Genomic DNA, 72,089 nt, shown 5'->3' on the forward strand with positions numbered 1-72,089 from the left:
AAAAACACTATTCATAAGGGTTTCAAAAATTTCCCAAAAATTGGGGTTATTACAATATTGCAACATTTGCTAATTAACCAACATGCATCTATCGCAAGATAATGCAAATACCTATATACATCACAACAACAGTTATAACTGGTAGAAAACTTGCCTGAGCGACTGGGGGTTACGAATGGCTTGGGACGAGTCTGGTAACCTATAAACAACAAGTAAGTTGGAATTAAACCAAAGTCACTTGTAAATCTATACTTTAACTGACTTAGACTCTAACGCTCGTTTTGCGCTTACTGATTCTCTTAAGTCACTCGAGTACCCTCGGCTCCACCATTTTTAATAATTAAACCTTTACGAGTTTTAAGGCGATTCTTTCGCGAGTGTCTTATCAACTGCCTAACACACTTACCATAAATGTTTCATACATTAATTAACCCTTTTTGGTCTTTAACCTATGTTTCAAAGTAAGGCGAGGGGAAAAGTTTCATTCGCGAAACGCCGTTACTTGAAACGGTCGTTTCTCCTAAACCGTGCATCGGAATCGAATGAACTACATATCAAAACGAAGCTCGTAACATGAGCTATCTAAACATGGCAGTGGTCATAATCTAGCAGGGGGTTCTCGGGTCCTAATGTTATGCACAAAAACTGTCCAGAGAAAATCGGACGTTACGACGGCTATGTTTACGCGATTACCAATGTTTAAACTACTCCAATTAACCACCAACCAACTCATAACCATCAATACAACAAAACTTCACCTAAACCATACCACATCAGTCCATAATCTCCAAGGTTTTCAACTCAAACAACCACAATCAAGAGCTATGAACTATAATCAAGCTTCAATTACCAAAACACTTCCAAATCAAACCAAACTACTAATAATCACAATCCATGCTTCTCATTTCACAACACCAACCATTAAACTTACTAACAAATAAAGTAAAGGCTAGGGTTTGAAGTTTATACCTTCCTTGGGAGGTGTTAAGTTGCTAGGAAGCCTTAGGGAGCCTCCTACAAGCTTGATCTTTCCAAAGAAATCAAGAACACAAAGTTAGGCTTTGAAGTTTCTAAAAGTCCGATTTAAAGAACTGTAAAAATGAGTGTCTTACCATGATTATTTGGACGAGACTTGTGAACAAGAGTTGTAGGCCATCTCAATACCTTTCCAATGAGCTATAGAACACAATATTTGAGTGAGAAATGAAGGATATACAGCAGTTTTAGTGTTCTGGTTCTGTTTTGGCCGAGAGCATGAAGAACAATGCCTTGGTTTCTTTTTGATTTTGATGAAAAATGATTTGCTTGGCTTGGTTGGTTTGATTTTTGTGTTTGTTTTAGTAAATTACCTAGTTGCCCTTGATTTTGTGTGGTTAAAAAGCCACCACATCTCCTTCCTTCCCATGTCATGCTTGTGTCATCCTCATGATGTCATCCTCCCCTCCTTGTCCTCTTTCTATTGGTTGGATGACATCATCCCCTCTAATCCCCTTGATTAACTTCCTAATCGTTTGCCTAATGACCGCTGATCTGTTATACGGTTCGCTTAACTTTCGTTTTCGTTTATCGTTTGAGGGATCATACCCGGGATCTTATTACTTAGGTTCCCTTAACCTTTCTCAATATATTATATTCCTTTTATGATCCTCTCCTATAATCCTTTAATTTAAATCCTTTTTATCCTGTTACCTTTTTCTCAAATCTTTCCGTATCTAGTGTATTTCCGGGAAAAATCAAAGTGTTCGGATTTGGATTCTGACGATCTTTACATACACTTATATCCCATATAAAGTACTAATAAAATCTCAGAATATCCATATCAGAACCCCTACATAGTGTGGCATGAAAAGTTTTCTCATTCAGCAAAAACACTATTCATAAGGGTTTCAAAAATTTCCCAAAAATTGGGGTTATTACAGTCTCCCCTCCTTAAAAGGATTCCGTCCCGGAATCAGATAGAAAGTGAATAGGGATACTCTCTTAGCATTGCACTTTCTAACTCTCGAGTAAATTTTCCCACATTGTGGTTCTACCATCAAACTCTTACTAGTTTGATAACCCTTCTCCTAAGCACTCGTTCCTTTTTACTCTATACCCTTCCTGGTTGCTCCATATAGGTTACGTCTGGTTGCATGTCTATGCGCTCATATGCCCCTATTTGTCTGGCATCCGAATTACACTTCCTTAACATTGATACGTGGAACACGTTATGAACTTGCTACAGGTTCGGGGGTAGGGCTAGCTCCTATGCTAACTTCCCAAACGTCTTAATATATCCAAGGGTCCAACAAATTGTAGACTTAGCTTTCCTTTCTTTCCGAACCTCATCAATCCTTTTCAAGGGTTTCCAAGGGGATACCTATAACATTACTAGGCCCCCTATTTCATACTCTTTGTCCTTTTTTGAGTCAAATCAGCATACCTCTTATGTCCATCTTGGGTTACTACCAGCCGTCCTCTGATTAGATCTATTATATCCCTGGTCCTTTGGACTACTGCGGGTTCGAGCATCTTGCGCTCTACAACTTCATCCTAACATAAGGGAGATCGACATTATCTTCCCTCAAGGATCTCATAAGGTGACACCTCGATAATGACATATGATCTATTGTCGTGATATAACTAAATCCGCGTTAAGTGATCATTCCAAATTCTTTCAAGTCTATTGCACAGACTCTCATTATAGCGTTTAGCATTAGAGCTTTTGCTTCTCAATACCATTCTTTTCGAGTTCGTAATCGCTACTACCTTCCGTTCCTAATATTATACTGGTTATACTTTTGCTCGTTAGCGTTCTATAACCTTTTAATAACCACGTCAACCTTAGTATTACGAATGTGTTTCCATTCCGCATACTACCACTACTTTACTACTCCTTTTTCAGCTGTTTCTATTTTCGAAAGCTTAATCCTTCATATAGAAGTAAAAGAATTTATTTAGAGATCACTATGATCATGAACACTTGTTATCTCGCATAGTTAGTACAGAAGGTGGCCAGCCTTTAGTACTTGACAAGCAATTAAACAATAGATGGTATCCTACTAGGCTTCTATCACACAGATAGATAGTCATTCGGCAATACCTCCCCTTCTGGAAGGGTTGTTCTTCTCAGATTACATGAAATGAAAAGAAGAGAAAAGAACGAACTGAAGAGAATTGTATATATAAAAAAAATATATATATATATACTGCCACAAAATATCTGGCTTGGAACCTACCTCTGAATTATAGAGGTTTGTCATAGGAGAACAAAACATAAACGTATTTATATCAGCATCAAGTATTATAGCATCGTATTTCCCATGCCTAAATATTTCTATTCCGTCCATCATTCTATGGACCCATGCTCTTCCTCGAGCTTATACACAATCACCTTTGAAACTCCCTCGATATCGAAAATCGAATCTGGGATCTCATTCTAGACCTCATCGTTACTAGAATCCATTTCTATACCGCAACCTTCTTCGTATGGGTAATACTACTCTTTATCGATAAGAAGGAATAAATATATCATAGGTAGATAATTGACTTAATTAGTCTATCAATGATAACTTATACACCACCACGACCCGATTAGTGGTACTTACTCTCAACATCCATTCCAATACAACTCTCACGGTTGTAAGTAATCAGCTCATTACTCTCAGAATCATTCCTACATTACTATGGCCTACCGTTGACCTACTGTAGTCATTCGTTTTCCATGAAGTTTTAATAGCTAACCATACGGAGTCCATTCATATCATATCGAATTCTTCTAAGGAGGTAACATGATCACCGTTCTTGATTCATGAAGAACACTCCTGATCCTGACGTACATTCATGACGTGAAGCAGATAAAATTGCAGAAGAGTTTCAATCAAAGCAACGATAGCAGGTTAATACCATTCTTAATCATATGCCTTAAATAGAAGACTTAACTCAAAGGTTCGTCTAGTCCTTTTGGAAACATGGTCCTGGCTTATCCCAAGATAGGACCTCCTAAGATAGATAGCCCGTTCATGGCGATTACACGAATTAAACTTTTACCAACTACTATTACGGTTGGGTATTGTACAGTCATCAGAAGGAATGTCAATCTTCCAAACCATAATACAACCTTCACAGTTTTAACCATCATCACTGTATTCCTCTGGCACAAGCGCCTATAATTATCCTCTTACCTTTAAAGTGTCGGCCACCTCTTTGGCCTTTCCTGATATTAAAATTTCCTTATAGTCAATGTCATTTTAACCACCTCCAAATAAATTTTCTACCTTATTTCAATCACTGCTTTTGTGAAGATGTATTCCTTAAAATCTGATGAGTAAAAAAAAAATATCACCATTTTTCCATAAGTTATTGCCTCAGTCTTTAGAGGTTAATCACTGTCACGACTGACTCTCAATCATACTTAGAACATCTTTTATCTTTAGTCTTAATTGCCCTGAATAATTTCGACCTTTACTGGTTCGATCCATACTTTCTCGTGGTTTAACATGTGCCCCACTTGGCATCATTATAATTATGTCATATTTCCTTTATCAACATTTTTATTCTTGAGAATTTCGAATATTTCCTTTCTCCTTGTAAAACCTCTAAGGTTATCCTTCAATCGTTCCTCCTGTATTCCCTATATACAGGGCATATCAAAATACCATTTACTGATACTAGAACCATTGTCTATATACTTCTGAAAAATTTCTCCACTGATCCTTAAAGGTTATTATTACCTTAATCCTTTCCAATTCATACTGTCAAAACTCATACTATCCCTATTAAGGGTGAAATGCCAACCTTTATGCATTCCCCTAGGATTTGTTTTAAGTTACCGATGTTCTATCCTTAATTCCACCTTTAAAAAGGTACAAGCATCCTTCCATGGATAAATAAAGTCATATATCCCTGATAAGGGTATCTTATTCAATCATTTCCACCTCGATAGTCTATACCGAATTTCACAATAGCATCCTTATTCAAGTTAAGGTCAATCCACATGGCCTCCAAAAGATAAAAATGGTTATCCGCTTTTCTTTCCTGATTTGGTAATGATCACATGGATGATCTGGAAGATATTGGTCGTGTTCAACGTGAACTTCTTCTTAATAAATCCTTATTTACTTTTGTTGTTTATCTCAACAGTCATCTCAATGTTGGGATATCTTTCATACCTGGCGTCTCCCTTCCTGGGTATCAAGCCACCGGTCTTACACTTCACATTCTTGAAGGTCACTTCCTTCATCCAATTTTCTTAATTTCTTACTTTCTTGTCTCCTCAGTCTATCCACGTCTCATTATTTATCCTTCGAACTATCTCAAGGTTTCTTCGAATCCTCCCAACTTACAGGGGATAATATATATGTATCTCTTATGCCCTCAACCATCAATTTTAACTCATGGTGAATCACCCTCATCCTGACGATTACTTACTTTTCTATTTCTATTACTACGAGTCTTTAGGGTTTCCTCATACCCAACTTCCTTATCATTATTTCATGAACTAACACAACATAAACATTGATTTCAAACATCCCGTCATTCTGGATTCGTGTCCTCAGAACGAATCTTGACAACTTTTACAACTTAGATTCATAATTTATCATACTCGTCTGCCTTTGTTCTGACTCTAAAGCTTTTACACTATCTCCTTATCTTTGGGAATTACTTTCCCGAAAACAATTGACTGGACTTAAATCAGTTTATTATAATCTCTTGCTCCGTGCCTTCCTTGGCCTTTCACCAGCAGGTGGTCTCTCTCTTAGGAGGGTGAGTGATAAAAATAGTCTTTTGTGATTCGTCAATCATTTAGAATCTCAAATGATTCCTATATTTCCTTTAGCCAGGCTCTTGCCTCGACTAGGTCAACCTGTTCCTTGGAACTCTGAGAGCTTAATGATTTAAAGGTCATGAAAGAATTTCCTGTCGCATTGTCCCCTCAGGGTGGTGGTTGGGGATAATAGTCTAAGTTCTGTCTAGACAGGTCCATAAATTGCCACATAGGAGTACCGTCTCGGGTCTCCTTTCCTTACTCGACTTTCTGTTTCCTTAGTATGAAATGTTTCAACCTTCTCCCATAATCGGGGTTATCTTATACATTAAAAACCTTGTTTTCCACTCTATTATGTTATGGGTTCTTTCTTTCTTGATGGCAACCTCCCTGACTATAACACTTTGGGTTTGCCCTAAATCCTATTCCTCAAACTATGGCTCTCATCTAAGTTCTCATCCTTAAGCTCTTGAACTTTCGGAACCCAAATTCTATAGGAATACCTCATTATTCCCTTATCATCTTTCTCAGTATTAATCTCATATTTATTTGTTGGCTCTCTGCCTTCATTCATCACCTTTTTCTGGCACAATATGCTCTTTTCCAATAATTCGGTCTCTATTGCAATCTCAAACAGCTTTTCGGTACCGGCTCCGGTTACCTTCACTACTATTTCCATTTTCTCAAAATCTCTTATCAACTCTCCCAAAGACATTATCATCTTGAGTCTCTCCTTTTTACTAATGGCATCAGCCACCACATTGGCTTTCCCCGAATGATAAAGAATCTCCCAATCATAATTCTTGATTAGCTCTAACCGCCTCCTCTGGCGTATGTTGAGCTCTTTCTACGTAAGAATGTACTAGAGCACTTATGGCTTAGGTAATTCTCGCACTTCTCTCCATACAAGTAGTGCCTCCAATCTTTAGGGTAAAACTATTGCCACGAGCCTAAGCTCATGGGCGGGGATATCGAATTTCATATTACCTTAATTGTCTTGACGCAGACGCGATTATCTTGCTGTGCTAAGAAGCACCCTAATTCCTTATGTGAAGCGTCACTTACAAATCACAAAATCTCCTTTTTCCATCCGGCAACGCCAACATAGGGGCCGTCACCAACCTTTGCTTCAGTTCTTAAAAGCTGTTCTCGCATTTCTCTGTCTATTCAAACTTCTCAGTCTTATGAGTAAGCCACGTTAAAGGGGCTACTATCTTTACAAACTTGAACGAACCTCTGGTAGTGACCGGCCAATCCTACCTCTGGTAGTCGACCCAACCAGGGTCATCAATTCATCAGTGGTCCTTTATCCAATCTCGTCAGGATCCTCCATGGGATCCTCCTCAGCAACTATCCCTTCTAGGACAACATCCTCAACCGCTACATCCTCAATATCAACATCATCCGGTCCTGCGTTAGGACGCTCTATTGGATCCACAATCTGATCTCCAATTAGTAATAAAACATCATCGCGTTGATGTTCCTCAACTTCGGGGTTCGGAGTCCCGCTACCATATACGATAACGAACTACGCTTCTATCGCTACATTTATAAGGGTTCCCATAAGGGTTTTAACTGTCAGTACTACGTTAGGTAGTCCGACTATGAACTTGGCAAGAGTTCTTATTATCTTAGTGAACTTATTATCTTAACGTCCCATCATCTCTGAGGTTTATAACGCTTAGCTCTTATACCATTTCTGTAACACCCCCAGATCCGGGGTCGGGGATCCGGGTCGTTACGAGTTCCATTTCCCTTAATAACACCCAATCTTAATAATTACTCAACTACTCTGTACTGTGACCCCACAATAAACACACACACCACACGTTATAGTCTCAGAGATGAACATCCAAAAATAACCACAAGTCATTTTATTCCACAATTATCTGCCAATACACCTTAAAAGGTTTTCTGAATAAATTTACATTTCTTTGCCATTATTACAATTCATAAATATAAATAAATCTGGTACATCAAAAGTTGAAAGCCTAGCCTATTGGTAGTTCCTACCTCAGCTACGGCGGCATCAATGCTTCTAGAAAACTGCGGAACGTCTCCTAATCACTTGCGAATCGGGAGCTTGGTTCTGTTCATCTTTTCTATCTGTTGTTGTGTGATGAAAGAAGAAAGCAAGGGTGAGCAGCAAGCCCACCAAAATAATATGTATAATGATTAACAATATATGAGCCTTCTCATAGTACTCATGAAAGTCTTGGTCAAAAGAAATGAACCAAGTTTGATATCTTAATGCGATGAAGTCGCAAAATATTCAGTATATATACATATATACTTTTCAAAATATTGGAAGTCCTCTTCCATGCATAATATACACAAAGTCCCAGTGTATAACTGTATAAAAATATCGTTGCAAGGTGATCTCATATATCTAACCTTGTCTCAACGTTTTTCTGAAAATCTTTGTCATGCATAAGATAATCATTTACTAGATATAAGTTTGAAAGATGAAGTTACAAGATACTCCAATATACTTATATCTTTTCCAAATACTACTTGAACTACCACCATTCAAGTTATAATTAGTTCAAAACTTCATCACATAGATGAGACTACAAGACCAGATTTGAATAGATTAAATCTTTTAAAATATCATCAAAATAAAATGAAGTTACGAGATACTTCATTTGATGTAAACATCATTTTGAAAACTTGACCCTGCCAACACTCAACAATCGCCCAACCGTAGCCTTTCTATCGAAGTGCTCTGGGTAGTGTTGCAGAAATTATCCAGTTGGATGATGAACTCATTACGGGAGTTTGCCGCGCCAGGAAGACCACTTACGATGATCAGTCGTAGTAGTACAACCCCACCATTTTCTACATGTAGAGGAGAACCTGTCGGATTTACTTGTCAACCGAACACTGAACTCCTAAGGAATGGACCGCCTTAGCGGAACTTCCAGGCCATTTGGGCCAATATAATAAGGCTGGGCCGGCGCTACTCGGCCACTTACGCCACTCCTAGTTCAGATGAAATCCATGACTCTGAAACGTAAAGCTTGTCCCCACTTTCCCCAAGTAGAAACTTGTTGATACGGCTCCACCAAGAAGTCGTATCTATTTGGAAAGGAGAACTCACCGATATTTCCCAGGCGATGCCTGTTAATGGATTAACTTGTTCCAAGAATTTTACTTCCCGAGTGTTGGGTAAGTAATCAATTCATTTATCAAAACAGCAACCTTGTTGCGAATATAAAACACACCACAGAGCCGGATCCCTCAGGTTTTGAGCGAGTATTTAAATCCCCTTCGAAAGGAGGATCTTAAATATATAAAAAAATGAGTTTTGGGATCCGCTCTAACTTTTAAAAATCATTTTGAAGACTCGCAAAATATTTTTAAGAATGTTTGGAGTGAAGCTGATTTAATGAACTAAATCAGTCCCCAGAATATTTAGAAAATGTCTGAATATTATTATTTAAATAATATTCCCATAAAGAATAATCTTTATAAAATAATTGAAGTAGAAGTATTAAAACTTATACTTGAAATGAATATTAAATATCCAAAGATATACCTATACGAAAGTACTATCTTTATTTGAATAATCAAAAGTGAGTTTGATTATCGACACCTTATTCTTTAATAAAATAAAGAATATATCTCAGCAAATAATCGGAGTCATAGATCCTCAAATGAATATTCAAATAATATTCAATAAATAAAATAAGCTGAGTCATAATACCTCGAATGAATATTATAAATAATATTCATTAAATAAAATAAAGGAGTCATATACATCCTCAAATGAATATCCAAGTAATATTCAATAAATAATATAAAGGAGTCATAAGTACTCGAATGAATATTCAAGATAATATTCATTAATAAAATAAAGTTATCGAATAAACCTTATTCGATTAATAGTTTTGAAAACTATAACCATATATATATATAAATATATATATATAAAATCTACTCGGGATCCTCGACTCCCGGTTTTAGAAAATGTTTTCACCTTTGGGTCCCTATACTAAGAGTATATGCAAATTACCGCTATTCTCTAGCATAGGTATTATCAACTGAACCAACAGATATATATGGCAAGAATACGAAACAGGCATGCATATATATATACCATAGCAGCATGCTTCAATATATTGCAACATTTGCTAATTAACCAACATGCATCTATCGCAAGATAATGCAAATACCTATATACATCACAACAACAGTTATAACTGGTAGAAAACTTGCCTGAGCGACTGGGGGTTACGAATGGCTCGGGACGAGTCTGGTAACCTATAAACAACAAGTAAGTTGGAATTAAACCAAAGTCACTTGTAAATCTATACTTTAACTAACTTAGACTCTAACGCTCGTTTTGCGCTTACTGATTCTCTTAAGTCACTCGAGTACCCTCGGCTCCACCATTTTTAATAATTAAACCTTTACGAGTTTTAAGGTGATTCTTTCGCGAGTGTCTTATCAACTGCCTAACACACTTACCATAAATGTTTCATACATTAATTAACCCTTTTTGGTCTTTAACCTATGTTTCAAAGTAAGGCGAGGGGAAAAGTTTCGTTCGCGAAACGCCGTTACTTGAAACGGTCGTTTCTCCTAAACCGTGCATCGGAATCGAATGAACTACATATCAAAACGAAGCTCGTAACATGAGCTATCTAAACATTGAAGTGGTCATAATCTAGCAGGGGGTTCTCGGGTCCTAATGTTATGCACAAAAACAGTCCAAAGAAAATCGGACGTTACGACGGCTATGTTTACGCGATTACCAATGTTTAAACTACTCCAATTAACCACCAACCAACTCATAACCATCAATACAACAAAACTTCACCTAAACCATACCACATCAGTCCATAATCTCCAAGGTTTTCAACTCAAACAACCACAATCAAGACCTATGAACTATAATCAAGCTTCAATTACCAAAACACTTCCAAATCAAACCAAACTACTAATAATCACAATCCATGCTTCTCATTTCACAACACCAACCATTAAACTTACTAACAAATAAAGTAAAGGCTAGGGTTTGAAGTTTATACCTTCCTTGGGAGGTGTTAAGTTGCTAGGAAGCCTTAGGGAGCCTCCTACAAGCTTGATCTTTCCAAAGAAATCAAGAACACAAAGTTAGGCTTTGAAGTTTCTAAAAGTCCGATTTAAAGAACTGTAAAAATGAGTGTCTTACCATGATTATTTGGACGAGACTTGTGAACAGGAGTTGTAGGCCATCTCAATACCTTTCCAATGAGCTATAGAACACAATATTTGAGTGAGAAATGAAGGAGATACCGCAGTTTTAGTGTTCTGGTTCTGTTTTGGCCGAGAGCATGAAGAACAATGCCTTGGTTTCTTTTTGATTTTGATGAAAAATGATTTGCTTGGCTTGGTTGGTTTGATTTTTGTGTTTGTTTTAGTAAATTACCTAGTTGCCCTTGATTTTGTGTGGTTAAAAAGCCACCACATCTCCTTCCTTCCCATGTCATGCTTGTGTCATCCTCATGATGTCATCCTCCCCTCCTTGTCCTCTTTCTATTGGTTGGATGACATCATCCCCACTAATCCCCTTGATTAACTTCCTAATCGTTTGCCTAATGACCGCTGATCTGTTATACGGTTCGCTTAACTTTCGTTTTCGTTTATCGTTTGAGGGATCATACCCGGGATCTTATTACTTAGGTTACCTTAACCTTTCTCAATATATTATATTCCTTTTATGATTCTCTCCTATAATCCTTTAATTTAAATCCTTTTTATCCTGTTACCTTTTTCTCAAATCTTTCCGTATCTAGTGTATTTCCGGGAAAAATCAAAGTGTTCGGATTTGGATTCTGACGATCTTTACATACACTTATATCCCATATAAAGTACTAATAAAATCTCAGAATATCCATATCAGAACCCCTACATAGTGTGGCATGAAAAGTTTTCTCATTCAGCAAAAACACTATTCATAAGGGTTTCAAAAATTTCCCAAAAATTGGGGTTATTACACCTCCCACCAGACTCTTTGTCATTTTGACAAAGGGTCACACCATAACACTGCTTGTCCCAATCAGAAAGCAATATTTTGGAGAAGGAATGATTTGAAAGAGATTCAATAATTTTCTTGTCACCTTATAGAGCTGATCATGAAAGAAGTTCACACTTTACTCAAGATTTGTAAGGATTATAGGAAAGAATGATATAATTTGTCGTCATCCATATTTCATCTGTTTACAGCTTCAATGCTTGTCCAATCAATAGATCCCATTTCGAGTCATATAGCAACTTTAGAAAGTTCTCAGAAATGCTTCCCTGAATTGATCATTAGAATAATTTTCCATTTATTAGGTCTTGTATCTTTAGCGTCACACTTCCACTTTCAATATTTCTATAATTCGACGCTACTTGCACAATTTACGATATTTACAATCACAACTTCAAATTCCGCTTACACTACTGATCATTCAACATATCCATTCTTTTGCTAATAATATTCTTCCTTTAGAAAGTCTGGAGATTTCCTTAATCTTCTTTGCTCGTACTCGGCTTCTCGTGAATTGACATATTCTTCGAACTCTAATCGTCTCCGAAATTGGATGAACAGTTTATCTGTACATTGGTTCTGTCGTTAAATTTATCAAACAAGATTTGCACTCTTCTGTTAGGAACAAATAAATCTTCTTCGTAATAGCGGGTTCACTTGGCCTTCTAAACGAACCATACTAACTTCTAGAAAAAGTATTCTTCTGGATAATCTGAATCTTATAACAAACAAGAAACTCAAGTAGTAGTTTAACAATCACGTTTTTAAAACTTGTTTTGTTCCAAGGAATTTTATAAAATTTTTATGAAGAAAATCTCTTTTGAAAACTGTTTAAAATTTTGAAAATCATACACCTGGTCGTCATTACTATATGAGTTGGTTGTTGTCCTTTTTAATAATCTCAAGGTATTAAATCAGAGAAGTAATCAGATAAGAGCCCATTCATTTCCATATATCTTCTACCCCTTATTGGGTCCATTTTTCCTTTATTGGTTAACAAAACTCCAGTTACAGTTTCACATTATCTTATTCGTAACATCACTTCTAGTTTTCCATACTGGTAACATTCCCATCATCATCTCTTACGATTACTAGGTATAACAAATTTATCCAGTAATCATCAGATTTAATTTATAACATAAGGTCGATTTATATCACATTACTTCTATACGTATCATGTTTGATCATAACATCGTCATCTAATTTCAAGAAAACTCTCGATTTCCAATCCTTTCAAATTTCTTAAAGATTCATCTAGCTCACTCCACAAGATAATCGTGGGTGGCATACTCATTAGTAGCTCCGTATAACCTGGTAGAAGCTATCATTTGGAATAACTATATTCTCTCTCTAGGTTCCTTCCCACTTTTCTTAATACCTCGTATACTCACCATATGCTATAGCTCTCGAATCCATCCTCATAGGTGTTGTTACTTCATAAGACGAGTTTTAAACGGATGTTATAGAACAGGGTGTAGAGTAGACGGAAAAGATGCACCCACAGTTGAGTATCCGGTAGAACCAGAATCAGCATGTGGGGGTTTCTCGAATAGGTAGTCTCGCATCAAGGGATGAGATAATAGCTTGAAAAGGTGCAACCGTCACAACAGGGGTGATATGGCTAAAACCGATGGAAAAGCAGGGCATGAATCAGATGAGGGTCCTCCGCCTGAATGCTCCGACTGATCAGACGATCACGGGATAAAAGAATCTGCCATCGCCGCTATTTGGAAATCGCGTCGCTAGATAAGAATCTCGAATGTCATCACGAATCATACCGAAACCTATTATATAGTCCCACTCAACCTCTCGACATCTTTCTCTTTCCTAATCCTAATCCTAACCATCTATCCATTGCCGACAATCTAGGCTTGTTTCAGTGATTTTTAACATGTAGCTCTGATACCAACCTGAGACGCCCACCAAACCCGGGTCAGAAGTTTGGGGCTCACAACACATACACTATAATATGTAAACCTGTATATAAAATATTATATGCATTGACCCTTCTTTACATAACTACGGATCGCAATAGGTTATAGTGTGAAAACAAGCCACAACCTTAACTTTTATTACATCGTACCAAATCCCAACTAATTCAACTTACAATTGCTAATGATATCGTACTTACAATCTTGCATAACTCATCTACAATATAAAGCTCCTGCTAGCTCGATCCAACTTAACCTGGAATTCTAGCTCGTACACTGGATTGGGAATCCTCGTTACCAACAATTTCATTTTTAACTGTTGAAAACATAAAAAGATTTGCAAGAGTGAGTTAACTAGCTCAGCAAGTCATAATAGCAATAACTGAGGTTAAACAATAACCAATTGAAATGATTCAGAAGAATCAAGTTTCTGAATAAGCAATGATTAGAATTGGATATTCACTTTTCATTTTAAAAACCAAGGTTAAGCTGCTGATCAGTCACGCACTAACCCCGAGCAAGGTTCCAAGCTTTGCTCTATATACTTGATCCAAGGCACACATTGGCCTATTATGACCACGAATCTGGTCCGACCACGAATCTGGTCCGACCACGAATCTGGTCCATATTTAAAAATAATCCAATCCCAGCATAGTAATATGATAAACAATGTAATTCAATGAGCTGAATCATAACCAACATTTATCTTTAAGCATAGAGTGATTTACAATACCATGAAGGTATAACAAGGAATTCAAAAAGATTGGCTTTCAATCAAGGAGAGAATTAGAAAGTAGAAGACCAAGGGTTCAAGGGTTCCAAGGATTGATCTTTTGTTAAACAAGGAATAAGGGTTGGTATGTCAAGCAATTCAGTATCAGAAATCAGTATGTGGTAGATATGTATTTTTGGAGTAGTATCATATGTGTCTGGCTCGTATATAAAAATTCAACAATCAATGATTTATGAAGAATAAGGCTTATGGCTCAAGATCAATAAGAATCAGGGTTCAAGGTTGAATAGTTTAAAGCGCTTGCAATATAAAACAGGATTTATTTTGAATATAAACAACATGTTATGAAAAAGTTCGAAAATATTTGCAATATATTTTGAAGAAGGTTTAGAAGTACTTTACTTATCACAGATGATTACCAACTTTACTTGCATTCATTTCTCGCTTTTATTCAACAACCGCTTATCTGCTTTCTATACCTTACTTCTATTCACCGATCACTTGCTTTCTTTTTTTTACGCTTCGATTCTATTTACTGATCACTGGCTTCCTTTTCCTATACCTCGCTTACTCTGCTAGGCATCACAATTATCTATCAATACTCAAGCTCATATCATTCTATTCGTTACAAGCTTCTAACTACCCTTCGTTTCACCCAATTCCGACGTAAGGATTGAAAGTTAAGACAAAAACAGTCAAACACTAACCACATAGGCATATAACACATCAATCAGATAGCACGCAACACATAGCACGTAAGACATTCAATTAAAATAATTTTTCAAAGAAGATTCGGAGTCAAAATAATTTTCAAGGTATTTAATACGAATTTTTGAACATTTTTCGGAATTAAACTGGGCTTCTGAATCATTTTATAATTAAATAATAGGGTTCGAACACTCGAATCTGACTTTAAAATAATTTTATATAATTATCGAGCTTTGAAAATAATTTTAAATAATATTTAAAGCTCGAAACTATATTTTCGGAATTTTTAAATAAAAAATAATTAATTAAATTCAATTATTAAATTAACTAATAATTAATAAAATTAATTACTCAATTAATATTAAATTAATCGATTAATTAAAATATTTAAAAACTAAATAAAATTAATTGATAAAATAAATCAGATTTATTTTTAAGTAAATAAATAATTAAAAAGAATTTTTTGAATTTAAAATAATTAAATAACTATTTTTATGATTTTTAAAAAAAATAAAAATATCATTTTTAAAATATTTTTACACAGAAATCTAACTTTTGTAACATTTTAAAACAGAAATCCGTGTTTTGAAAAATTAGCAAAATATAGGGACCTGCCTATATTTTTGCCACATTCCACTGCGCCCCGCCGTTCGCCGGCCGGTCGCCATTAACCGCGACCGCCGAGCTTTTCCGGCGAGCCTGAATATCACCCAGAACTCGACGAAATTATTAGGATATTTTCCCTTCATTCCCAGCAATCTATTTATGTAACTTATTCGACCAACACATCGCTAAATCGCCTGGAAAAATTAATTGAAGTTTCCGACGCCGTTGAATGACGTTTTCCGGCGAGTTCGAATTACAGATCCTCAGTTCGTCCCACTTATGTCAATCGTTTGCTTTTGAAACGATCTAATCAATGGTTGCACTCGATTTAACCCAGAATCAACATAATAAAAACCCCTAAAAATCAATTAAGAACATTCAACCTATAAACCTTAATTTTTAAATCCCGAGAATCAAAAACACTTTTCTACATGTTATTGAACACGGTTTTTGACATATAATATATCAAATTGACCAGAAAAATATTATCTACGCGATGGAATCATCAAATCATATCAACAACATCAAGAACATATTTTCATAATTTAATCTTTAAATAATTCGAATGAAAACAAAAAAATAAGAAAAATACCTTAATTCATGCATAAAAACGGATGATTGATCATGAAAGTACTTTTCGAGAGCTTCGATTTGATATATTGCACGCCCGAATCAGAGTTCGATAACGCCTTCGTTTGTTCGTTTGATTATAAAGAACGCAACGTTTTTAGGGTTTTTCTCTGTATTTACTATATTTCTACTGATCGATTATGATTATACGAATAAAATGAAATAATAAAAGGGCTATGTATATTTATGGAATATTGGTTCGTGTTGGATCGATAAATTAGTTACTTAGCCGCTAAGTAACTTCAAAAACGATCTGATTTGATACCCGAAGTGGATAATTATCCAAACCGGGCTTCTTATAAAACACTTTATACGAAGATAATGTAATTTTTATCCCTTCTTTTGAGAATACGGGTTCTGATGATATACCGAAATAATTATCATATCGAAAATCTTGCGCCAGACCGTGCACGGGTCAAACCGTAATCCGGATCAAAAAAGTCAAAATACGGAAAATGTCCGGAATTACAAGATTAGGTTAGGAAGGAGTTTTCAGAAGAGTTTCGGGTTGTAAAAATGCCAAAACGGTTGAATTTGAACGATTTCCGGCTTTATAAAATAATTTTGTAATTATTCAGAAAATAATTAATAAAATCATAAATCAACATAAAATCATATAACAGTCTAAAAATTACCAGAAAAAATACCTTAATTATCTATATTTTATTCTGGTAATAATAAAAATAACATACTTATACTTTACCACATATCAATATCCACATAACAACACTAATTGTCAAATAATTCACCAAAAATCACATAATAATCATATAATAATCATTTATCGATAAAATAATTACACGCTATGTCCCGGATATTACAGTTGACGCGTAGTGTAACTGGCTTGGTTCACATACGACTAACCTTGATTCAGGTATTTGTATTATATCTTTGATTACATTGTTAAGCTTGCAACAACTTTATCGCTTCAAACACTGACTGTCAGTAAACAACTGTACTTTCACTGGAATCCATTCTTGTACTTTATATGGCGTCTTCATTGCTACTACAATCTTTAATACTTCATTCACTGTTCTTCACCGACGCTTTAACATATAAATGAACTCCTGTCAGTGGGTATAACTTCAAGACTCCAGCTGTCTTCTTTAACCTCTGTCTATATCATGTATTCAATTCTTCAGATTCCTATGCTTCATACACTGTCTATCTTTAATCAATGCCAATACACTAAAATCTTCTGGTAGCACTTATACACCGAATCTTCATCATTTCTGAAACCCTGAAAGTATTTAACCTTTATTCTTCACTGAGGCATGAACATATTAATGAGCTTCTTTCAGTGACCTGTAAACAGACTTCAAGCTTTCTTCTAATCTTTTGATTCTTTGTATTTGTCTTGTCTTCATTTCTTCTGATTTCTTGTGTAATCGTAGTATTATTAACTTGTCATATTCTAGTGTTTTTCTCATGTTGAGTTATCACGTAACTGTTCATACAGCTTCGCAGTCTCACCAACAAGGAGATCTTTGCCTTGGAGCAAGTGGGGATCTTGGAGTCAGATGCGTCTCTAGGTCGCGCTTTGGCCTTTGGATCTCAGCTTCATAAGCCCTGGTCCTATCCTAAACATCTTGGAGATTCGTCCCTTGAGTGCTCCTGGGGCGCTGGTCAATACTAGTCATCGGCTCTTTGCCAGCTCGCTTCCTTCTCGGAGCAACATCATCATCCGATAATTCGGAGTCTCTATCAGTATAGGGTCCGTAGAACTCTTGATCCTCCGGAATAGGAGCTAAGCCAAGTATATATTGGGGCATCCTCCCTTGTGATTCACTCCTATTAGAGTGTCCACTTCCTCCAGCCTCGGGGTATAGAGGCATCCCGTAAGGGGGAATTAGTGGTCACGATCGTTGAGTACTCATACCCAACGGGTTTAGAGTTCACAGGTGCATGTATCTGCTGAAATTGGGGGTTTATCCCTGAGGAGCCGGGGGATTCATCCCTTGTGGATGAGCCTCAGTTGCCCCTACCAGGGTTCCTCTTTGGGTGGAGGCATAAGTTGAGTGTGGTGGTACTTCCACCATTGATGCGATTGTTCTTGATAGAACATGAGTGTCTGTTCCACTGTTGTTTCTACTCCGTGTATTCACCATGGTTGTTGTAATCTATCTCACAAACAGCGCCAAATGTTGTGGAATAAAAACTTGAGTTCGTTAGTATTTAATGCTAGGGTTTGTGAGCTTAGAGTTTTAATGGCTGCTCTTGTGTTTGGGACTATCGGTCCTTGCAAGATGCCTACATATCTTTGTGTAGTAGGGAATCAAGCCAAAAATGTAATTTTAGGTTGAGGGGTAGAGCCCCTTATATAGAGGTGAGTCTAGGGTTAGAATTCTGTTGGGAGAATTGGTGGCCAAGTCTCCAACTTAGATGGTGCAAGTCTCCAACTTAGATGGTGATTAGGAGTCCTATAAGGGAAGGAACTCTAGAACCTTCTGTGTAGGACTTTGAGTCCGTTTAGGACACATGTCTCTACCTGGAGCTTGATGGCCTCAGCTGGTGGACTCTCTCTCTCACAGACCCTTTCTCTGGGTCAGATCTAACCCCTCTCAAATCAGACACTCACTCTATTTTTATCAAATCCAACTCTCTTCTTTCTCTTTATCACTCACTCTTAGATTTTTATTTTCAATTAGGATATCAATTGGGGTTTTCATTTCCGTCCCCTTTTCAATTAGGGCTTTCAGTTGTGGTAAAATTAGGGCTTTACTTTCATATTTATGGATGTCAATTAAATGTCCATATATATTTATATAATTACTAGCCTAAAAGCCGTGTGCTGCAGAAATTATTTTTAACATTACATTATTTTTTAGAATTTAATTTGAAGTAAAAATTTAAGTTATGAAACTTATTTATTTGAAACTTTAATAATATAATCTGATAATACTTGTTGACGGAGGAATTTGGGAGCAACAAAATATGAGGTTCGTAGCCGAAAACAAGATCAGTGACGGTGGTTCTTCATTGGAAACATGAACAGTAACCGGTGGATCCGATGAACAGTGTTCGTCGGAAGGTATGAACAGTGTATAGTGGTGATGATTATTGGTGGCTGAGATTGCTTAAGGTTAGTGGTGGCTCCTTTGCGCTCTTGCTTCTAACCCCTTACAATTTGCCTATGTATCCATATTTATAGAGAATCAAGCCAACATAGTTCTTGGGGAATAAGAAACCTAATGGGCTTAGATCTCTTGTCCCGAGGCCCAGTAGGAAACCTACTGGAAACCGTCTTCTACTAGCTTTAGGAATTTCCGCCGATGAGGCCCAACCACAAAGGCCCAAGGCTCGTCCGCGACTTCGAGACTTCACGGATAAGGCATCTCCCTGGCCAAGGATAAACCTCCACTACCAGGTGCTTCTCTAGACCTTAGACGCAGGTATAGCCATGGTTCACCCCAAATGTTGGATGCATCCTTGTCCCCCGATAAGGAGCCCCTACCAGATTACAGGATAAGTGATCCCAAGCTTTTGGGTGAAAAGTGTAGGATACTCCAAAGTCTCCCAATGAGGACACTCATTGACTATAGATATAGAGCTCCCAAAGCACACATCAAAGTTCAGCCAACATCTCAATGAGGACACTCATTGACTACAGGAGGAGGCCTTCCATCCAGGCATACCTCTAGAGGTCTCTGACCATGTACACCTCCTTCTTGTAGACGTAGTACGGAAAGGAGTTCTTCAATAGAGTCCCTGCATCAAATAAGTTAGTGATAATAATCTCCATCTTCCTCGAATCCTCCAAAGAACCCATCCAAGTAACCATGTCAAAAGTTCACCCTAGTCATTCTTGAACTCAGGGCGCGCCCTAAGCTTTCCCATAGGTAAAAGAGTCAATTCTGTAATGATTTCTTCAACACTCTTCTTTCAATCAATAGGGCGCGCCTCCCTCCTCCTATTGAGGGCGCGCCATCACATTTCACAGGTGCAATTTCCATTAATCGTTCATAATTCATGGTGCGTCCTTCACTTTCTATAGGACGCGCCTACTTTCCTTTCATAAAGGAGGGTCGCCTCTTCTGCTCCGTAATTTTAGGTGTTTGTACCTTTATTTGGCTATTTTATTAGTCTTAATTTAAATACTTTTTAAACCAATTTTTGGGCATAACAACTACCCCCCAAATTCCATATGTCATTGGAAATGGGATTGGAATTTTTACTTATCAAAATTTGTATAAGCTTATTTATCAGCATTTCTTACAGGGCGCGCCGTCAATAGGGCATATCCTTTTAAGTTTCCAATCATGTTCTACCCATAGTTTCGAGTTACTGTGATAATTTAGATAAAGGCGCGCCTTCATGGGGGCGCATCCTGGAATTTTAAACGGTTCAAAAGGGTTCCCCTTATTTTTCAGAAATCGTGACCGACGTGATTGATGTGATTGAAAGTTGTCTTTTTCGGCTATAAATACAAGTCACAATCCGTCTTTTACTTTTTACTTAACTCTCTCTTTTACTTTACTATTTCTTCAAAAAATTACCACACCGGTGGGAGGAACTTTTGCTCGGAATCTGCCTTTTTCTATCACCATTTCCCAGATTTTTTCCGGTTGATCTTCTTCTCCAATCAAAAAGGTATGTAAAGCTTTTTATATTTCAAGATTTCACCAAATAAATCATATTTCATACCATATTATCTTTTAACTTCTTGTTTATAATTCATCCTCTATTTGTATGTATTCGTGTGTATATATGTGTATATATGCGTGTATGTTTGAATCTTTATGGTTTATATCCAAAATCATATGGTTTAATTTTCAAATTTATGTTTCTGAGAATTCCAACCATTTAATATTCTATTTTCAATTAGGTTTAAGAGCATATATATCGGGAAACTTATCTGTGGCGCGCCCTTCCATTTATCTGAGGCGCGTCATCCCATTTATTATCTGTAGTGTCATTAGATTGTAGTCTATATACCTTCTCATTTAAAGTGCGCCATCTTAACCACTAGCCTTCCAACATCCTAGCGTTTAATCTTTATACTAGAATACATAGGTCTTATCCTTGACAGGACGCACCTTCATAGCATAGGACGCGCCTTAAGAGGATTAACATGGGTCACCCCCAATACAGGGGATACTATATTCTCAGGCCCTCCATTACTTGTTTCCTTTAAATTTTCTTCTCCCATTCTTTCGAATTGGGCGCGCCCTCAATTTTTCTTTGGTTTTCTTGACAGCTGGAAGACGAGGGCGTGTCCTCACCTTTTCATCCATTCAAGGATTTTTGCGCTAGGATAGGAATCTATTCTGCCCCACCCATCTCCTTCGAACCAGACTTCCCAGACGCACACAGAACTCCTCATTTTTTGGAACAAGAGGCGCGCCTTATTGGAGAGTTCAAAGTCAGTGATATAATGGCAGAATCATTAAATGACCCTCAAGACCACATTCCTCGGAGTCAAAGAAGGGGTAAATAGAAGCTAGTTCAAAAAGAAAGATCTCCAATCCCTGTTAGTACAGAACTGGATGATGATGATTGGTTGGAAAGCTTGAATGCACATAGGTACAGGGGGACCGAATATGGTGTGAATATTGGGGCAGGACCCTCTAAAGTTTCCTATAGGGCTATTTCTCCAAGTCCTTCTCCACAACAGTCTCAGGGCACGCCCTTTTTCCAACAATCAGAGGGCGCGTCTGAAGAAAATACATCGCCTCTTCGTGATGAGAGGAGTTTTTTTATGAGGACACCCTCCAGTTCTCTACTTCTCCTGAACCTTCTCCCATCCCTTTCCAACACTGGGAGGTTTTCGATAGTGAGTTGGACTTTGATTGGAATGAATTTGAGCCATGCAACGAAGCTGTGAAGAAATGCTTAGGGAAAGAGCATGGAAAGCTATTTTGTGTGGGACTTCCTTCAGCCTGCTCTGATGAGCAACTAGGATGGCTTATGGAGAACTATGATATGGAAGGCATCTGGGCGTGCCCTTTAAGTATGATGCGACCCCATCTTTTTAATTATGGGAGAAATTTCTAGATTCCTAGAATGGTGACCAGCCCTAAGCTGGTTTCATTGGGAGTCGGCGTGCCTTTGCACCCTTTCCTTAGGGAGGTGATTGAGCTATATGACGTAGCTCCACTCCAACTTTCTGCCAACAGCTACAAGTTCGTCCTTGCTTTGTTCATTCTTTACATAGACTTAGGTTTTCCTCAACCCACAATGGCCGGAGTAAGTTATTTTTTCAGCCTAAGGAAGTCTGACCATGGATATTACTACTCTGTGGCTGATAAACAACACAATAATAAAGGGTTCTCTTCTGGGAAACTTAGCCATGGGAAGGGATGGAAAGAAAACTTTTTCTATTTGTACGACGCTCCTAGGATAAGGATTAAGTTCAACATATCTCCAAGTAAGGGCACTCCTTCTCTTTCATTTTCCCTGCTTACTTGTATTTACTTTTTGTTACTTATAGCCCTATTTTTTTTAGACAAACCAGTGGTGAAAGAACTTGAAGGCACGCCTAAAAGGGGGACTTAAGCTTTGCTTAGAGTGGCTGCCGAGAGATGGAATTTAAAAATATTGGTTACCGGGACCAACCTTATGCGGGTTGGAATCCTTTCCGACTAGGTGGGAGTAAGACATAAATTTATAAGATTTAGAAAAGGTGTTCCTGTCTCTCGTGCCATTGACTTAGACAGTGATGAAGAATCCGAAGAAGAAGAGGAAGAAGTAGAAGATAGCTCCCTTCAAGGTGAGGTTCCTTCATGTTTGACCATTTTAGGTCTTAATGGCGCGCCTTGCTTAAGAAAAACTTTGTTCCATATAAAACTTCTTGTTAGTTTCACTCCTTGCATATCATATTATATCATCGATTTTATATTCCTTGATCAGGGCGCGCCCTCCATAAGGGCACCTTATACTTTTTTCGCTGTTGTATTATTTTCTTTAATTATAGATTGCACATTTATATTATGCATTTTGTTCCTGTTTTTATCTTTACTTGCCGCTTCTCTGTACCTCTCACGTTATCTTGAACTTTTATTTCAAGATTGTTTAGGCGCGTCTTCACGACTTGGCGCACTATTTTGCTATCTTTTTACTAATGTTTGTCATATGTCTTGTGCAGAAATGACTCCCCCAAGGATTCCTAAGTCATTCGGGGCACGTCCATGTAATATCCCATATTTTCAAATATTATTATTAATATTATTTGGAATTATTTATATAATTTTATGTGAATTTTAGTGAATTATATGATAATTGGAATTGATGTTTGGATGTTTATATATGATATTCTTTGAGTGTGTTAATTTTTATATGTCCAGAATAAAATATAGATAATTGTGATATTTTTCTGGTAATTTTTGGACCGTTATATGATTTTACAATGATTTATGGATTTATTAATTATTTTCAGAGTTTTTATAAAACTATTTTATAAAGCCGGGAATCGTCCAACTGCAACCGTTTTTACGTTTTTATAACCCGAAACTCTTCCGTAAACTCCTTCCTAACCTAATATGGTGATTCCGGACATTTTCTGTATTTTAACTTTTTCGATCTGGATTACGGTTTGGCCTGTGCGCGTCCCGGCGCAAAATTTTCGATACGATAATCATATCGATAAATCAACAAAATCAGTATTATCGAAAGACAGGAAATTTTTACATTATTTTCGTATATGGTATTTTATCAAAAGCTCGGTTTTGATAATTATCCAATTTTGATATTAAATTGTATCGTTTTTATAGTTACTTAGCGGCTAAGTAATCTATTTTGGATCATTTTGTAGTTACTTAGCGGCTAAGCAACTAATTTAGCGATCCAAAATGATCCAGAACGAACCAATATTCCCTAAATATAAATAGCCTATTTCATATTTCATTTATTTCGTTTATTCATTTGCAACCAGTAAAAATACTGCAAATACAGAGAAAAACCCTAGAAACCGATACGTTCCCGAGAATCAAACGCGCAAACGAAGGCGTTATCGAACTCCGATTCGGGCGTGCAACATATCAAAACCAAGCTCTCAAATCTTCTTTCTGAATCAATCATCAATTTTTGACCAGGAATCAAGGTATTCTTCTTATTTAATTATTTTAATTCGAATTATTTAGTGAATAAAATATGAATTTTTGCAGACGTGATTATTTGAGTGTTTTGATGATTCCATGTTGTAGAGCATATTTTTCTGGTCGATTTCATATATTATACTTCAAAAATAGAGTTCAATATCATGTAGTAATTGAAGTTTGATTTTCGGAAAATTATTTGAAAATGTGTTCTTGGTGTACTTGAAGAGTTCTGAGAATCAAACCCAAATTTGAGGGTGATGCAGAACTCCAATTTCAATGTTCAAGTAGCTGTTTTGAAGCCCTCAATCTTCTCTATCTATATCTGCCATCAAATCGTTTCAACGGTTGGTAAATTTTAAAGTCGATTTTTAGGGTTTATATTCGAGAATTAGGGCTTTTTGATTGGGTGATTATTGGCTTGTTTGGATTGTTCGGTTAGATTGTATGTGCTGTAACTTTTATTTTGGCACCTAAAATGTAGAGTTTTGTTTATAAACGAGTGGTTTTGTTATGAGGCGTTGCTGTTGTTACCTTGTCTGAGATTCTGGGTTGATGTTGTTGGGTATTGCTCAAGGAAACAAACGAATCGATGCCGGTTTGACTGAGATCGGAGCTCACCAGAGCTCTGCCGGATTCTGGTAATTATCCGGCGGTGTTCTTAATTGGTTCCTGACCTGGTTTCCTTCTCCACGACCAGCGAAAAGACCCGGTTTTGACCCAGGTTTAATCCGAAAATCTTCAATTTTGATTTCAACAAAATGATTCTCCATTTTTTTATTTCAAAATTCTATTTTAATTCTAAAAATCATTAATTTTATTCTAATTTTTTTTTATTATTTTTATTCAAAAATAAATCATAATTATTTAATTAATTAATTTTAGTTGATAATTAATTATTTAATTAGTCAATTAATTTAAATATTAATTGATTAATTAATTTAATTAGTTATTAATTAAATTTAATTGATTTAATAAATAGATTTAATTATTTAAAATTGATTTAAAAATTTTGAAAAATAGTTTTGAACTTTAAAATATTATTTTAAATTATTTTCCAGGCTCGATAATTCTTATAAAATTATTTTCGGGTATTCGAGCCCTATTATTTAATTATAAAATGATTCGGAGACCTGTTTTAATTCTGAAAAATATTCAAAAATTCATAATAAATAAACCGTTCGTCCGTTTAATACGAAACGAACGCGTATGGACTCAGAAAAATATTCTGCTTTCAATAAAAATACTTTCGAGACCCAAATCCTTTTGTTTCAAAAGGTTGCTTGTTTTGTAAATCGATTCTGAGTCACATAGTGACTGAAAAATCATATTTTTGACCCGATTTCCATTCTAAGCGTACCAAGTCGAACCTTTTGACGAACTGAGGCGTGTGTTATATGAATTATGTGATACGTGAGTTATGTGTTTATGTGTTATGTGAATTATGTGCATATGTGGATCAAGAGTCATGTGTTTGTCTGTTAAATTTATGTGTGGGCTATCGTATGGGTAGATGATAGGCTTTTGACGCGCAGTTCGTCGAGTGATTATCGTTTAGGCGATTAAAGTTATATATTTTAATTATAGATGCGGATCTCTCGAGTTGATCGGGACAAGATGTTGGATAAAGAATAAGATGAAATGGTTTTTGGTAGCTGGCTACTAGCAATCACAGGAGCAGTATATCAGTAAAGTGTTGAAAAGAAGGGCGATAATGTTTTGAGACAGAATGTTAGAATAGATGCGTCATTGCGAGTGTGACTAACTATTAAATCTCAAAGGAAAGTACCCCTATCATCACTTATTGTTCAAGTGATAGTTATTTTAAATCTTTTCATGCAAGTATTGCTTTCCCTATTCAGTTCGTAATAGATAAATGTTTTACATATCGCTAAATTAAATGATTCTGTTTATGCAAGTATTCTTCTGCTATTCTATGTTCAGAATAGCTAAGTGATTTTACTTATCAGATTACTGGATTTATAAATGTTTTGGATTTTGATAAAGATGATTTTGTTGCGAGTATTCCTGCCCAAGTGAATGGGGGAATAAAAATTATTTAGGATGTCGATTGATTCGGCTCCTTTTTCAATAAAAAGCTTTTTAAGATTGGAATGGTTACTGGTTACTGGTTACAGCGTAGGTGATCGAGATATCGGTCCAACTATAATATCTTTCAAGGCTAGTTATGCCTTTTTGGCGCCCTATAGGTACCGTATGTCTTCGGGATACGGGTAGTACCTATACTTACAGTATGGCTGCGGGATACCGGTGTTGTTTCGCGACTGATCATCGGGAACAACATGAAATATAGTTGATTCCAATCTAAATTGATATCTAAATTTCTTTATTGTTTTGATAATCATAGAACAAATGATTTATCAACTGATTCTCTTTTGGATTAAAGGTGAAATGCGGTTTTGATTCAGTTTCTAATTTATACTGATACTTACTTTGTTGTTATATATCAAAGGTGGTATTAGTATAGGTGATTGATGTTGACTTCAATATGGAATGTTGTGAGCATCAAAGTTCATATTGATATCTAATTTGATATGACAAAAAAATAAGTATTAATATTAAGAGTTCGGGTTAGAATAAAGTTTATGATTCAATCCATAATCACTGCTTCTTATAATTTTTGTTTACGATATTTCCGTAAACACAGTTTTACGAGTTTTATTCTCGTCAAGATTTAAAGTATTGCTGAAGCCTTTCGCCTAAAAATATCAAAAAGAGTTTTCTGGTTCAGCAATTATGATTTTAAAATGTTATGCACTAATACAGATGTCGATTTTATATCAAAATGACCATATATATATTACAATGAACTTGCTGAGCATTTCTTCCGCTCATACTTTCCTGTTTTTAAATTTAACCTCCAGTGAGGATTAACTTGCGCTGTTTAGCTGCGTAATTCGAGGAAGCAAAGAAGAATCTCTTGGAAGGTGGTTGGTCCAAGATTTGCGGGCTAGTGTAAGTTTTATTATGTAAAGTTGTTTATATTATATTATATTATAGTTGTATATTATAATTGGGCATAGTATACTTCTTTTTGAAGTTATACTAGGGGGTTTAGCTTTGAGATTAAGAATTGTTGAAAAGAGTTTCAAAAGAAAGTGAAAAATTTATTTGTGGAATTTGGATATCTTGTTTCTAGAACAGTAACCTTAAAATATCATGGATTAGTTTGGGGTCATTTATGATAAATATCTTCCGCTGCCATTTGTTTATTAATTTAACAGGTTAATGTGGATTGAGGTTTTATAGTGACGACCAAATCTTCTGACCTCGGATTTGGGGGCGTTACAGTCCAAGTGACAAGCCCAATCCCAAGCCAAAGAAAGATGTCCCCAAGGCCCAAGCTTCCACCCCTGCTCCTATTCCTGTCTTCCAAATTGTTCACATCCCAAAAAAGTCAGTGATTGACCTAACTGAAAGACAAGGCGCGCCAAAAAGGACAAGGACAGATGGCGCGCCTTCAGGATCTTCTGCCACTCTGAATTATCTTGGCCCACTAGGCTCTCTTCATATTACAGATGAAGACGTAGAGCAGTGGCAAACCATGAGCTTGGAAAATGCCACCAGAGCTTTTATCAAAGCTTCCTGCCAGTTATTTATCCACTCCAACCAAGTGGTGGACAAACTTCTTGAAGAGAAGGCGCGCCTTAAAAGGTTACAAGGCGACAACAATATTTTGTAGAATACCTTGAAGGAAAAAGACTTCCTCCATTCAGAACACATAAAAGCCAAAGATTCTAAAATCTCTTTCCCTAAGGGCGAGGTGGTAAATTCAACCTCTCAGCTCGAAATAGCCAACAAGAAAGCTGAATTTCTCCACCAAGAGTTTGCTGATGTCAAAGCGAGGGTTGAATACCTGGAAGACCAGGAGAGGAATGGTTGGATAGAGGAAAGGAGGATTATCACAGACAAAGCCTTTGCTAATGGTTTCCACTTTTGCAGGATAGGGTTCATGGCGAATGATCCTAAATATAGCTTCGAGAAGTTTGGCGAAGAAACTGTTGTGGAGATGGCAGGATTCAAGAGGGAGTTTGCCAAAGATATTCAAGAAAAAAAGATTGAGCTTGGGTTGGAGGAAGCTGAGGGCGTGCTTACCGATGAACCTAAAAAGGACGCGCCTAAGGTTGATCCCTCAATTCCCCTCCAATCTATTCCTCCAACTGGAGAATCTCAGGGCGCTTCCTGATTTATTATATTTAAACTGCATTTTAACTGAGTTCTTCAATACTTTTGAGGAGTCAACCCTCTTTTGATGTTGTGCAAGGTTGTATGACTATATTTCATTTTGCTACTCTTTTATTATGATTGACGTAAGGTTTCATTTATCTTTATTTTAACAAGTTGATCTCTGTAAAAAGTTTTTAAATCCCAAACTGATGGCGCCCTGATGGGTAAGACACGCCTTAAAAGTATACATTCTTGTCTAACAATCTTTCAAGAAAAATTTGTCAAGGCGCCTCTACCTTCAGGGGACGCCTCGCTTTATTTAAGTTTTTGTCTTAGCTTTTTCTTAATCATACCCTTTTATCATTTGCTAAAATTTGCTAAGTGTACAGAAACTTGAGGCGCGTCCTTTCATAGAGGCGCACCTTGATTTTCAACAAACATTCTTAAATAGGATGTTTTGCTATTTCTGAATTAGAGAACATTGTTTCATGGATATATTTTATGTATTACAAATAATTTTTTCTTTACGATTAAGGGGCCTTTTTTGGTTAAGGAATGCCCTAACTGTTTCTGTAAGTAAATGAAGCACACAAAGGAATTTTAAAGCAAAGTTTTTTTATTGATAATGCGCTCTAGTGTAAAAATTACACCAGTCCCATGGCTACTATGCTCTATGGGGAAATTGTTTGAAAATTTTATCCTTATGCTAGTTCCAAGGTTCGTAGTCATGTATACGACCCCCCAAGGCTATGAGGAACTTATTTCCTACTAGTCTATAACATAAGAATTAATCATAAAAATGAGGGGGCTAAAGCCACACCCTACTGATAATACTTCCGTAGATGCTCTGCATTCCAGGGCCGGGGAACAAGCTTGCCATCCAAATCTTCAAAGTGATATGTTCCCTTCCAAAGTATAGCTTTGACTTTATATGGTCCCTTCCAGTTAGCTCCAAGTACCCCATGTTGAGCTATTTTAGTATTTGGCATGAGTTTTCACAACACGAGATCTCCCACCTTATAGGTCACGGACTTCACCTTCTTATTAAAATACCTTGTAATTCTCTGCTGATATGCAGCAAACTTCAATTAAGAGTTCATTCTGGCTTCTTCCAGCAAATCCAAGTGGAGCCTTTGGTTAAATTCCGCATCTTCCTCAATAAACAAGTCCCTTCGCAGGGATCCGACTCCTACTTTCGTGGGAACCATAGCCTCATACCCATAAGTCTGCAAAAATGGGGACTCTCATGTGGTTAATCTAGGAGTTGTGCTGTAAGACCAAAGGACCATGGGCATCTCCTCTGGCCAATCTCCCTTCCTTTCCTCCAGCTTAGCCTTTAAAGTGTGTTTGATAATCTTTTTTATGGCTTCTGTCTGACCATTGCTTTGCGGGTGATAGACCATAGAAAAATCTTTCTTGATGTTCAAGTCTTCACAAAGCTTCCTTAGCTCTTTACTGTCAAGCTGCTTTCCATTATCCGAGATGAGTTTATAGGAAATACTGAACCTGCTGACTATTAAGTTAAAGACAAAGTCTTTGATTTTCTTTGCAGTGATCGTGGCCAATGGCATAGCTTCCGCCCATTTTATAAAATAATCAATAGCCACCACCGCATACTTAACACCCTCTTTGGCTTTAGGAAATTCTCCAATGAGATCAATTCCCCACATGGCAAAAGGCCAAGAACTCGCCAGCAAAGTGATAGATGTTGTCAGGTCATTGGAGTAATTAGCAAATCGTTGACAACAATCACATGCCCTAACAAACTTGAAGGCATCTTCTTTCATGGTTGGCCAGTAATATCCTTGTCTGTGGACTTTCAATGCCAATGAACCACACCCCGAGTGGTTGCCGCAAATACCTTCGTGTACTTCCTAAGGATATAATTTCCTTCTTCCAGTCCCACACAGTATAACAGTGGTTGGTTAAACCCTCTCTTATACAATACTCCATCATATTCAACGTACTTCGCGGCCTGATAGCGAAGGCGTCAGGCCTATAACTTGTCTTCTGGAAAAGTTCCTATTCGAATATAGTTATGGATAGGGGACATCCAATTTTCTTGTGGGATCTCCTGTTTCTGGAACACCCCTACTTCTGGAATACTTGGGATTTCCTGGATCCCCAAATGAATTTTCCCAAGTTGGACGCTGTCCATTTGCGACCCCATCTTTTCCAAGGCATCTACATTGCTATTTCCTTCCTTCAGTACACCTTCTAGCTGGCACTTCCAAACTTTTCCAGTAGACGCTACACACATCTCATATATAACTATGTCCGAGGTCCTCAGGCTTGGAAACCTCCGTTGACTTGGTTTACGACTAACTCTAAGTCACTTTGAGCGATCAAGTTCACAACCCCCACTTCTAGAGCTATTTTCAAACCATTGATTAATGCTTCATAGTCAGCATCGTTGTTAGTGACGTAAAATTTGAAGTGGATGGCACTCATCAAATGATGCCTTTCCGGGGTGATCAAAACAATCCTGACACCTGCTCCATTATTATTCACGGTCCCATCAATATGCAAGATCCACCAAGGGTATGGGAACTCTTCTCTCACGTCAATAGGAGGATTCCCTTGTGTGGAAGGTTCTGCCAACACTCTAGCCTTATTGTCTACTTCAGAGTCAAATTCAAGTATGAAATCAGCCAACGCATGTCCCTTGATCACTGTACGAGGGCAATATTCCAAATCGAATTGTCCCAACTCTATCGCCCATTTTAACATTCTTCCCGATGATTCCAGTTTATGTAAAATATGCCAGAGAGGATAAGCAGTGTGGACCTCTATTTGGTGAGCTTGGAAGAATGGACTTAATTTTCGTATCGCAAGGATAAGGGCGTACACCAATTTCTCCATACTGGTATATCTAGTCTCGGCATCTAGCAACCTTTTGCTCACATAGTACACGGGCGATTGGTGACTTCCTTCCTCTTTTACCAACACTGCGCTGACGGAATATTCTGAGACTGTAAAGTAAAGAATCAACGTTTCCCCATCTTCCGGCTTGGACAACATAGGAGGATTTCCCAGCTTCTCCTTGATTTTTATAAAAGCCTCTTCAGAATCCGAGGTCCACACGAAATTCTTCCCCATCCCTTTAACCACCTTAAAGAATTATTTGTATCTATCTGAAGACTTAGAAACAAATCGATTCAAAGCTATAATCCTTCCCGTTAGGATTTGCACTTGCTTAAAACTGGTGGGAGATTGCATGTCCAACAGAGCTTTGATTTTTGTCGGGTTTGCCTCCATCCCTCGGTGGATAACCATGAACCCCAAGAATTTCCCTGATTCCACACCAAATACATATTTCTGAGGGTTCAGCTTCATCCTATATTTTCTAAGGATATGGAACATCTCAGCCAAGTCTGCTATGTGATCTTCCGCCCTCTTAGATTTTACAAGCATATTATCCACGTACACCTCCATCGTCTTCCTGATCTGCCTCTTAAACATTTTGTTCATTAATATTTGATAAGTGGCCCCGACATTGATCAGACCAAACGACATTCCAATGTAGCAATAGAGCCTTCTATAAGTAATGAAAGAGGTATGCTCTTGGTCATGCTCGTATATGGGGATTTGATTATACCCAGAGTATGCGTCCATAAAACTCAGCAGGGCATGTCCTGCCGTAGCATCGACCAACTGGTCAATTCTTGGCAAAGGGAAGCTGTTCTTTGGACATGTTTTGTTCAAATCGGTGAAATCCACATATGTTCTCCACTTACCGTTAGGTTTTTTCACTAACACCGGATTTGCCAACCAATCTGGGTAAAAATATTCTCTGATTAGACCGACATCCAAGAGTCTATTTACTTTTTCTGCCAAGGCTACAACCCTTTCTCCACTTACGGCCCTCCGCTTTTGCCAAGTTCCCTTATGCTTAGGATCAATGTTCAATAGATGGCACATAAATTTTGGGTCAATTCCCACCATATCCGAATGGTTCAACGCAAATACATCAAGGTTTACCAAGAAAAATATTGAAAGACCTTCTTTCAATCTTGGAGCCAACTGAGATCCAATTCTCAGAACTTTATTTGAATCTTTTTCATCAATAGGGATTTCAATTGTGTCTTCCGCTGACCCCATCTTTTCCGCTGGCATTGGTATCTGTGGATCTATGTCGAGCTGATTATGATCCTCATTATTTTGCAGAGAAAGTGCATCTTCTAGGAGAGGAGCATCAACTTCTTTCAAAGGCGTGCCCTATGTCATAGGGGCATCAACTTCCTTTGAATTTCCTGAGGATAAGGGCGCACCCTCAGGGAGAAGGGCATCTACCTTATGCATATCTTATCCAAGACTCTGTAAGATATCAAATCTTCCTTCGAGCAATTCCCCGTTGAAATATTCTTGGACTATGTCATTTGAGGGCTCTTCTTCCTCCAATATTTCAACCCTGATTGTGTCTTCTAAGAACAACGTTGCTGGAGGCAATTCAGAGGGGCACTCATTTTCTTGCTCGGCATAGTAATGGACTCAAATTTCCTCGATTGGTTGTTCGATGCTTCTCTCTCGCTCATCATCCGACGCATCTTCGATGTGGGCATCCTTTCTCCTAAAGCCCCTCATGTTTGTCTGTAACATTCCCGAGAGTCATATTGAAAGCCCTTTATGCTAGCCACACCATTTAGGGTGGGAAACTTAATAGTAAGGTGGTGGATTGAAGTGATGACCCTCATTTCCCTAAGAAAAGGTCGTCCTAGCAACACGTTGTGGGATGACTCCTGACTTAGAACCTTTAACTCGAGCATCTTTATCAAGGACAACGGACTCTCTCCCAAGGTACACGACAATCGAATTGATCCCATAAACCTAAATCATGCGGCAGAGAAACCATAGACCCAAGAATCTTCTCCCGACATATCCCGATCAGGTAGCCCCATCTTTGTAAAGGTACTGTAGTAAAGGATGTTTGTCGAGCTTCCATTTTCTATGAAGGCTTTATGAATATTTTTGGTCCTAATCTGGATGGAAATGACTAGTGCATCATTATGAGGGTGATGTACCTACCGGGCATCTGCTTCCCTGAAGGTGATGTCCATGGACTCTCCCTTAAATACTTTGGGTGGCCAAGTTACCACCCTATGAATGTCGGTCAAAGGTCTGAACCGGGCTTCCCTTACATACCTTGCCAAGGCTTTGTTACTGTATTCCATCCCAGGATCTCTTCTGTAGATTGTTTGGATGCTGCCATCCTAGAAAAATCTATTTTCTTCCAGAGCTTCGGTGTTCGACCCCCGAGGGGCTTGACCTCCTTCTTCCTTTATTCTGTTGGCGCCATCTTTATGCCTCCTTACTACTTTTACCACCCATTTGCGAAGATATCCTTCCTTGATAAGGACTTCGATCTTATCCTTCAGTTGCCGACACTCATGTGTATTGCGTCTGGACGACTCATGGTATTCACAATATTTATTTTTATCTTTGCTTTGCCAAGATGACGGAGCCTCAGGTTTTCTAAACAACCCTCTATTTTTGTTTACCTCAAAGATGTGTTCAATAGAGGCGGCCAAAGGCATGTATCTGCCCATTCTTCTATTATAGCTTGAGGGAGGGCTCCATTCCATCCTTGTAATCGTGGCATTTACTCGATTCGGGCTTCGACTATCCCTTCGGTATCTTGGGCTTCGAGATCTGCCTCTTTTCCTTGCTCCGCCCCTCTGACTCATTTTCCAAGTCGTTTGCACCTCTGCCAGAGATTGTTTTATGGCCTTAAATGATTCCGCCAAAGCAAAGACATCCGCCATAGCAGCCGGGTCTTTTCCCTGCAAATGCTTCCAGAAATCCGAGCCGAACCTCAACCCTGCTATCAAAAAACTCTTTAAAGCTTCGTCCGAAGCACCTTTCACGTTGGTGGACTCAGTATTGAACCTTTTAAAGTAGGAGGTCAAGCTTTCATTTTCCCTTTGGTTGACGTTGGCAAGAGTTGTGACAGACGGAGCATATCTCACGGCGGCTTGGAACTTGATCAGGAACAGAGTCTTCATTTGATCTCAGGAAGTGATCACTCCCGGTCCGAGTTTTTGAAACCACTGCTGGGCGCTCTCCCTAAAAGTTGCCGCCAAGAGCCAATATCGAGCCAAGTCTAGGACTTGATACACGTCCATCTCCATATTAAATCGGCCCAAGAATTCCACAGGATCCGAACTTCCATGAAAACGGAGATTGCTAGTAGTGTTACGATATCCGGCCGGCAACTGCGCTTCTCTTACTGCCACCGAGAATGAGGAAAGAATTTCGGCCGTGGTTGTCACTCTGCCTTCCAAGTGGTTGAGCAGCCTTTTCAGATCATCCACGTTGAAGGTTCCCACACCCAGGATAGTTTGCATGTGAGGCTGTGGACCTTGGGGCTGAGGTGGAGGTACTACTACTTGATCTCCACCTGGAGGAGCTTATTGTTGGTTGGTGTTCTGGGCATCCTCGGGTATCACAATCACTTATGGGTTTTGACCTTGATATCCCCTAGATTTTCTTCTTGTCCTTGGTCGTGGCCCCGAGCCATCTCGTGATAATAATTTGCCATACGCCTATGATCATCATATTCGGCATAGTTATCGCTTTCTGCTCGATTATACCTGTGGGTATCCCTATGATCATGATAATTGTCGCGACGATATCCATCTAAGTATCTACCTCGACCCCCACCTCTTACCCTCCATTGAGATCTTCTCCATCAGTCATTCCCATATCCTCGACCGTACCAGTCCAACGATTTGCGGGGAGGAGCTCTCTCATGATCGTGGTACCGCTCCTGATTCTCATAAGAATTCAGGGGAACACGCGTTGTACCATGGGGCGTCACATCTCCGCGATCAGCCTCTTTTTGCCATTCTAGCATCAAAATCTTTAGATCATCGTTGCCCAAGCGGATCCCTAAAAGATCCTTTAAAGCTGCGAAGCCTCGCTGTTCATTCTCCAGAATGGACTCCACTTGCCGACGTTCCTCAAGACTACACCCGGACTGGTGCGGATAAGTAACTCCCCGGTTATTTGCCCGCAGTATTTCTCGACCATCAGCATCCTCGTCCACAACTTCGATGATGGGGGTTATGTCATTGGAATTGTTCAGACGTTGCGGGGTTATTGGCACACGTCCACCTTCAGTTCGGCCGTGACCGGCTAAGGCATCTCTATCAGTCACGGGAGCCTTCCCAGGTGTGTGAGCAGCTTGATTATGGCGAAGGCCCCTTCTAATCTTGCGTCTCTCCACGGTGTTCAACTTTGAGTCGAAACCGTTCAAAGCATCTCCCATATGATATAGTTTCCCCAGCAAATCAGCGTTACTAATCAGCGTTACTAATCAGCACTGGCGGTTGACCTCCAACATCTGGAGTGGGGCGGTCAGCCATGGGTGGAACGTAGGGTTCATGGCTGTCATAGCTTCCATCATAAAAAATTCCATCACGGTATTGAGACATCTTTCCTCCTAGATGTATATCTTGATTAGCCCTTCTTCTAGCACCAATTTATTGACGGAGGAATTTGGGAGCAATAAAGTTTGAGGTTCGTAGCCGGAAACGGGATCTATGGCAGTGGTTCTTTATTGAAAACGTGAACAGTAACCGGTGGATCCGATGAACAGTGTTCGTCAAAAATTATGAACAGTGTATAGTGGTGGTGATTATTGGTGGCTGAGATTGCTTAGGGTTAATGGTGGATCATTTGCGCTCTCACTTCTGACCCCATGTAATTTGCCTACATATCCTTATTTATAGGGAATCAAGCAAATATAGTTCTTGGGGAACAAGAAACCTAATGGGCTTAGATCTCTTATCCCGAGGCCTAGTAGGAAACCTACTAGAAACCGTCTTCTACTAGCTTTAGGAATGTCTGCCGATGAGGCCCAACCACAAAGGCCCAAGGCTCGTCCGCGGCTTCGAGACTTCACGGATAAGGCATCTCTCTGGCCAAGGATAACCCTCCGCTACCAGCTGTTTCTCTAGATCATGGATGCAGGTATAGCTGTGGTTCACCCCAAATGTTGGACGCATCCTTGTCTCCCGATAAGGAGCCCCTACCAGATTATAGGACAAGTGATCCCAAGCTTTTGGGTGAAAAGTGCAGGATACTCCAAAGTCTCCCAACGAGGACACTCGTTGACTACAGAGACAGAGCTCCCAAAGAACACACCAAAGTTCACCCCACATCCCCAATGAGGACACTCATTGATTGTAGGAGGAGGCCTTCCGTCCAGGCATACCCCTGGCGGTCTCTGTCCATGGACACTGCCTTCCTGTAGATGCACCACAGAAAGAAGTTCTTCAATAGAGTACCTGCATCAAATAAGTTAGTGATAATAATCTCCATCTTCCTCAAATCCTCCAAAGAACCCGTCCAAGTAACCATGTCAAAACTTCACCTGAGTCATTCTTGAACTTAGGGCGCGCCCTAAGCTTTCCCAAAGGTAAAAGAGTCAACTTTGTAATGATTTCTTCAACACTCTTCATTCAATCAATAAGGCGCGCCTCCCTCCTCCTATTGAGGGCGCACCATCATATTTCACAGGTGCAATTTCCATCAATCGTTCATAATTCATGGTGCATCATTCTCTTTCGATAGGACGCGCCTACTGTCCTTTCATAAAGGAGGGTCTCCTCTTCCGCTCCTTAATTTTAGGCATTTGTACCTTTATTTTGACTATTTTATTAGTCTTAATTTAAATAACTTTTATACCAATTTTCGGGAATAACAATACTTATTAATATACAAATAGGTGTATAAGTTAGTGATTCTACATTAATAAAAAATAGTGTAGTGATTAAAATTTATATTTTTATTGATATTTATAGACCTGTTTACGAAATATTATTATCTTTAATTAAAAGGTAAATTTTAGATGATATTAATTATATACAAATTGTCATTAGTCTATTAACCGACCAAATCCAACTAACTATATTCAAATTTATATTCTAGCTAAAATCCAAAGCTTCTTGTTGTTTTGCTGGGTAATTTTTTTGACGAGGAGGCCACGTAACATCGATTTATTTTGTTTCAGTTTTTTATTTGTGCTGGAGTCAGCCATGAATGTGTATCAACGTTTTTTTTAATTTGTGTTTTATTTCATACTTACAATAGAAAAATATTATTATTTTTTCATAAAATAATTTTATAAATTTTTTTAAAGTAAGGATAATTAAGTAAATTCACAGAGAATTTAATAAAATTCTCTGTAAGGCAGCAATTGTATATATTTAATAAAATTTTGTAAAAGTTATTGTTGTCTCCAGGAGGAGTGGAGTGATGATAGAGCAGAACGGTAAACATCTGGTAAGCTTTTTATAGTTAGAGAATATCTTATGTTTGAACATAGGTCCAATAGAATTGTTATCTTATGTTTAAAGTGGTTTTAATTACACATTTTATCTTATCTAAAATAATAACTTTATTCTGCTTTTGTGTCTTACCTGTTGAGAAGGTGAGGATGTTGTACATAGTATTACCTACAGGCTACAACTAGACACAGAGCTTTTTAATATTAGTTAAGACCACTCAATACAAAAGAAATTGTTTACCCTTCAACTTTATTGCGATGCTTAATATTGTGCTAATGTAGGACCATTTTGATTTGTGCAGCCCAACTGCATTATTTTGGCCATTTCACCTTCTAATCAAGATATAACTGCTTCTTATTTCACTTGCATTATTTTGATAGTATTGTTTGAGGTTCATCTTTATAAATGAGATTATAAGATTGATCGATACTAAATTTGACTTGGGTTTAAGATTGCACTAATTGTAATACTGGATTTAGATTTGATTAGTAATAGGACCCTGGTCTTCGGAAGCACTACAATACTTTTGACCTATATTAAATATATGATCATATTGGGGACTTACTCTAACACCTTAAGATTTTAGATGAGCTGGTTACTTAACATGGTATCAGAGCTACAGTGCTAAGAGTCTTCATTTTATTCTTTACAATCAATTATTTCTGCATCTGTTCTTTACCAGATCTCAGAATCTTTTATTGTTCAGTCTTTTTCATTGCTGCTAAAGTCTCATATCAAGATATAATGACACCTTTATTTCTCCACCCATCAGACAATACTAGCTCGATTCAAGTCGATAAGTTGCAAGGCTCCTCAGACTACCGAGCATGGCGGCGTTCAATGGAGATCAACCTCTCCTCAAAACGCAAACTCGGTTCAAAACGCAAACTCAGCTTCGTCACAGGTAGGGTTACTAGCCCAACTGATGATATTCTTAAGGCTGAGATGTGGGATACATGTAATAACACGGTGATAGCATGGATTACAAGTAATGTTAGTCCTACTATAATGAGATCTATTATGTATATGACTAGTGCTAAAGATAACTGGTCTAATCTTGAGAAAAGGTTTTCACTCAGTAATGGAAGCAGGAAGTACAAACTTTGTCGTAAACTTTATGATCTCAAACAAGCTAATCTATCTATCACTGAGTATTATACTTCCATGAAAATGGTTTGGGAAGAACTAGATACTCTTACTCTGTTGCCTGCAGTTACAGTTTCTACTGATGAAGTTCTGAAACTTCTCGAGGAGATTCATTTGCAAAAAGAAGAACTGCGTCTCTTCCAGTTCTTAAATGGTCTTGATGATCAATATAACTCTCAGTGTAGTCAGCTATTGTTGCAGTCTCCTTTGCCCACAGTTGAGTTGGCATGTTCTGCACTTGAACAAGAAGAGGCTCAGCGATGTATGCTTGGTCTCAACAAAGGCACAAATGACATGATGGCCATGTACCGTCGATCTGCTCCAGATAGAAATCTTATATGCACAACCTGTGGTGGCAAAGGCCATGTCACTGAAAGATGCTGTCAAACTATTGGATACCCACGCCAGCATCCTAAGCATTCCTAGTATACTCCATCTTCTGTAAAGCGAGGTCCAAAAGGGAATAACAGTGCAGTCAAGTCCACTTCTAGTCACAAGTTTGCAGGTGTTATTCACTCAGATGCTGGCATTTCTACTCATGGGTTTAGTCAAGAACAACTTGCTCAATTGGCCAATCTTATGCCTCAACTCACTATGCAATATCCTGCACAATCTGAAACTGATGATGAAATCGACTACCACTTCTCGGGCATGTTGTATTCCAACAAAGATAACAGCAATGCCAATGAGTGGATAATCGATTCCGGGGCAACACATCATATGACTGGAAATATTTGGGCTCTTAAAATTGCTTCAAAGCTGTCTGGAGCACAGAGCATCAATCTACCTACTGGAGAAGGAATTGATATTTCTCATAAAGGACAGGTACACTTGAACTCAGACTTAATTTTACAGAATGTGTTGTGTGTGCCCTCCTTTATACACAATTTGATTTCTGTGCAAAAACTCATTAAAGAAAATGATTGTGACATTCAATTTTTTGATACACATTATGTTATAGCTAATAAATCTAGTAAGAAAGTGCATACTGTGGGCTATGTTAGAAATGGTCTTTATTATATTGATGTATCTTTATCTGTGAAACCCATTTGTTTGTCTGTTGAATCTTCGAAGTCAACCTACACTAAAAAGGACATAGCCTTTTGGCATCACATGCTAGGCCATGCCTCCCTATCTAGCTTGAAACATATCCCAAAGTTAAAAGGCCGTCACAACTCTACTCAGATATGTGTGTCCTATCCCATGTCTAAACAAACTAAATAACCTTTTCCTCTGAGTGAGTCACATGCTACCTCGAGTTTTGAGCTTTTGTATATGGACATTTGGGGACCGTATAAAGTACCTTACAAGTCCAAATACAGATATTTCCTAACCTTGGTAGATGATTACTCAAGATACACCTGGGTTAACCTCCTGGAAGAAAAATCTAAAGCTCTCACACAGTTAAAGGCCTTTCTGAATTATGTCTCGAACAAGTTCAGTAAAAAATGTGCAAGTCATTCGTTCAAACAACGCACTTGAGTTCACATCTTTGGCTTGTCAATAATTTTTTTCTGAAAAAGGGATTGTGCAGCAGACATCTTGTCCATACATGCCTCAACAAAACGCTCGTGTCGAGCGAAAACACAGGCACATCTTAGAACTTGCACGTGGTTTAAGGTTTCACTCAGGAATGCCTTTGGAAATGTGGGGAGCCTGTGTCATGACTTCTGTTCATCTGATTAATAAACTGTCATATGTGGTTTTGCATAACAAGTCATCTTATGAGATGTTGTACAAATATGAGCCTGAATATGATCATCTAAGGGTCTTTGGTTGCCTGGCTTTTGCGTGTAATCCAACTCAAACCCTGACAATTTTCAACACAGAGGAGTACCTTGTGTATTTGTGGGGTACCCACCAAAGGAAAAGGGATATAAGCTTGTAAATCTACAAACAAAGCAGGAGTTTACATCACGAGACGTAATATTTCATGAATCAATATTCCCTTATCACACCAGTTCATCTTCAAAATACATGACACATGTGCCTCCCTCAATGCCTACACCTCTAACTGTCGATGCTGATGATATCTTGGTAAAAGATATGGCTCAAGAAATTGAAGATTCGCCACAGGTCTCTTCTCCAATGGCTATTATTGTGGAGCCCATTGCAAGTTGAAGTGAATCTTCTACACCCATAATAAACTCCTGAGAGTGTTTCTGTGCGAAGATCTACTCGAGCACATGTTACACCAATATGGATGAAAGATTTTGTTACCGCGAATAAGTCTCATTCTGCTGCAAACTTGGCTGTTACCTTGGTGGATAAACCATTTTATTGCTTTCTTACTGCTGTCAGCACACATCAAGATCCATGTCACTTTAAAGATGCTGTACTCCACGAACACTGGGTGAAAGCTATGAATCAAGAAGTTGATGCTCTTGAACTGAATGACACTTGGGAAATTGTTCTTCTTCCACCTGGAAAATGTGCAATTGGAACAAAATGGATTTTTAAAACCAAATTTCTTCCTGATGAATCTGTAGACAAATACAAGGCGAGATTAGTTGTGTTGGGGTGTCACCAAAGACCAGGAGACGAATATTTTAAAACATTCGCACCTGTGGCAAAGCTCACCACAGTATGAACCTTGTTAGCAGTAGCAGCAATGGAGCAGTGACACACACACCAAATGGACGTGTCTAACACCTTTCTACATGGTGAATTGGATGAAACTGTGTACATCAAATTTCCAAAAGGATACACCAACATGGGAAGCAGAATTTCAGTGAATATGAGTACTGACTTAGTTGTTGGCAACATGGTTTGTCATCTTAAAAAATCCCTTTACGGGTTAAAGCAAGCACCCAGAACAATGATTCTCATTTTCATCTAAGAACAAATCTGTAACATTAAAAAGTTCTCAGCTTTATCATTAAGAATTCTCTGCACTCCTTTATTTGTCAAGCTTTTATCATGCTTGTTTTCATGTTAAATATATGATCCTATTGGGGTCTTCCTCTAACACCTTAAGGTTTTAGATGAGCTGGTTACTAAACATGGTATCAGAGATTAGGCTGGCGGGAGAACTAAGGTTCGATTCCCAGCCACCCCCAACATTCTCACAATTTATTGTGGACACCAAAGGAAATTAATACCCCAAAGATGGGTGCTGGTGTTCCACTCTTTGACCCATAAATGGGCTTTCGAGTGAGGGGGAGTGTTAAATATATAATCCTATTGGGGCCTTCCTCTTACAACTTAAGGTTTTAGATGAGCCGGTTACTCAACAACCTATGTGGTAGAAGAAAGGTATTATCTACTACTTCACATTTGCTCCAGGTTTGATTAATGATTATTTTAATATATTTATAGCTAGGATAAAGTTTGATAGTGGTTGCGTTTTTCCAGTAGGCACAATCTGTGTGTCTCATACTCATTTTTGCATTGATATAATATCCATTAATGCAAATGCTGAGAAATGGACCTATTATAAATGTTGAGTGATCAAATGCATTAAAAATATACTATGTCAACATGACAGGTTAGTAGGTGGAGCCCATATGCCACGTCAGCATGTGGGGCCCATATGTCACATCAGCATGTTGATGTGGCCAGTGGGTCTTGTATATGGGCCCCACTCTTTTAAAAAAATTGAAACACCCTAAGATAACATATATTAATGTTGTAGTAGTCATATATTATGTCACAATAGGATTCTAAGGTAACATAAAATGTCATATTATACTAGGGGAAAAGTAAGTTACCTTAGGTTCCCTAAGGTATCACCCACTTAGCTAACATATAGTTTATGTTACTTTAGAAAAAAAATGGTCTGGGTAACATTTAGACCGTCCTATTGTAACAATTTTTTTGTTACCGTTTTCTATTTATGGCATAGTGAAAGTTAATGGATCCAGTCCCCGTTCACGACAAATTATAGCCTTGTTTAGAGAAACTTAAAAAATTGATTATAATCCGAAATTGTTCATAATAAAAAGCTGAAAGTTAAATTTAATAATATAATCAAAGATTTTTATAATTTTAATGTTTTGCTTGGTCGAAGTATTCCTTCTTTTCTTTATATTTGATGTTTGCCTTTTTCTGCTTACAACTCAAAGTGTTTTGATCGTATATTGAAAAAAATATTTTTTTTAAAAAAAATTAGACTAAAAGTATCTAACTTATATTAAAATTTATAAAAAGAATTTCTCAAAAAAATTACTACTCGGTCAAAATACTATAATTAAGGTGCATAAAATTAAACAACAAACATAAAACAGAAAAAGGATCACAATAAAAGTCGGATTCGAGGTTCCTCCTCCACTATCCTGTAGATCGATGCAATAACGCTCCTCTCCTTCTTGTTCCGAATTTTAACCAAAACAATCGATTGTGGTCCTCGACTTGTGATCGACTACTAGGGCTGCAAATGAACATGATCATTCGAGAACAAAACTTGAAATCTCCTTAATTAAGTAAACTGATTTTAGAATGTTCTCTCAAATGAGTCGGCCTCACTACACCATAAATGGCCTACAGCAACACCATGAAAATGTTACAACAGGCCCAAAAAAGTGTTACCACAGCCAGAAAAAGACCTACGGTAACATAAAAATTAAGTTGCTTTTTTTCGAGTTACCTTTGGCCCCTAAGGTAACATTACTTTTGCCCTGGTGTAACATTCACATTTGTATTACAATAGCTATCAAAGGTAACATCAATCTATGTCTATAGTATCACAACATGTATGTTACCTTTGTACTTGAAATTTATAAAAAGAAAAAATGGACCCTACATGCGAGCCCCACCTGTGGACCCCACATATAACGACTCGTATATTTTTTTTATGTTGTTTAAATGTATAATTATTAAATAATTGCATAAATAAAATAGGTCTGTGGGTTCTGTCAGCTGGATATTATTTTTGTTAATATTTTAATTAATTATGTGTGATCGTTGGTGTTCGTGTATTAATTGCGTAATTCGTTGTGAAGCAGTGTTGTGTCACTTTTGTATTTAAAGGTGATTTTATTCAGTATTTATTTCCATAAATACTTGGGTTATCCCTAAAATTATTTTTATGGTTTCATAATTTTATTAATTATTTTTAGGAGTTTTTAAAATTTAGAAATTGATATTTTATCATTTATTTATCTTTAAATAATTTTCTGATTTCATTTAATTGTAAAATCAGTATTAAATGCCTGACTTCTTCAAAAATTACGAAATTCATATTTTTATTAAGTTGGAATATTCCGAGAATTTTAAAATTATTTTGGAGATTTTTGGGATTTATTTGACCCGTGCGTTATTTCGTTTAATTGTAAAAATGCGGATCCAGTATACGTTTTAAAAATGCTTTCAAAATCTTGAAAATTTTGTTTAGTTAATTGTTAATTATTGCGATAATTTTAGAGTATTAGTTTTAAATTATCTTGAGAATTTTAAATTTGTTCTCATAAATTTTCGGGGTGTTGTTACTTGAAAATTATTCGTTAAAATCAGTAAGTGCGGTACGAGTCAGAATAATATCAAAAAAAAGGGGGACAAAAACCCCAATTTCATCCCTGCACCCCCACCCTCGACCTCTAGTCCCTCTCTCTGATTCTCTCTCCAAACTCTCTTCTCTCCCTTTAATCCCTCCTCCTCTCTGTTCGATTCCATCCCTCTCCTCCCTCTGTCATCGTCTTTCCTGTCCTGATTCTCGGTTCCAGTTGAAATCCTTAGCATCCCGGTCAGTGCAAAGCCAGTCAGAACTTAGTGTTAAAGCGTATTAAGGCAAGTACCACTGATCATATCTTTATGGTTCAGTATATATGAATATAATGTTGTCTTATTCTCGTACTGGAACAGAATGATTTAAGTTACGTATTCCCTGGGTTTCAAATTATTTTATTAACTTGTGTTTTGGGGGAAAAGTAACTTCTGAAAATACCTATCTCTAAGCTTTGAATAAAATGGAAATGTTTTGGGAAAATGTGCTGTGTTATAATTATTTTGACAAGAGATAGGTAAGTGATTTGGAAAACTGGATAAAAATGATCAGATAATTGGATGAGTGTGCGCAGAAGGCCCGTAATGGCCTGGAAGTTAGCGTAAGAGGCGAAGTGGTTGCGCCCCCTATTATAACCACCAGCCCAACGTGACAGAGACCTAGCTAGTCTCTGAGTTCCGGAACAAGTTTCATATGATAGCCTGATCAGCTGTCTCACCAGGAATCATCCAATGCATGTATATCTGAGCAAATGATTTTGAGGTTCCCAGAAAGGGACAAGTTTTATGGTTCCCGTAAAGGAACAATTAGTTTTATAGGTCCTGCGATGGGACAAATGATTTGGAAATGTAAGTAGCATGCTAAATTTAATCCTTCTATTTACACAGCACTATTAATAAAATGTTTAGAGAGCATACTAGCTATTAAAGATCCAGTTTCAACAGTTTATCAGTTTTTATCTATTTACACTTGTTTTACGTGTTTTCTACTAACAAGTTGTAATTTCTGTTCCTACAATAATCTATTATAAACTGTTTTAGTTAGTAATCATATAGTGGTACTGCTGAGCGGTTGATCGCTCACTCTTGCAAATGTGTTTGTATATTTTCGCATTGCAGATGCTTAGGGGATGTTGCTGTTTTGCTAAGGGCCAGTTTCCAACTCCTCCTGTGTCGAGCTCCTCTGAATAGGTTGTGTCTAGGAAGTGTGGTCTGTGAGTTGCTGTAGAATAATAGTCAGGTGGCAGGTTGTTTTTAATAAGATGGTTTGTAATAAGTGTGTAACCTAAATTATACTTGAACCTGGAAAAGATCTTGTGGAAGAGTTGTTTATATTGAATAAAGTAAGTAGTTATCTTATAATTATAGTTTCATTTTGTTAGTGACGTCAGCTCCTAACCCGGGGTTGAGGCCATTACAGGTTGGTATCAGAGCTACAGGTTTGAGTCCCTGATTTAGGTTAGGAGTAGAGTCGGAAGGGGTAATATTGGTATATAGGGAGTGAATCAGCAACTCGCACCTAGAGGAGCAAGTTTAAGAGTCTAGTCGAGGGTTCGAAGGCGTAACCCTGGCATATTTTGAGGATATTGGAACTGCCCTAATCTTTAGTGTGTTTTCCCTGGTATATGTACCATTGGTAGTAGCCAATAAAGATTCCTATATAGTTTTTCCACGAGAACGAGTCCGACCATGTGAATTTAGCCAGTGTTATATTATAGGTATTGTTGCATGCTGCTAGTGTCGTGTTGTTATTACTGTTGTTATTTTATTGTGGCAATTGTTGCTGATTTTGTTAATTCTAGCCACTCATTACAGTCGGACCCCAACTCAATGAGGGTGGGAATATTTTATTGCGGCAGTATTCTCTTGGCACATGAAAATGTTGCTATCCGGGGGCAATTCTTTTAAACTAAAATCATTTGCTATGTTTCAGGAGAATGCCGCCCAAGAAGAATATTCCACCCAATTCCTCTAGCAGAGCTTCTGAAGGGGGCCCAGTTATGGTTGAGTTTCTAGATTTGCTGCGCCAACAGTCTAATCAAATGGCTCAGCAGCAAGAACAATTTCAGCAGCAGCAGCTATTTCTACAACAACAGCAACAACAGCAGCAGTTTATACAACAGCAGCAACAACAAATTCAACAACAACTGCAGCTTCAGCAGCAACCTCAACAAAGAGAAGTGAACCAAACTGTGAGTTTTAAATCTTTTCAGTCGGTAAAGCCTCCAGAATTTAAGGGCGAGATGGACCCAGTTGCTGCTAGGATTTGGCTAAAGGAAATAGAGAAAGCTTTCACCCTTACACAAGTAAGTGATAATCTTAGATCAGACTATGCGAGCTATTTTCTCAAGGGTGAAGCGAATTATTGGTGGGAATCCACCCGTGCCGTGGAAGGAGAAGGCCCTGTCTTGTGGGCCAGGTTTATAGAGTTGTTCTTGGAAAAATATTTTCTGGACTGTTTGCAGAACCAGTTAGAAGTTGAGTTTTTGGAATTGAAGCAGGATGAAAAGAGTGTGGCCGAGTATGAGGCAAAGTTTACGGAATTGGCCCGATTGGTGCCTGTGTATGTGAATACTGAAGCTCAGAAAGCAAAGAGGTTCCAACAGGGACTGAAGCCAGAAATTCACAGTGGGGTTGTAGCCTTGCAGCTCAAGACATATCCCTCCGTAGTTCAGGCCGCGCTGGTAATTGAAAGTGACCAGAAGTTGGCTGCCAAGGAAAAGGGCGATAAAAAGCGGAAATCTGAAAGCATCACTGGTGAAACGAATCCAAGGGGATCCGGTCAGAGGTTTCAGAAGAGGTTTGGCCAGAACAGAAATAAAAGATTTAGAAGACAGAATTTTTCTCAGGTTAGGCCTGCTACCACCTCAGTTGCCTCCACTCCAGCTCAGTCATCAAATTCCGTAAGAGATTGTAAGGTATGTGGGAAGAGACATAGTGGCCCGTGCAAAAGGGATGTTCAGTGCTTCAAATGTCATCAAAAGGGTCATTACGCATCTGAATGTAATATAGAGAAACCCGCAGTTACTTGCTACAACTGTGGGAAGGTGGGACATGTTGCTCGGTATTGTAAGGCAGCTACTCAAGGTACTGCATCTCAAGGACCGGCATCCAGCACAGCTAAAGCCAGAACTTTCAAATTGACAAAAAAGTCCAATGCTCAGGACTCGGACGTAGTGGCAGGTACCCTCTCTCTCAACTCCGTACCTGTTAAAGTTTTATTTGATTCAGGAGCATCTAAGTCTTTTATATCAAAGAATTGTGTGGTTAAGATGGACTTAATGTTAGAAGATTTGGTTGAACCTTTGACTATAAAAGTTGCTAATCAGGATAGAGTTTCAGTGAGTCAGTTTTGCCCTAAGTGTCAATTGGAAATCCACTTATACTCTTTTTCGGCTGATCTAATACCCTTCGAGCTAGGAGAGTTCGACGTGATTTTAGGAATGGATTGGTTGTCCCAGTATAAGGCTAACATTGATTGTAAGAAGAAGAAAATTTTGATGGTTACTGAGGATAATATTAAGGTGACTTATCAAGGACAAAGGCAAGAAAAGAAATTTCTCTCGATACTCCAGACGAAGAAATTGTTAAGACAAGGATGTGAAGCTTACTTAGCACATGTGGTGGACGTGGAAAAAGAAGTACTTGATTTAGACAAGATTCCAATATTAAGGGAATTCCCAGACGTTTTTCCAAATGAATTGCCCGGATTGCCACCATATCATGAAATTGAGTTTTCCATAGATTTAGTTCCCGGAGCAGAACCAGTTTTAAAGGCACCCTATCGCATGGCTCCAGTTGAAATGAAAGAACTAGCTAAGCAAATCCAGGAATTATTGGACAAAGGCGTCATTAGGCCAAGTGTATCCCCGTGGGGTGCTCCAGTACTATTCGTAAAGAAGAAGGATGGAAGTATGAGATTATGTATTGATTATCGGGAATTAAACAAGTTAACCATTAAAAACAAGTATCCCCTGCCAAGGATAGATGACCTGTTTGACCAACTTAAGGGAGCGTGTTGTTTCTCGAAGATCGACTTGAGATCAGGCTACCATCAGTTAAAGATTAAGCCTAAAGACATACCAAAGACTATGAGTTCTTAGTAATGTCATTTGGATTGACCAATGCACCAGCTGCCTTCATGGATTTAATGAATCGGGTGTATAAAGAATACTTGGATAAGTTTGTGATTGTATTTATTGATGACATCCTCATTTATTCGAAGACTAGAGAAGATCATGCTAATCATTTGAAGATTTCCCTGCAAAGGCTAAGAGAGAAGCAGTTGTACGCAAAGTTTTCGAAGTGCGAATTTTGGTTGGAGGAAGTTCAATTCTTAGGTCACGTAGTAGGAAAAGATGGCATTAAAGTGGATCCCGTAAAGATTGAAGCTGTATCCAAGTGGGAACAACCAAAGACTCCAACAGAAGTCAGAAGCTTTCTTGGGTTAGCAGGTTATTATCGAAGATTTGTAAAGGATTTCGCCAAGATTGCAACTCCATTGACCAAGTTGACCCGGAAGAATGAGAAGTTTAATTGGACAGAGAAGTGCGAGGAAAGCTTCCAAGAATTGAAAAAGAGGTTAGTAACAGCTCCAGTATTAGCATTGCCAGATGAGACAGGAAACTTCGTGATCTATAGTGACGCTTCCTTGAAAGGTTTGGGTTGTGTATTAATGCAACATGATAAAGTCATTGCCTATGCTTCCAGATAGTTAAAGCCTCATGAGCAAAAGTATCCAGTGCATGATTTGGAATTAGCCGCAATCGTGTTCGCGTTGAAGCTGTGGAGACATTACTTATACGGAGAAAAATGCGAAATTTATACAGATCACAAAAGTTTAAAGTATATATTCACTCAGAAGGGTCTAAACATGCGACAACAGAGATGGCTAGAACTGATTAAGGATTACGATTGTTCTATTAATTACCACCCAGGCAAGGCCAACGTAGTGGCAGATGCCCTAAGCAGGAAGGAAAGATTGAATGCAATCAAAATTTCCGAGGACCTCGCCAGAGAATTGGAGAAGCTGGAAATTGAGGTTCGAGTAACAGACGAAAATCAAGGACAATTGTATGAGATCAATTTTCGGCCAGAATTGATGGACAAGATCCAGAAGTGTCAGGAAAAAATGATGAATCGAGAGTTAGATAGTTTAACTAGAGAAGAACTCTGCACACAAAAGGATAGCAAGGGTATGTATAGGTTTTCCTCGAACATATGGATTCCCAATGTAACTGAACTAAGGAATGCGATATTGCGGGAAGCTCATAATTCCAAGTTTTCCATTCACCCGGGAAGCACTAAAATGTATCAAGATTTGAAGATGCACTTTTGGTGGCCAGGAATGAAAAAGGAAATTGCAAGTTGGGTTAACAAATGCCATGTATGCCAGACAGTGAAGGCGGAACATCAAAGACCAAGTGGATTGTTACAACCATTGGATGTTCCACAGTGGAAATGGGAAGAACTCACGATGGATTTTGTAGTAGGACTACCAAAGATGAAATCGAACCATGATGCAATTTGGGTAATTATTGATAGATTGACCAAGTCTGCACATTTTCTCCCGATCAATGAAAAGTATTCTTTGGACAGGCTAGTTAAATTATATTTGGATGAAATTGTTACCAAGCATGGAGTTCCTGTTTCAATCGTATCGGATCGAGATCCAAGATTTAATTCCAGATTTTGGACGAAATTTCAGGAGTGTTTAGGGACTAAATTGAAAATGAGTACCGCCTACCATCCCCAGATAGATGGCCAAAGTGAAAGAACCATTCAGACGATAGAAGACATGTTAAGGGTTTGTGCTTTGGATTTTAAAGGAAATTGGGACGAACACTTACCCCTGATTGAGTTCTCTTATAATAACATTTATCATGCCAGTATAAGAATGCCGCCCTACGAAGCCCTGTATGGACGTAAGTGTAGGTCCCCTCTTTATTGGGATGAAGTAGGAGAAAAGAAATTATTAGGCCCTGAATTGGTTCAACAGACTAAGGATGCAATTATATTAATTCGAAAAAGGTTAGAAGCAGCTCAAGATAGACAGAAAAAGAATGCAGACCTTCATCGAAAAGACGTGGAGATGGAAATAGGATCGTTGGTATTGCTAAAAGTGTCGCCCTGGAAAGGATTGGTTAGATTTGGACAGAAAGGTAAGTTAAGTCCTAGATATATTGGACCTTTTGAAATACTGAGGAAAGTTGGTAAGGTTGCCTATGAGTTGGCATTGCCACCGCAATTATAACATATCCACAATGTATTCCATGTGTCCATGCTGAAGCGTTATATCCCTGATTCAAATCAAGTTATTGAATATGAACCAATCGATCTTCAACCAGATTTATCCTACGAGGAACGGCCGATCCAGATCCTAGATCGTAAAGAGCGAGTTCTTAGAAATAAGTCTTTACCTATAGTTAAAGTACTGTGGTGGAATCCTCGAGTAGAAGAGTCCACTTGGGAATTAGAGTCAGATATGCTTGACAAATATCCTCATTTATTTAATTAGATCATATTCTGAGGACAGAATCTTTTAAGGGGGAAAGATTATAACGACTCGTATATTTTTTTTATGTTGTTTAAATGTATAATTATTAAATAATTGCATAAATAAAATAGGTCTGTGGGTTCTGTCAGCTGGATATTATTTTTGTTAATATTTTAATTAATTATGTGTGATCGTTGGTGTTCGTGTATTAATTGCGTAATTCGTTGTGAAGCTGTGTTGTGTCACTTTTGTATTTAAAGGTAATTTTATTCAGTATTTATTTCCATAAATACTTGGGTTATCCCTAAAATTATTTTTATGGCTTCATAATTTTATTAATTATTTTTAGGAGTTTTTAAAATTTAGAAATTGATATTTTATCATTTATTTATCTTTAAATAATTTTCTGATTTCATTTAATTGTAAAATCAGTATTAAATGCCTGACTTCTTCAAAAATTACGAAATTCATATTTTTATTAAGTTGGAATATTCCGAGAATTTTAAAATTATTTTGGAGATTTTTGGGATTTATTTGACCCGTGCGTTATTTCGTTTAATTGTAAAAATGCGGATCCAGTATATGTTTTAAAAATGCTTTCAAAATCTTGAAAATTTTGTTTAGTTAATTGTTAATTATTGCGATAATTTTAGAGTATTAGTTTTAAATTATCTTGAGAATTTTAAATTTGTTCTGATAAATTTTCGGGGTGTTGTTACTCGAAAATTATTCGTTAAAATCAGTAAGTGCGGTACGAGTCAGAATAATATCAAAAAAAAGGGGGACAAAAACCCCAATTTCATCCCTGCACCCCCACCCTCGACCTCTAGGCCCTCTCTCTGATTCTCTCTCCAAACTCTCTTCTCTTCCTTTAATCCCTCCTCCTCTCAGTTCGATTCCATCCCTCTCCTCCCTCTGTCATCGTCTTTCCTGTCCTGATTCTCGGTTCCAGTTGAAATCCTTAGCATCCCGGTCAGTGCAAAGCCAGTCAGAACTTAGTGTTAAAGCGTATTAAGGCAAGTACCCCTGATCATATCTTTATGGTTCAGTATATATGAATATAATGTTGTCTTATTCTCGTACTGGAACAGAATGATTTAAGTTAGGTATTCCCTGGGTTTCAAATTATTTTATTAACTTGTGTTTTGGGGGAAAAGTAACTTCTGAAAATACCTATCTCTAAGCTTTGAATAAAATGGAAATGTTTTGGGAAAATGTGCTGTGTTATAATTGTTTTGACAAGAGATAGGTAAGTGATTTGGAAAACTGGATAAAAATGATCAGATAATTGGATGAGTGTGTGCAGAAGGCCCGTAACGGTCTGGAAGTTAGCGTAAGAGGCGAAATGGTTGCGCCCCCTATTATAACCACCAGCCCAGCGTGACAGAGACCTAGCTAGTCTCTGAGTTCCGGAACAAGTTTCACATGATAGCCTGATCAGCTGTCTCACTAGGAATCATCCAATGCATGTATATCTGAGCAAATGATTTTGAGGTTCCCGGAAAGGGACAAGTTTTATGGTTCCCGTAAAGGAACAATTAGTTTTATAGGTCCTGTGATGGGACAAATGATTTGGAAATGTAAGTAGCATGCTAAATTTAATCCTGCTATTTACACAGCACTATTAATAAAATGTTTAGAGAGCATACTAGCTATTAAAGATCCAGTTTCAACAGTTTATCAGTTTTTATCTATTTACACTTATTTTACGTGTTTTCTACTAACAAGTTGTAATTTCTGTTCCTACAATTGTTTATTATAAACTGTTTTAGTTAGTAATCATATAGTGGTACTGCTGAGCGGTTGATCGCTCACTCTTGCAAATGTGTTTGTATATTTTCGGATTGCAGATGCTTAGGGGATTTTGCTGTTTTGCTAAGGGCCAGTTTCCAACTCCTCCTGTGTCGAGCTCCTCTGAATAGGTTGTGTCTAGGAAGTGTGGTCTGTGAGTTGCTGTAGAATAATAGTCAGGTGGCAGGTTGTTTTTAATAAGATGGTTTGTAATAAGTGTGTAACCTAAATTATACTTGAACCTGGAAAAGATCTTGTGGAAGAGTTGTTTATATTGAATAAAGTAAGTAGTTATCTTATAATTATAGTTTCATTTTGTTAGTGACGTCAGCTCCTAACCCGGGGTTGAGGCCGTTACACCACATGTGGGCCACAAAATCATTGTAACATTTTTTTCCCTACTGTAACAGTTTTATAATGATTTGTATTATATTATACCAATTTATTTGTAACATTGAAGTACCCTAATATAACATATTTCTAAAAAAAAATGACAAAATTTGTTTGTAAATTGAACATGCCATCAACCTATTTTTCATACAAGTCAACAAAATAAACAAAAATAATAGAACCTTGTACCTCTAACTAGGTATAAATAACAATACAAGCAAATTAGCTAATAGAAATGCAACCTTATCACTACAATTAAAAGCACCGACTTTTAACTAATCATCAAAATCTCAGTAACTGGCTTTGAACCGGTCACATCATGTTACGTCTCATCTGCTTCTCTAATTTTGACTTTAAGTTATTCACCAAAAGGTAACTGCATTCTTGTTTTCCTCTTGATCTGTCTAAAGATTCTTTTTGGACCTTGCTTAGTCTGTGAACCCTTGAACATCCTGAGCCTTAGTCGCTGCCATATACAAATATTAGCTTTTGGTTCATCATCAATCAATAGTTTACCACCATGAAGTCACTATTTATAATAATTTATAATTTTTCATCAATGCATAACAGTAGCATAAACAAAATATTATATTCAAAACCCTTGATATAATTATATTAAAGACATGTCTAGAACAATTATACACAAACACCAACAGAAGCAAAGATTAGACGAACATAATATGATAAGGGATATAACCACTTGTGTAGGCAAAGTTTAAATTAAAAGTTTTAATTTTGTGTAAAGCACTTTCACCTTTTGGTGAATAAACAGGTTCACAGCAATAATTGTCAGAATAACTTGGTAACTGCATTCGTCAGGTGCTGTTGCGTCTTATTTGCCTTTCTACATTTAACAGTGTAGGTAACTAATTACAAAACAACACTACAAGACACACAATTAGTATACAAAGAACATAATTGTGCATCATGTAATGAACAAAAACATACGTAGTCTAGATTAGTTATTTTTAATAACAAAACAACACCGCAAGACAAATAATAAATGTGTTCTCATATTATTATGAAGAAAAAAAATCTCTAATTACTTCAACATAACAAATAGGAGAAAATATGACCAGAAATCTTTAGGAATCTTTCATGTGTATCATAATATGTGGATAGTAATCACTATTCTCTATGAAATATGAATTGAATCATCTGTAGTCATTCCTAGTTTTTACTTAATTCCAATTTATGCAACTAAAACAAAATCATGTCTTAATTCCACGGAGAAGGTTTGTAGTTTATTTATTTGATATTAACATATGCATCCATTGTAGTACAAGGCTGTAATACCTCACATTACTGGCTTCTATATTTTTATTAACTCCTCTAGTGGAAACCCATCTATACTAAACAAATCGACGAACACGATCTTGCAGCACATGAGGCAACTGTCGATGTCTCATCCAATCTTCAATATCTCTTTTTTTGACGCGCCACTCTTCAATCCTCACAGACATGGACTGCAAATATTGCTTTATAAAAAAACTAAAGATATTAGATGAATGAAAGAACTAGAATAAATGAAAATATCGACTTTACTATGACAAGGAAAATAATCCCAAACCAAAAAAGTTGTTACCTGCATATTTCCAATTAGCTGCGCGAACAGAACCAACCCCGCAATTGATAGGAGAATGCAAAATAAAGTTTCATCAATATATGTACTAGTCTGCAAATTCTGTCCATACGAACTGCTAAAGGAAGGATGAAAATTATACACTACAAAGAGTATCAGACTTGTAATACACCAACTATTTAGAAAGATACTTTTTATGGGTAGCAATAAGCATCAAGAAGTGAATAACTGTTTCCAATATGATCTATAGATCAGCATATCAACAGAAACTATAATCCATTAGGAAAGGTCTTAGAGATCACAAAGTCACACACCTATACTGCTACACACATCAAAACATGAAACTGAGTTCGGATGATTTGGCAATTCGAGCCCATTTATAACACCCCCAAATCCGGGGTCGGGGATCCGGGTTGTCACGAGTTCCATTTCCCTTAATAACACCCAATCTTATTAAACAATCAACTACTCTGTACTGTGACCCCACAATATACACACACACACACCACAAGTTATAGTCTCAGAGATGAATACCCAAAAATAACACAAGTCCTTATATTCCACAATTATAAACCATTACACCTTAAAAGGGTTCTGAATAAATTAACATTTCTTTGCCATTAATACAATTCATATAGATACATAAGTCTGGTACATCAGAAGTTGAAAGTCTAGCCTATTGGTAATTTCTACCTCAGCTACAGCGGCATCAACGCTTCCAGAAAACTGCGGAACGTTTCCTAATGGCTTGCAAATTGGAAGCTTGGTCTTGTTCATCTTTTCTATCTGTTGTTGTGTGATGAAAGAAGAAAACAAGGGTGAGCAACAAGCCCACCAAAATAATATGTATAATGATTAAAAATATATGAGCATTCTCATAGTACTCATGAAAGTCTTGGTCAAAAAGAAGTGAACCAAGTTTGTTATCTTAACGCGACCAAGTCGTAAAATATTCAGTATATATATACATATATACTTTTCACAATCTTTGAAATCCTCTGACATGTATAATATACACAGAGTTCCAGTTTACAACTGTATAAAAATATTGTTGCAAGGTGATCTCGTATATCTAACCTTGTCTCAACGTTTTTCTGAAAATCTTTGACATGCACAAGATAATCATTTACTAGATATAAGTTTAAAAGATGAAGTTACAAGATACTCCAATATACTTATATCTTTTCCGAATACTAGTTGAACTACCACCGTTCAAGTTATAATTAGTTCATCACATATATGAAGCTACAAGGCATAACTTGTATAGAATCAATATTTGAAATATCATTCAAAAGAAATGAAGTTACGAGATACTTCATTCAATGGAAACACCATTTTGAAAACTAGACCCTGCCAACACTCAACAATCGCCCAGCCGTAGCCTTTCTATCGAAGTGCTCTGGGTAGTGTTGTAGAAATATCAAATTGGATGATGAACTCATTACAGGAGTTTGCCGCGTCAGGAAGACCACTTACGATGATCAGTCGTAGTAGTGCAACCCCACCATTTTCTACATGTAGAGGAGAACTTGTCGGATTTACTTGTCAACCGAACACTGGACTCCTAAGGAATGTACCGTCTTAGCGGAACTTCCAGGCCATTTGGGCCAATATAATAAGGCTGGGCCGGCGCCACTCGACCACTTACGCCACTCCTAGTTCAGATGAAATCTATGACTCTGAAACGTAAAGTTCGTCCCCACTTTCCCCAAGTAGAAACTTGTTGATACGGCTCCACCAAGAAGTCGTATCTATTTGGAAAGGAAAACTCACCGATATTTCCCAGGCGATGCCTGTTAATGGATTAACTTGTTCCAAGAATTTTACTTCCCGAGTATTGGGTAAGTAATCAAAAAACTCTTTTATCAAAATAGCAACCTTGTTGCGAATATAAAACACACCACAGAGCCGGATCCCTCAGGTTTTAAGCGAATATTTAAATCCCCTTTGAAAGGAAGATATTAAATATATAAAAAATGAGTTTTTGGGATCCGCTCTAACTTTTAAAAATCATTTTAAAAACTCGAAAACACTTTAAAGAGTATTTGGAGTAATGCTGATTTAATAAATAAATCAGTCCCAATATTTTAGAAAATATCTGAATATTATTATTTAAATAATATTCCCATAAAGAATAATCTTTATAAAAATAATTGAAGTAGAAGTTGTAAAACTTATACTTGAAATGAATCTTAAATAATCAAAGATGTACTTATACGACAGTAATATCCTTATTTGAATAATCAAAAGTAAGTTTGATTATCGACACATTATTCTTTAATAAAATAAAGAATATTATTTAGTAAATAATCGGAGTCATAAGTCCTCGAATGAATATTCAAAATAATATTCATTAATAAAATAAACGGAGTCATAAGTCCTCGAATGAATATTCAAAATAATATTCAATAATAATTAAACGGGGTCATAAGCCCTCGAATGAATATTCAAAATAATATTCAATAATAATTAAACGGGGTCATAAGCCCTCGAATAAATATTCAAAATAATATTCAATAATAATATAAAGTTATCGAATAAACCTTTGGGTCCCCTATACTAAGGGTATATGAAAACTATTCATATATATATATATATATATATATATATATATTATACTCGGGAGCCTCGACTCCCGGTTTTTGAAAAAGTTCACCTGTGGGTCCCCTATACTAAGGGTATATGCAAATTACCGCTTATCTCTAGCATAGGTATTATCAACTGAATCAACAGATATATGTATCAAGAATACGAAACAGGCATGCATATATACCATATCACATGCTACAATATATCGCAAGAATTTGCTAAATAACCATTATGCATCTATCACAAGATAATGCATGTACAAATGTATACATCACAATAATAGTATAACGGGTAGAAAACTTGCCTGAGTACTCCCGGATAGACTTAAGCTTAGAGTGGGTCCGATAACCTATGAACAACAACATAAGTTGGAATTAAACCCTGATCGCTTAAGAAACTAGACTTTAACCATTTAGAGTCCTAATGTTCGCTTTCGCGTTTAACGATTCACTTAAGTCGCTCGAGTACCCTCGGCTCCACCATTTTTAATAAATTTACCATTAAGAATTTTAAAGCGATTCTTTCACGAGTACCTTACCAAGTGCCTAATCCACTTAACATAATTGTTTCATACACCAATTAGTCCTTTTAGTTCTTTAACCTATGTTTCAAAGTAAGGCGAGGGGTACTGATTCGTTCGCGAAACATCGTTACTTAAAACGGTCATTTCTCCTAAACCGTACATCAGAATCAAACGAACTACATATCAAAACGAAGCTCGTAACATGAACTATATAATCATGGAAATGGTCAAAACCTAACAGTGAGTTCAAGGGTTCTGATGTTAAGAACAAAAACAGTCTACGGTAAATCGGGCATTACGATGGGTATGTTTACGCGATTTCCCAAAATTTTAAAACACTCCAATTCAACCCACAATCAATCCACAATCATAACCAAATCAAAACTCCATCCATACTACATCATAACAGCCCCAACAACTCAACATTAACAATTTATACTTATTCTTAAACTTGAATTTAACTACACTTAAGTTCATTAATCAACAATCCAAGAATTACCACTCCAAAACTTCACAAAACTAACTAATCTCTACATTCACAACAAGCAAGCCTCCCATGAATTAAAATCAAAAAAATTAAACCTAATTACTCAAATAAAGTTAGGGTTTGGAGGGGTTATACCTTCCTTGGAGAGTGGAGAATCAAGTGAATGGCTTGGAATCACCCTTAAAGTCCTTATCCAAGCTTAAACTAAACAAAACTTCAAGAACAAAAATTTTAGTTCTTGAAAAACACTATTCACCATCTTCTTCCATGATTTTTAGGAAGAGATTGTGAATGATTTAGGAGCTCATACTTATAGAATATCCATAATTATGCATAAGGAGTCTTAGATAATTACCTTGTGATTTAACAATGCTTGGAACTTGATTTTTGATTTTCTTGCTTTGGAAAAGAAGAAAAAGCCAAGAGCATGGAAGAAGAAAGGTGAGAAAATGTTGTGTTTTTGGTGAAAATGAATTGTTGGCTTGGTTGGTTGATTTTTTGATTTGTTTTGTTTTGTTTTATTACCTTTTTACCATGGTAACTTTTGTGTGGTTCTAATTTAACCAACAACACACTTGCTTGGTCATGCTTATATCACCATGTGATGTCACCCTCCCTCCTTTGTCCTCTTCTCATTGGTTTGATGACATCATCCCCACTAATCTCTTTGATTAGCTTTTAATTACTTGGCTAATGACCGCTGATCTGTTATACGGTTCGCTTAACTTTCGTTTTCGTTTATCGTTTGAGGGATCATACCTGGGATCTTATTACTTGGGTTTCCTTAACCTTTCTCAATACATTATATTCCTTTTATGATCATCTCTTATAATCCTTGACTCTAAATCCTTTTTATCCTGTTACCTTATACTCAATCCTTTCGATATCTGGTGGATTTTCGGGAAAAATCAAAGTGTTCGAATTTGGATTCTGACGATCTTTACATACACTTATATCCCATATAAAGTACTAATAAGATCTCAGAATAACAATAGAAGAACCCCTACATAGTGTGGCATGAAATGTTTTCTTATTCAGCAAAATCACTATTCATAAGGGTTTCAAAAATTCCAAAATTTTGGGTTATTACTGTCTCCCCTCCTTAAAAGGATTTCGTCCTGGAATCAGATAGAAAATGAATAGGGATACTCTCTTAACATTGCACTTTCTAACTCTCCAGTAAATTTTCCTACATTGTGGTTCTTCCATCAAACTCTGAATAGTTTGATAACCCTTCTCCTAAGCACTTGTTCCTTTTTCAATCTATAACCTTTCCTGGTTGCTCCATATAGGTTATGTCTGGTTGCATGTCTAGGTGCTCATATGCTCCTATTTATCTGGCATCTGAATTACACTTCCTTAACATTGATACGTGAAACACGTTATGACTTGCTACATGTTCGGGGGTAGGGCTAGCTCATATGCTAACTCCCCAATACGTCTTAATATATCCAAGAGTCCAACAATTTATGGGCTTAGCTTTCATTTCTTTCCGAACCTCATCAATCCTTTCCAAGGGAATATTTATAACAACACTAGGTCCCCTATTTCATACTCTTTGTCCTTTCAAGTCAAATCAGCATACTTCTTATGTCCATTTTGGGCTACTCCCAGCCGACCTCTGATTAGATCTATTATATTCTCGGTCCTTTGGACTACTGCGGGTCCGAGCATCTTGCGCTCTACAACTTCATCCTAAACTAAGGGAGATCGACATTGTCTTCCCTCAAGGATCTCATAAGGCGATACCTCGATACTGACATACGATCGATTATCGTGAGATAACTTAATCCGCGTTAAGTGATCATTCCAAATTCTTTCAAGTCTATTGCACCGGCTCTCATCATAGCTTCTAGCATTATAGCTTTTGCTTCTCACTACCCGTTCTTTTCCAGTTCGTAGTCGTTACTATCTTCCGTACATAATACTATACTGGTTACACTTTTGCTCTTTAGCATTCTATAACCTTGTAATAACCACGTCAACCTTAGTATCACGAACGTGTTAGAATCGGAATACCACCGTAACTTTACTACTTTTTCAGCTGTTTCTATTTTTCAAAGTTTGATCAATCATATAGAAGTAAAGGAATTTGTTGAGAGATCACTATGATCATGAACATTTGTTACATTGCATAGTTAGTACAGAAGGTGGCCAACCTTTAGTACTTGACAAGCAATTAAACAACATGTGGTATCCTACTAGGCTTCTATCACACAGATAGATAGTCATTCGGCAATACCTCCCCTTCTGGAAGGGTTGTTCTTCTCAGCTTATATGAAATGAAAAGGAGAGAAAAGAATGAATTGAAGAGAATTGTATATATGGAAAAAAATATACTGCCACAAAATATCTGGCTTGGAGTCTACCTCTGAACTATAGAGGTTTGTCATAGGAGAACAAAACATATGTATATATATATCAACATCAAGTATTATCGCATCGCATTTTGCATGCTTAAATATTTTTGCTATTCCGTCCATCATTTTATGGACCCATGCTCTTCCTCGAGCTTATACTCAATCACCTTTGAAACTCCCCCGACATCGAAAATCGAATCTGGAATCTCATTTTATACATCATCGTTACTAGAATTCTATGCTTGCACCGCAATCTTCCTCGTATAGTAATACGACTCTCTATTGATAAGAAGGAATAAGTATTCAATAGGTAGATAATCTACTTAATTAGTCTATCAATGATAACTTATACACCACCACGACCCGATTAGTGGTACTCAATCTCAACATCCATTCCAATACAACTCTCATGGTTGTAATCGACTCATTACTCGCAGAATCATTGCTGCACTACTAGGGTCCACCGTTGACCTACTGTAATCATTCATTTTCCATGAAGTCTTAATTGCTAACTATACGGAGTCCATGCATCTCGTATCGAATTCTTCTAAGGAGGTAACATGATCACCGTTCATGATTCATGAAGAACACTCCTGAACTTGACGTACATATGACATGAAGCAAATAAAATTGCAGAAGAGTTTCAGTGAAGGCAACGATAGCAGGTTAATACCATTCCTAATCGTATGTCTTTATTGGGAGACATGCATCTCAAAGGTTCATTTAGTCATTTCGTAACATGGACCTGGCTTATCTCAAGATAGTACCTTCTAAGATAGATAGCCCGCTCATGGCGATTATACGAATTAAACCTTTACCAAACTACTATTACAGTTGGGTATTGCACAATCATCAGAAGGAATGTCAATCTTCCAACCCATAATACAACCTTTACGGCTTCAACCATTATCATTGTATTCCTCTGGCACGAGCGCCTATAATTGCTCTCTTACACTTAAAGTGTCGTCCACCTCTTTGGCCTTTCCTGATAGTAAAATTTCCTTACAATTAATGTCGTTTTAACCACCTCCAAATGAATTTTCTACCTCATTTCAATCACTGTTTATGTGAAGATGTTTTCCTTAAAATCTGATGAGTAAAAAAAAAATATCACCATTTTTTTCCATAAGTTATTGCCTCAGTCTTTAGAGGTTAATCACTGTCACGACTAACTCTCAATCATACTTAGAACATCTTTTATCTTAGGCCCTAATTGCCCTGAACAATTTCGACCTTTACTGGTTCGATCCACACTTTCTCGTGGTTTAACACGTGCCCCACTTGGCATTATTATAATTACGTCATATTTCCTTTATCAACATTTCTATTCTTGAGAATTTTGAATATTACCTTTCTCCTTGTAAAACCTCTAAGGTTATCCTTCAATCGTTCCTCCTGTATTCCCTAGATACAGGGCATATCAAAATACCCTATACTAATACTAGAACCATTGTCTATATGTTTCTGAAAAATTTCTCCACTGATACTTAAAGATTGTTATTACCTTAATCTTTTCCAATTCATACTGTCAAAACTCATACTATCCCTATTAAGGGTGAAATGCCAACCTTTATGCATTCCCCTAGGATTCATTTTAAGTTACCGATATTCTATCCTTAATTCCACCTTTAAAAAGGTACTTGCGTCCTTCCAAGGATAAATCAAGTCATGTATCCCTGATAAGGGTGTCTTATTCAATCATTCCCATCCAGATAATCTATACCAATTTTACAATAGCATCTTTATTCAAACTGAGGTCAACCCATATGGCCTTCAAAAGATAACAATGGTTACCCTCTTTTCTTTCCTAATTTGGTAATGAAAACAGGGATGTTTTGGAAGATATTGGTCGTGTTCAACGTGAACTTCTTCTTAATTACTCCTCATTTACTTTTATTGTTTATCTCAACAGTCATCTCAATATTGGGATATCTTTCATACCTGGCGTCTTCCTTTCTGGGTATCAAGCCACCGGTCTTACACTTCACATTCTTGAAGGTCATTTCCTTCATCCAATTTTCCTAATTTCTTACTTCCTTGTCTCCTCAGTCTATCCGTGTCTCATTTTTTATCCTTTGAACTATGTCAAGGTTTCCTCAAATCCTCCCAACTTAAAGGGGGTACAATATGTACATCTCTTATGCCTTTAACCATCAACTTTAGCTCATAGTGAGTCATCATCATCCTGACGATCACATACTTTTCTATTTCTATTACTATGATTCTTTAGGGTTTCCTCGTACTCAACTCCCTTACCATTCCTCAAACTCTATTGCCTTTATATTCCTTTCCACTTCAGTTTTTTTTTCTTTCTCTTACAATCATATCATGAACCCACTAATTACTTACTTCAAACATCACGTCGTTCTGGGATTCTTGTCCTCCGAACGAATCTTTACAACTTTTACAACTTAGATTCATAATTCATCATACTCGTCCGCCTTTGTTTTGGCTCTAAAGCTTTTACACTATCTCCATAACCTTGGGAAGTACTTTCCTGAAAACAATTGACTGAACTTTAATCAGTTTATTATAACCTCTGGCTTCGTGCCTTCCTTGGCCTTTTACTAGCTGGTGGCCTCTCTCTTAGGAGGGTAAGTGACAAAAATAGTCTTTTGTGCTTCATCATTCATTTAGAATCTCAAATGATTCCTATTTTTCCTCTAGCCAGGCTCTCGCCTCTACTGGGTTTGCTTGTTCCTGGGAATTCTGAGAGCTTAGCGACTTAAAGGTCCTGAAAGAATTTCCCACCGCACTGTCTCCTCAGGGTGGTGGTTGGGGATAATAGTCTAAGTTCTGTCTAGATAGGTCCATAAATTTTCGTATAGGAGTACCGTCTCGGGTCTCCTTTCCTTACTCGACTTCTGTTTCCTTAGTCTGAACATTCCCTCCTCCTCCCCATAATCGAGGTCATCCTACATATTTTAACTCCTCATTTTCCACTTCATCATGTTATGGGTTCCTTCTATCTTGATGGCGACCTCCCTGACTATCACGTTCAGGGTTTGCTCTAAATCTTATTCCTCAAACTAGCTTTCATCTAAGATCTCATCTTTAAGCTCTTGAACATTTGGAACCCAAATTCTGTAGGAATACCTCATTATTCCCTTATCATCTTTCTCGGTATTAATCTCTTATCTATTTGTTGGCTCTCTGCCTTCATTCATCACTTTTTCTGGCACAATATGTTCTTTTCCAGTAATTCGGGCTGTATTGAAATCTCAAAGAGCTTTTCGGTACCGGCTCCGATTACCTTCACTTCTATTTCCATTTTCTCAAAATCTCTTATAAACTCTCTCAAAGACATTAGCATCTTGAGTCTCTCCTTTTTACTAAGGGCATCAGCCACCACATTGTCTTTCCCCGAATGATAAAGAATCTCCCAATCAATATTCTTGATTAGCTCTAACCGCCTCCTCTGGCATATGTTGAGCTCTTTCTACGTGAAAATACACTAGAGCACTTATGGCTTGGGTAAATCTCACACTTCTCTCCATACAAGTAGTGCCTCAAATCTTTAGGGCAAAACTATTGCCACGAGCCCAAGCTCATGGGTGGGGATATCGAATTTTATATTTCTTTAATTATCTTGACGCGTACATGATTACCTTGATGTGCTGTATAAGAAGCACCTTAATGCCTTATGCGAAGCGTCACTACAGATCACAAAATCTTCTTTTCCATCCGGCAATGCCATCATAGGGGCCGCCACCAATCTTTGCTCCAGTTCTTAAAAGTTATTCTCGCATTTCTCTGTCCATTAGAACTTCTTAGTCTTACGGGTAAGCCGCGTTAAAGGGGCTACTATCTTTACAAACTTGAACGAACCTTTGGTAGTGACCGACCAATCCTACCTCTGGTAGTTGCCCTAACCATGGTCATCAATTCCTCAGTGGTCCTTTATTCATTCTTGTCAGGATCCTTCACAGGATCCTTCTCAGCGATAATCCCTTCTAGGACAACATCCTCAACTGCTACATCCTCAATATGAACATCATCCGGTCCCGTGTTAGGACACTCTATCGGATCCACAATCTGATCTCCAATAACTAATAAAACATCATCGCGTTGTTGCTCCTCAACCTCAGGGTTCGGAGTCCCGCTACCATATACGATAATGAACTACGCTCCTATCACGATATTTATAAGGGTTCCCATAAGGGTTTTAACTGTCAGTACTACGTTAGGTAGCCCGACTATAAACTTGGCAAGAGTTCTTATTATCTAAATGAACTTATTATCTTAACGTCACATCATCTCTGAGGTTTATAACGCTTAGCTCTGATATCATTTCTGTAACACCCCCAAATCTGGGGTCGGGGATCCGGGTTGTCACGAGTTCCATTTCCCTTAATAACACCCAATCTTATTAAACAATCAACTACTTTGTACTGTGACCCCACAATATACACACACACACCACAAGTTATAATCTCAGAGATGAATACCCAAAAATAACACAAGTCCTTATATTCCACAATTATAAACCGTTACACCTTAAAAGGGTTCTGAATAAATTTACAATTCTTTGCCATTAATACAATTCATATAGATACATAAGTCTAGTACATCAGAAGTTGAAAGTCTAGCCTATTGGTAATTTCTACCTCAGCTACAACGGCATCAACGCTTCCAGAAAACTACCGAACGTTTCCTAACCGCTTGCGAATTGGAAGCTTGGTCATGTTAATATTTTCTATCTGTTGTTGTGTGATGAAAGAAGAAAGCAAGGGTGAGCAACAAGCCCACAAAATAATATGTATAATGATTAACAATATATGAGCATTCTCATAGTACTCATGAAAGTCTTGGTCAAAAAGAAGTGAACCAAGTTTGTTCTCTTAACGCGACCAAGTCGCAAAATATTCAGTATATATATACATATATACTTTTCACAATCTTTGAAATCCTCTGACATGTATAATATACATAGAGTTCCAGTTTACAACTGTATAAAAATATCGTTGCAAGGTGATCTCGTATATCTAACCTTGTCTCAACGTTTTTCTGAAAATCTTTGACATGCACAAGATAATCATTTACTAGATATGAGTTTAAAAGATAAAGTTACAAGATACTCCAATATACTTATATCTTTTCTGAATACTACTTGAACTACCACCGTTCAAGTTATAATTAGTTCATCACATATATGAAGTTACAAGGCATAACTTGTATAGAATCAATCTGTGAAATATCATTCAAAAGAAATGAAGTTACGAGATACTTCATTCAATGGAAACACCATTTTGAAAACTCGACCCTGCCAACACTCAACAATCGCCCAGCCGTAGCCTTTCTATCGAAGTGCTCTGGGTAGTGTTGCAGAAATATTCAATTGGATGATGAATTCATTACGGGAGTTTGCCACGCCAGGAAGACCACTTACGATGATCAGTCGTAGTAGTGCAACCCCACCATTTTCTACATGTAGAGGAGAACCTATCGGATTTACTTGTCAACCGAACACTGGACTCCTAAGGAATGTACCGTCTTAGCGAAACTTCCATGCCATTTGGGCCAATATAATAAGGCTGGGCCGGCGCCACTCGACCACTTACGCCACTCCAAGTTCAGATAAAATCCATGACTCTGAAACGTAAAGCTCGTCCCCACTTTCCCCAAGTAGAAACTTATTGATACGGCTTCACCAAGAAGTCGTATCTATTTGGAAAGGAAAACTCACCGATATTTCCCAGGCGATGCTTGTTAATGGATTAACTGGTTCCAAGAATTTTACTTCCCGAGTATTGGGTAAGTAATCAAAACACTCTTTTATCAAAATAGCAACCTTGTTGCGAATATAAAACACACCACAAAGCCGTATCCCTCAGGTTTTGAGCGAATATTTAAATCCCCTTTGAAAGGAAGATCTTAAATATATAAAAAATGAGTTTTGGGATCTGCTCTAACTTTTAAAAATCATTTTAAAGACTCGAAAACACTTTAAAGAGTGTTTGGAGTAATGCTGATTTAATAAATAAATCAGTCCCAATATTTTAGAAAATATCTGAATATTATTATTTAAATAATATTCCCATAAAGAATAATCTTTATAAAAATAATTGAAGTAGAAGTTGTAAAACTTATACTTGAAATGAATCTTAAATAATCAAAGATGTACTTATACGAAAGTAATATCCTTATTTGAATAATCAAAAGTAAGTTTGATTATCGACACATTATTCTTTAATAAAATAAAGAATATTATTTAGTAAATAATCGGAGTCATAAATCCTCGAATGAATATTCAAAATAATTTTCATTAATAAAATAAACGGAGTCATAAGCCCTCGAATGAATATTCAAAATAATATTCAATAATAATTAAACGGGGTCATAAGCCCTCGAATGAATATTCAAAATAATATTCAATAATAATTAAACGGGGTCATAAGCCCTCGAATGAATATTCAAAATAATATTCAATAATAATATAAAGTTATCGAATAAACCTTATTCGATTCATAGTTTTGAAAACTATTCATATATATATATAAATATATATATATATATATATATTATACTCGGGAGCCTCGACTCCCGGTTTTTGAAAAAGTTCACCTTTGGGTCCCCTATACTAAGGGTATATGCAAATTACCGCTTATCTCTAGCATAAGTATTATCAACTGAATCAACAGATATATGTATCAAGAAAATGAAACATGCATGCATATATACCATATCACATGCTACAATATATCGCAAGAATTTGCTAAAATAACCATTATGCATCTATCACAAGATAATGCATGTACAAATGTATACATCACAACAACAGTATAACGGGTAGAAAACTTGCCTAAGTACTCCCGGATAGACTTAAGCTTAGAGTGGGTCCGATAACCTATGAACAACAATATAAGTCGGAATTAAACCCCGATCGCTTAAAAACTAGACTTTAACCATTTAGAGTCCTAACGTTCGCTTTCGAGTTTAATGATTCACTTAAGTCGCTCGAGTACCCTCGGCTCCACCATTTTTAATAAATTTACCATTAAGAATTTTAAAGCGATTCTTTTGCGAGTACCTTACCAACTGCCTAATCCACTTAACATAATTGTTTCATACCCCAATTAGTCCTTTTAGGTCTTTAACCTATGTTTCAAAGTAAGGCGAGGGGTAATGATTCGTTCGCGAAACGTCGTTACTTAAAACAGTCGTTTCTCCTAAACCGTACATCGGAATCAAACGAACTACATATCAAAACAAAGCTCGTAACATGAACTATCTAATCATGGTAATGGTCAAAACCTAACAGTGAGATCAAGGGTTCTGATGTTAAGAACAAAAACAGTCGACGGTAAATCGGGCATTACGACGGCTATGTTTACGCGATTTCCCAAAATTTTAAAACACTCCAATTCAACCCACAATCAATCCACAATCACAACCCAATCAAAACTCCATCCATACTACATCATAACAGCCCCAACAACTCAACATTAACAATTTATACTTATTCTTAAACTTGAATTTAACTACACTTAAATTCATTAATCAACAATCCAAGAATTACCACTCCAAAACTTCACACTAACTAATCTCTACATTCACAACAAGCAAGCCTCCCATGAATTAAAATAAACAAAACTAAACCTAATTACTCAAATAAAGTTAGGGTTTGGAGGGGTTATACCTTCCTTGGAGAGTGGAGAATCAAGAGAATGGCTTGGAATCACCCTTAAAGTCCTTATCCAAGCTTAAACTAAACAAAACTTCAAGAACAAAATTTTAGTTCTTGAAAAACACTATTCACCATCTTCTTCCATGATTTTTAAGAAGAGATTGTGAATGATTTAGGAGCTCAAACTTATAGGATATCCATAACTATGCATAAGGAGTCTTAGATAATTACCGTGTGATTTAACAATGTTTGGAACTTGATTTTTGATTTTCTTGCTTTGGAAAACAAGAAAAAGCCGAGAGCATGGAAGAAGAAAGGTGAGAAAATGTTGTGTTTTTGGTGAAAATGAATTGTTGGCTTGGTTGGTTGATTTTTTGATTTTTTTTGTTTTGTTTTATTACCTTTTTACCATGGTAACTTTTGTGTGGTTCTAATTCAACCAACAACACACTTGCTTGATCATGCTTATGTCACCATGTGATGTCACCCTCCCTTCTTTGTCCTCTTCTCATTGGTTTGATGACATCATCCCCACTAATCTCTTTGATTAGCTTTTAATTACTTGGCTAATGACCGCTGATCTGTTATACGGTTCGCTTAACTTTCATTTTCGTTTATCGTTTGAGGGATCATACCCGGGATCTTATTACTTGGGTTTCCTTAACCTTTCTCAATACATTATATTCCTTTTATGATCCTCTCTTATAATCCTTGAATTTAAATCCTTTTTATCCTGTTACCTTATACTCAATTCTTTCGATATCTAGTGGATTTTCGGGAAAAATCAAAGTGTTCGAATTTGGATTCTGACGATCTTTACATACACTTATATCCCATATAAAGTACTAATAAGATCTCAGAATAATAATAGAAGAACCCCTACATAGTGTGGCATGAAAAGTTTTCTTATTCATCAAAATCACTATTCATAAGGGTTTCAAAAATTCCAAAATTTGGGGTTATTACACCATTCGAGCTGTTAAGTCGGTATTAAACACGAGAATGAGTTTTGTTATTCCCTAACAATACAACACGAATGACAGAAGGGGGTGGTCGAATGTAATTCTGGCTACTTTTGATATTTTAAAATTGTTCTAACTTAATATATATAACAGTGTTTGATTTGATGTAATGCATAATGAAGAAGTATTAGAAATCAAAACACTAAGTAATAAAACACAAGTTTTAAAACTTTTTGGTATGTTTGAAAGTATTCACCAAATATATATATATATCAGATGGAGAACTCTGTGATACTTTGAATAACACATAGCTGCTTTACAAGTGAACAAACAAACTACAGAGAAATTCTTAACAAGTACAGCTTTATCTTTCTCTCTGAAAAATGTGCTTGCTTAGTTAGTTGTTCTACTTGCTACACTTGATTTATATATCACCAAGTTTACATGACAATAAGACAAGATAATAAAACAAAATAAATCTAGTCTAATATCATGCTGCAACATTATTCTATCTAGCATATTTGAATATCTTCACATTTGTATAGAAATGGTAATGCTTATTTGTTCTCAAAATCCTGCTTAACAGGATGCCACATTCCTTTTGCAAACACCGAATGCATGTGACTATGTTGTCACTATCAACAACTATTTTGAACATGATCATCCGTCGGGATTATGTTGAACATCCATCGGGAATAAGTTGATCATCCGTGGCGAGCCTTGTAGATCATCCATCGGGAGTCTATCTGTCACTTGACTCTATTTCACTTATATAGAATTACAAGACATCTCATATTTATAATTAGCCAACCTATTTTGCATATCAATCTAGTAGTTAACATGACTTAGAGAATCCTACAGAATCTACTAGACTAAAACATGTTGTTTGCAGAAATGTGCTACAGTACTTATTTGTTACATAAGCTACACTCTCGATGGATGTCAAAACATCATCCGTCGGGACTATATTAGAACATCCGTCGAGAGCTACAAAATTCACTAATTTAAATCTACTAAGGTGTTTTGTTTAACTTATCATCAAGATCACAACACATTCCTAACAATCTCCCCTAATTTATGTCTTCTGGAATTGTAGCCATAAATTAGAAAAACTTGATGATAACAAAACACCCTAAATATACAGATTAAATTATAGCAGATAAAACTGATAAGTGCTACAATTTTATTGAAAATTGAACAAAGTAAAAGTGCACAATGAGTTCTCACAATCATTATCAAGGTGCTCCTCTAGTCTAAGCAGACGATTTCTATTTCCTTGATTGTCTGCATTTCTTCCCAAGCTTCCTGTTATTTTCCTCTATTTGATTTTGGAGCTGCCCGTGGAATTCAAGTTCTTCAGTATCTGACAGATCCAGCTTTTCTTGTATTTCCAATAGAGTCTCATTGCTAGAGATACTCAATTGGTCATCCAGTCTGAAGAATCTTCTAACACCTTTGTCATCCATGAATTCCATCAGCCAATAAGGCCTCAGATGCACTCTATTTCCCATGAAGGGAATTGATAGAGTTTTTGGGAGTGCATCTTTGGATTTATTTCTCCTTAGATCTTCTATCTTCTTTAGGACCAATTTCCTTGTAGTTACATTAAAACCAAAGTTTTTCTTGAAAGATGAGAAGACCTTTATCAGTACAGATTGGCTTTCTTGAAGAATCCTGTGAAGAGGCCATGTGATCTCTTTTCCTCCCTTATACTTAAACACTAGTCTTTCAGGAAGATGTCTATGAGCATCAATTCCTCTTACCTCTTCCAATTCATCCAAGTAGAGATTTATATCAGAAAATTCCTTGATGTCACAGATGTAGAGTAGATCTCCCTTATTGATAGTTGGTTGAGTTTTGGCCAAGGCTTTGGTTTTGAGAGTCACAGGCTTGACCTTCTTGGTTGCTCTTATCTTTGTTTTCTTTGTCTTGTTGAAGATAGGTAAATTTAATTGAGGAATTTGCAAACTTTCCCAGTCTATTGGCTCATCCTTGGGAATTATAGGCTCACCGTGAAAATTCCTTGTTGGATCCACCTTGAATTCCTCATGTACCACTGAGGGCTTGGATGTTTGAGTTGAAGTTGTAGACTATTTGGGAATGTAGTCTTTCATTTCCTCATCACTGAAGTTCAATTTTCTTTTGGAATGGAGCTTGTATCTGAATTTCCTCTTCTGTTAAGGTTCATTCTACATTTGCTGATCTTGAGCTTCAGTAATCACAAGTGGTTTTTCAGAGATTTCAGTTGCAGCTTTCACAGCTTAAAGCTTGGCTACTATAGCAGCTTGCTCTTTCTTCTGTTTGAGCTTCTTGGCATCTAAAATAGCTTGCCTCTTTTCTTGCTTAATTCTTTCTTTTTCTTCCCTTTTAGCTGCTGCAAACTGAGGGTGTCCAGCCACCACACGGATCTCTTTTCCATTCCTGTAAATTTGGCAATTCTCTTCTTTTGTACTGAATCAGATGGATCTTTGTAAAATGCTATGGACCTTGCCAATAGTTTCTTTTCATCTGGTTTTGGAGTCTCAAACATGAGATCCAAGGGATTCTTGTCTGATGACTTTGCATAGTTCTTTTTAGGCTTCAAAATCGAGTAGCTTTTGGAGATTTGATGCATGAAGTTTGGCCTTTTTCCTAGCTACCTAGACTCATTTCATTCACTGAGATATGCTTGACTTGAGAGTGGTGATGAAAAGTCTTGTCTAGTTTCTGTATCTGACCAAATTTTCCCTGAAATTCTTCATCTATTTTCTTCCACTTGTTATCCAATTCCTTCTCAACATCTGCAACATTAAGCATCTTGAAATTTATCTTTGAAT

At 37.1% G+C, this 72,089-nt stretch overlaps 3 protein-coding genes across 3 annotated transcripts; 2 read left to right on the top strand and 1 right to left on the bottom strand.

The window, feature by feature from the left end:
- Nucleotides 1-33,801: 33,801 nt before the first annotated feature.
- Nucleotides 33,802-34,593, bottom strand: LOC141696542 (uncharacterized). Its single transcript, XM_074500671.1, has one exon. It carries the CDS (start codon nt 34,591-34,593, stop codon nt 33,802-33,804), a length of 792 nt encoding a protein of 263 aa, XP_074356772.1.
- A 4,032-nt stretch (nt 34,594-38,625) lies between these two features.
- LOC141696550 (uncharacterized) lies at nt 38,626-41,148 on the top strand. Its single transcript, XM_074500679.1, has 4 exons — nt 38,626-39,393; nt 39,475-39,852; nt 40,562-40,869; nt 40,989-41,148. Exons 1-4 carry the CDS (start codon nt 38,626-38,628, stop codon nt 41,146-41,148), a joined length of 1,614 nt encoding a protein of 537 aa, XP_074356780.1.
- An 82-nt stretch (nt 41,149-41,230) lies between these two features.
- LOC141696556 (putative mitochondrial protein AtMg00820) lies at nt 41,231-41,617 on the top strand. Its single transcript, XM_074500684.1, has one exon. It carries the CDS (start codon nt 41,231-41,233, stop codon nt 41,615-41,617), a length of 387 nt encoding a protein of 128 aa, XP_074356785.1.
- The last annotated feature ends 30,472 nt before the right edge of the window (nt 41,618-72,089 follow it).

The sequence above is a fragment of the Apium graveolens genome, chromosome 2 (genome assembly GCF_009905375.1).
Source record: "Apium graveolens cultivar Ventura chromosome 2, ASM990537v1, whole genome shotgun sequence".
NCBI lineage: Eukaryota > Viridiplantae > Streptophyta > Magnoliopsida > Apiales > Apiaceae > Apium > Apium graveolens.

Bases quoted from the DNA above. Each gene is read 5' to 3' on its own strand.
- LOC141696542 (XM_074500671.1), bottom strand. From the start codon at position 34,593: ATGAAGACTCTGTTCCTGATCAAGTTCCAAGCCGCCGTGAGATATGCT.
- LOC141696550 (XM_074500679.1), top strand. From the start codon at position 38,626: ATGACACCTTTATTTCTCCACCCATCAGACAATACTAGCTCGATTCAA. The intron at 39,853-40,561 runs GTACACTTGAAC...GGGATTGTGCAG, and splicing joins ATATTTCTCATAAAGGACAG to CAGACATCTTGTCCATACAT. The intron at 40,870-40,988 runs GTATTTGTGGGG...TTATCACACCAG, and splicing joins AACACAGAGGAGTACCTTGT to TTCATCTTCAAAATACATGA.
- LOC141696556 (XM_074500684.1), top strand. From the start codon at position 41,231: ATGAAAGATTTTGTTACCGCGAATAAGTCTCATTCTGCTGCAAACTTG.